Below are 72,089 nucleotides of genomic sequence, written 5' to 3'. Positions count from 1 at the left end.
TTTCTTCTTTAGGTTCAGTAATCACAGGGAACAACCTGTTTAAAACGTAGCCTTTAATCTAATTTAGATATAAAATAACAAAAACTCCCACAAAACATACATAGAAAAGAACAAAAAAAGGGATATATCCTTGATGACATGGAAGATGATACTTGCGATCGTCCAGAATAATACGGGTCAAAGATGGACGGTATGGACAGAGGTGGAATCTAGTCTGACCCTATTCCTGGCCCTGGGCTGGATAGCCCTGCCTACAAACGGAATAGCCGCCCTGATAAGAGCGATCCCGTATTCTGGAACCTCCTTGTAACACCTGAGTAGACCCTGTGATCCTGAGGGTTCCCTACTGTGGGGTCTGCTCTAGGTACACCAAAAAACAAAAAAACAAGTATAGATAACCAGTAAAGAGAGCAGCAAACCAGCCACATTCATAGATACTCAATGGTGTGGGTGGAAGGCCGCCGTCAATAAATATGTCATAAAGGATGCACAGGTAGCCCAAGATATGGCTATCTGTAACTGTGCATCATCCAATGGACGAAATCACTGTGCAGACCCCACACACCACAGTCGATGTGCGACGTCAAAGCCCAGTGAGTCGCCGTTCACATTTGTACATATCAGTGTATACTAAGGTATGTATACACGTACGGCACCAGAAGCACTACATATATCAGTATGCAATCAGGTGCCAGTGTCCCAACGCGTTTCACCCTGATTGATATTCGGGTTCCTCAGGGGACATATATCAAAGTAAAAAGCTGTTGTTTGGTATCAGAGAGAGGTAACCAAACCGGTGGTATGGTCCTCACTTATGATAGCACCTTTTGACCAGATCATTCACTGGTCGCCTTACGTTCAATCACCTCATAGCTTTACGTGATCAAGCACAAGGACCAAAAAACAAAACGGGCCATCTGTGACTGCATTTGGGCACGCAAGTAGTATCTTGTTACCTGTTGGCCATGACATCATATTTGGCATCACACATCTGTGACTGTTTATAGGTGTTTTGTCACTTTGACCAGTATTTCCGCGGTAATCACTTACGCCTGGATATCTATGTGGAAATATATCCACACTGGCGGACTTATTCCATATGCCCCCTGTTTTTTGGTCCTTGTGCTTGATCACGTAAAGCTATGAGGTGATTGAACGTAAGGCGACCAGTGAATGATCTGGTCAAAAGGTGCTATCATAAGTGAGGACCATACCACCGGTTTGGTTACCTCTCTCTGATACCAAACAACAGCTTTGTACTTTGATATATGTCCCCTGAGGAACCCGAATATCAATCAGGGTGAAACGCGTTGGGACACTGGCACCTGATTGCATACTGATATATGTAGTGCTTCTGGTGCCGTACGTGTATACATACCTTAGTATACACTGATATGTACAAATGTGAACGGCGACTCACTGGGCTTTGACGTCGCACATCGACTGTGGTGTGTGGGGTCTGCGCAGTGATTTCGTCCATTGGATGATGCACAGTTACAGATAGCCATATCTTGGGCTACCTGTGCATCCTTTATGACATATTTATTGACGGCGGCCTTCCACCCACACCATTGAGTATCTATGAATGTGGCTGGTTTGCTGCTCTCTTTACTGGTTATCTATACTTGTTTTTTTGGTTTTTTTTTGTGTACCTAGAGCAGACCCCACAGTAGGGAACCCTCAGGATCACAGGGTCTACTCAGGTGTTACAAGGAGGTTCCAGAATACGGGATCGCTCTTATCAGGGCGGCTATTCCGTTTGTAGGCAGGGCTATCCAGCCCAGGGCCAGGAATAGGGTCAGACTAGATTCCACCTCTGTCCATACCGTCCATCTTTGACCCGTATTATTCTGGATGATCGCAAGTATCATCTTCCATGTCATCAAGGATATATCCCTTTTTTTGTTCTTTTCTATGTATGTTTTGTGGGAGTTTTTGTTATTTTATATCTAAATTAGATTAAAGGCTACGTTTTAAACAGGTTGTTCCCTGTGATTACATATATTGGATTATACACCACCTGTGGTTATTATTCCCTCTGACGGGATATCGTCTTAGCTGTGACTAAATTCTTTAGGTTCAGGCCTACTGGAGGGTGAAGGAACTGCAGCTCTGTTATTGGTAGCTCGAGCCTGATCCTGTTGAGCAAATTTGTTATAGAAAGCCGGCATCTCTACATCTTCCCAAGCATCTCGTACATCATCAGGAGCTGTCTCTGTGGGAAGTCTGGATAAAGCATCAGCATTATCATTAGTACGTCCAGCACGATACTTTACAGAGAAATTATAGTTGGCAAGGCGAGAGGCCCATCTCTGCTCCAAGGCCCCCAATTTAGCTGTATTTAGATGCGCCAGAGGGTTATTGTCAGTGAATGCAATGAACGGGGTGGCGGCTAGATAATCCTTGAATTTTTCTGTCACCGCCCACACTAATGCCAGGAACTCTAGTTTGAAGGAACTATAATTCTGGTCATTTTTCTCAGCTCCTTTCAGGGAGCGGCTTGCATATGCTATCACTCTCTCTTTTCCCTCTTGGATCTGGGCTAACACAGCTCCCAGGCCTCGCTTGCTAGCATCAGTATAGAGATGGAAGGGCTTGCTATAATCTGGATAACCTAACACTGGAGGCTCGGTCAGTTTCTTTTTTAGCAATTGGAACGCGATCTCTCTTTTCTCATTCCACTCAATGGGCACAGGAGTTCTAGGACTCTTTTTGGGTTGCCCCCTCAAGAGTTCCTGGATAGGATCAGCTATTTGAGCAAAATGGGGGATAAAACGTCTATAGTAGCCGGCAAAACCAAGGAAACTCCTCACCTCTTTGACGGTAGTAGGAACCGGCCAATTACGGACAGCTGCTAATTTATCAGGGTCAGGTTGCACTCCCTCTCCGCTTACTACATGCCCCAGGTATCTTACTGCAGGCTTGAGCAGGTGACACTTGGATGGCTTTACCTTCAAGCCATATTTGATAAGGATTTCAAATACTTCTGCCAAATGTTTCAGATGGTCTTCATATGTTTTTGAATACACAATGACGTCATCTAGATACAGCAGCACTGTTTCGAAGTTTTTGTGACCCAAACACCGTTCCATTAGTCTCTGGAAAGTTCCTGGGGCATTACATAGCCCGAACGGCATACAATTGAATTCAAACAGGCCCATGGGAGTAGTGAAAGCAGTCTTTTCCCTATCCTCGGGGGCCATGGGTACTTGCCAGTAGCCGCTGGTCAAGTCCAATGTGGAGAAATAGGCAGAAGAGCCCAGAGCAGTTAGTGACTCCTCAATGCGGGGCAGTGGGTATGCATCTTTGTGGGTTATTTGATTAATTTTCCTATAATCCACACAGAAACGGATACTACCGTCCTTCTTCTTTACAAGAACCAGGGGTGCAGCCCACGGACTACGGCTGTCCCGGATCACATTAGAGTCTTTCATCTCTTGGATCATTTCCTTTACAGTCTGATATGAAGTAGGTGGTAAGGGTCTGTATCTCTCCTTGATAGGAGGATGAGAGCCAGTAGGTATGGTGTGTTGTATGGCACTAACCTCTCCATAGTCAGTAGCATGCTTACTGAAGGCCTGGTGGTGCTCCTTGACAAGCTGTAGAATCCCTTCTTGTTGATGTTGGGGGGTAGTCTCGTCCCCTACATGGAGCTCTTCCCACCAGGGCACTTGTGGCTGGGTCACCGGCGAACATCCGCTGACTGCAGCTGGCGGCTTTTCTGTCACTGGAAGACGAATGACGTCTTGGAAGGACACCTGGGACAGCTGGGCAACACTGCAATGCTTAGTAAGCGCAACAGGATGATTACTCAGGTTAATCAGACGGACAGGTACTTTACCTTGGGAGACGTTCACCAGGCACTTGGCAGCTCTCACATAAGGATAATCCTCCATCTGGATCGGTTCCACCAGGGCTGGATAATCTCGGCCTTGGACTCCCAGGACAGCACGACACCATAAAAGAGTTTGAGAATTAGGAGGCAAAGTCACAGGTTTATTATCACGGATCTTGGCAGTACAAATTTCTCCTTTCCCATTAGCAAACCTCTGCTGGGCACTTAACACAGTAATAGTCTTTTGAATCACCCTCCTGGATGCAGAGGAAGCAGTGGGCAAAGTCTGATGTAATACAGCAAGTATTTCTGAATAACAGTTTTTGAAGACATTGGTGCCTAGAATGACAGGATGTCCTCCTCTGTCACCGGCCTGCACTACGATCACTCCCTGTTGAGGCAGGGTTACTTCTCCCACCTGCAGGGTGGGTTCCCAGTATCCATGAACCTTTACTGGTTTGCCATTGCTGGCGATAATTTCCACCCAGGATTCAGGCGGTTGGGTCAACTGGTTGGTGTCCCAGAACTTTTCAAATGCAGGCAGCTGAATAGTAGTGACCTGAGACCCAGTATCTAATAGGGCTTCAAAGGGGATCCCGTTGATCTCTATATTGATTTTAGGATGGGATCCTACATACCGTGGCATCCAATTTGGATCCTCTGGACCTAGTGTTCTACCTCCCGAGGGGTGGTCCTCAGCCTCAGGGGTTGCCCGTTTAACTGCCAGCACATGGATTCTGTGTGTCCCAGCTTTTTGCAGTATGTACACACGGGCTTCTTGCGACCTCTATTACGCCTCCCAGGATCCCTGGGGTGAGTCTCTTGGTATGGAGGTGAGAACGGCCTAGGAGATGACAGGAACTCTTCTTCTGTCATTATGGGTTTTTCCCATTCCTCTATTTTTCTGCACACTTTCTCTAGACTTTTAGTGAGGTGATTTACTTGCTCTGTCAGCATGGCAATAGTATCAGTAGCTGACACTTGAACAGCTTGGCCGGCCTCAGCTCGGTTAGTGACAAGCGGTTTTGGCTTGCAGGCTGATGACTCAGATAGGGCGCTCAACTCAGGAGATACTGTGGACCCCAGAATTTTTATAGCCAGTTCTTTAAAGTCCAGAAAGGCACTGTTAGGGTGCTGGGCGGACAGCATCTTTAACTGGGTCCTAATTTGTTCACTAGACACCCCGTTGATAAATTGTTCCCTCAGGGTCTGGTCCCGGTTATCAGCCTCTTTGGGATCTATCTGGATTACAGCCCCTAAAGCCTCCTGAAGTGATAGGGCATAGTCACGGAGGGACTCACCGGGCTTCTGTCTCTTGCTAAAGAAGTGCATCTTTATCTCTGAGGCAGTCCTAGTTTCAAAAGTGGCTCTGAGGCGGGTGAAGATCTGTTCTAGAGTACTCCGCTCAGTAGCAGGCCATGATAACACTTCCCTGCGGGCAGCCCCCTCCAGTTGCGCTAGCATGATTTCCATTTGCTGGTCGGCATTTATAGGGTATAATCGGAATAGTGCCAGCAACTTTTCTTCAAAGTCCCGTAGGGTATGGGTCTCTCCCCTGTAGCGAGGGAACCATGGAGCCCCGAAATAATAAGGCATGGTAAAGGGCATCATGCTGGGGGCTGTCGGTTGATTAGGAGCCGCAAGCTCTCCTGGGGCCGGCTGCTCAGGCACTCCTGGCTCTGACATAGTAGTCTATTGAGAGGTGACCGCTGGCGACTAAAGGGCCGATACACTCCCCTTCCCTCCGGTTACAAGTGCTTACCGGTATCGCTGGTCTTGCGCAGGCCAAGTCTCGCGAGATTACGGACGTCCTGAGACCGCGGTGACGCAGGAGAAGCAGGGCCGCGGCGGTGCGATGATGAAGAGGGGCGGGACTCTCTGTGTCTTTGCAGGGATCCGCCCACGAAGGTCCTCAGCGGCGCGGGAAACTTTACTCCAGGCAGCCGGTGGCCATCTTTAGCAAAACGCTGTCCATTCACTGACAGCAAGCAGGATTGTAAAAAGTCCACAAAACCACACTCCAATGCGGCGATTTTCTTCCTCTGTGTAGCGCAACACTGCACATCGCTTTTTAGAGTTTTTTGGTACACTTTGGGTATGATTTTCAGTCCACAAAGTCCACTTGCAATAAACAGGCAATTTGTCACTTTGGTCACAGGGCAACTGTATAAGGCACAAAGTTCACGCTTCTTGCACTAGAAAGCGTGCGTATCCTGTTTGTGACGCCAAAAGAGAGGTGCAGTGTACTCAAGTTGGGTGTAGTAGGTGTTTCTGGGTGATGTAGTGCAATATACACTAACCTGGTACAGCTGACTCTCTGCAAGGGCAGGTATAGGTAGAAATAGTTCGTGACGCCAGTGCCAAGTAAACGGTGGCACGCCGTTTGCGGATGCAGGAATAAATTGAGGAAAGGTGGTCTTAAAACAGAACTCCAACTTTAGTAGTTTTGCAAGCAGAGACAATATAGGAAATGCAGTTCCTAAGCATACAGTCGATTTTGCAATTCGGTCGATGCAGGCAATTCAGTTATAGCAGGGTAATTACAGAGTGTTGAACACAGGACTTGCAGCACAGGAGCTTGCACTCTAATTCTGTCTGATCCTGGAATACAACAATTCTTCACCAAGGCCCATTAACCTAATTCTGGCTTTATATCCTTGGCTATGGCTTCTATAAGTACCCCCTCTGTCTTTCTGAGTACCTCTGGCTTTCCTGATCTTTGCCTCTGTCTCTCTCAGCTTCTGGACACTTCCTCAGGCTCTAGAAACTTCTGAGCTGTGGTCTAGACTGACCTTTGCTTCCCTGTCTGGCCTTATATAAACTAGGGCTCTCTAGCTCCCTCTAGCGACTAGAAGCTGGAATGACACCCCTGCAGGCCTGTACATGCAAGTTTCACAGCAACAGGGAAACACATAGCATTGCATTACATGACATTTTATAAAACTGACATATACCAACTTCTCCATAACTAAGGAGGGACGACAGCACACCAAGTGACACTTTGGTAGTGACGGGTATTAGAGTCCCCGTACACTACACATGTCCTTGACAGACACCTGACTGTGGGCAGATGAGCAGAAACTGCTCAAGGCGAGAGACAGAGTGACGGATGGTTGTGAGGGGGCAAGGAGGACAGCAGTGATTGACGTGGCTGAAGATGCTGGACCAGGAGGAGGATGGCGGCTTTGAGTTTGTGTGCTGCTTGTACTCATGTGTTGATCCCATAGGCGTTTGTGATGTGCGATCATGTGCCTTCGCAAAGCAGTTGTACATAGGTGGGTGTTGGACTTCCCACGACTCAGTTTCTTTTGGCACAGGTTGCAAATGGCATCGCTGTTGTCAGAGGCAGACACACAAAAAAAATGCCACACTGCTGAGCTCTGCAATGACACCATTCTGGTGGTGGCAACAGCATGCATTGATTGGCGTGCTGTCTGGCTGACCCCAGGTGCCGATGCATGCTGTCTGACTGTGCCACTAGCTCCTTGCGACAACCTCCCCCTGCTTCCAACTCGTCTCCTCCTCCTCTCTGTCTCCCCATCTGAACTTTCCCCCTGTTCTTCTTCTCTTCTAGCGGGCACCCACATGACATCCACGGACACATCGTCATCATCAACCGCTTCACTTGTATCTGACACCTCAGCAAAAGAAGCAGCAGCGGGTACAACATCATCATCATCACACCGTACGTCCATGTGTGTAATGCTGTCTGACTGAGACATATCCCTGTTATCTACATCCTCTGGCAATAATGGTTGCGCATCACTAATTTCTTCCAACTGATGTGTAAATAACTCCTCTGACAGATCAAGTGAAGCAGCTGTGGTGCTAGTGTTGGTGGTGGCGGCAGGCGGGCGAGTGGTAACTTGAGAGGTGCCCGAAGCTAAGCTGGAGGAGGATGGTGCGTCAAGGTTCCGACCGGAAGCTGTAGAAGATTGGGTGTCCTGTGTTAGCCAGTCAACTATGTCCTCAGAACTTTTCGAGTTCAGGGTACGTGGCCTCTGAACACTGGGCATTATTCTAGGGCCAAAGAGAATCACAGCACCACGACCAGACGGCCCCTGCGGGGTGGCCTGCCTCTGACTGTCATTTCTTTTTTAGATTAGTTAAGTTGTACTATGCGTGCAAGCCAGGGGCGGGCTGGGCCGTGGGGCAGGGAGGCAATTGCCCCCCAGGCCGCCCTAAATAAATGGCCGCTGGGCCGCCCGTCTTTAAAAAAATTATTATTTTTTTTTATTCTTCAGGGCCGCACCGTCGATCACCACAGGCGGCGCGGCCCTGGATGTAATTGTGGCCGTGCTGTGTGCTGTGGGGCAGGGGAGGGAAGGGCGTGTCCCTCCCCTGTTCTTCTGATAGGCCGCTGCACTAATGCCTGCAGCCTATCAGAAACCGGCTCAGGCAGCGCAATGACGTCATTATCATCGCGACGCCTGAGCCGGGCAGCACACAGCAGGGACACAGAACGGAAGAGGCTTGCATCGCTACTGATGGAGGTAAGTATTAGTGGTTTTTTTTTTTCTTCTTTGCGGGGGGGTTGCACTATGGGGGGGGGATCTGGCACTATGGGGGGGGATCTGGCACTATGGGGGGGGGGATCTGGCACTATGGGGGGAGCTGGCTCTATAGGGGGGATCTGGCACTATAGGGGGTTTGGCACTATTGGGGGGGATCTGGCACTATTGGGGGGGATCTGGCACTATGGGGGGCACTATAGGGGGAGCTGGCACTATAGGGAAAGCTGGCACTATGGGGGAGCTGGCACTATAGGGGGGAGCTGGCACTATAGGGGGGAGCTGGCACTATGGGAGGGGGGAGCTGGCACTATGGGGGGAACTGGCACTATGGGGGGGGACTGGCACTATGGGGGGGGAACTGGCACTATGGGGGAAGAACTGGCACTATGGGGGGGAGCTGGCACTATGGGGGGGGGGGGCTGGCACTATTGGAGGAGCTGGCACTATGAGGGTATCTAAGGGCTCTAAAGGGGCTTTTTTTTAATTATTGGCACATAATGGGGGGCACTATAGGGGAGAGCAGCACTATGGGGCATCTGGTGTTACTATAGGGGCATTATTTGGGGGCACTATGGGGAAGTGGGGGCTCTAAAGGGGCCTTTTGTATTGGAACATTATGGGGGGCACTATGGCATTTGGTAGCACTAAGGGGGCATTTTTTACTGGCACATTATGGGAGGCACTATAGGGGAGAGCGGCACTATGGGGCATTATTTGGGGGCACTGTGGGGGAGTGGAGCACTATTGGGGCATATGGTGGCTCTAAGAAGGGGCATTTTTTTACTGGCACATTGTGGGGGAGAGGAGCACTATAGGGGCATCTGCTTTTGGCACTAAGGGGCATTTTTTTACTGGCATATTATGGGGGACACTATGGGGAAGGGGGAGAGGAGCAGTATGAGGGCATTTACTGGGGCACTATATAGGGGTATTTTATACTGGCATACATTATGGGGACATTAGCTCAACTGCGGGCACTAAGCGGGGGTATTTCATGTACTGTCATATTATAGGGAAAATTAGTACTACTAGGGGGTATTATGGGGAGCTTTACTACTACTGGGGGGCTATGAGGAACATGATTACTAGGGCACTATAGGGGCATTATTACTACTAAGTGTGCTCTGGCAGAGAATTATTTCTATAGGTGGGATTTTGGGAAGGACTGTTACTTTGGGGGCACCCTGGCATAGTATCAGCTTAGCACAATTATTTTTGGGGGACATTATCTTTATATTATTATTTTTTAGAGCACTGTGTGCCAATAATTGTTAAGGGGGCACTATCTGTGTGGTAGTAGTATTTCCAGGGAGACTGTTTCTGCAGTATAGTATTGGGGTGGCAGGAAACTAATGTCTGTTTCTCAATCTCTGCAGAGACGGGAGATGGCAGAAAAATCATCATGGCGGTCTGGTCTGAATGGAGAAGATGAGGAAAGAGAACGTCTACATCGAAGGTGACATCACTGGATGTAAGAGGTATGTGGTGCTATGTAGGAGAGGAGATGCTCCGGCTCCTCCTCCCGCCATTTGCAGAAGGAGGATTCAGAGCTGGGTGAGGACGACGAAAGGGGGCAGCAGGCCACGGGTGGGTGGCAGATGGTGGGGGGGGGAACCACAAGCCTTGAGCAGGATCAGGGGAGGGAGGAGAGCGGAGGAGCTTCCTGGCTGTAGCTTGTTATATAAGCAGGCAGTGCAGCCAGGACAGACCCTCCTCTCTCCGTATGATGTGTAGACAGGCCTCAACTATAGAATGTCAGCTGTACAGTGTGTGTTGGGAGTGGCCTATTATATGTAGATGGGGCTTTTAATAATGGGCGGGGCTAAAAATGGGCCACTTGACTGGATTTACCCCCCAGGACTAAGGCTGCCAGCCCTCCCCACTGTGACACCAGATATGAGTTGCACTGGTGTGACACTGTGCCCTTGGCAGGCCCTGAAACGCACACTTGTGAAGGAAAATGACTGCTATTATTTCAGTCCAAGAAGTTTTTTAATTTTTTTATGTGCACCACTGTTACACCAGATATGAGTTGCACTGGTGTGACACTGTGCCCTGGCAGGCCCTGAAACGCACACGCGTGCTGGCAACTGACTGCTATTATATTACAGTCAAAAAAGTTTTTTTTTTTTTAAATGCAAGCTATTGTGACACCAGATATGAGTGGTGGCACTGGGCAAGTGGGCACAGTATACGCTGTGAGCCTGACACACATGCTGGCAGGCAGGCAACTGCAATTAGATTACACAGGAAAAAAAAAGCAGACTGATGTTCTAGCTGTAACGGTCGCGTACACACACACACACACACACACACACAGGGGGGAGGGAAGTGACCACTGCGCTCCACCCTTACCCCTGGCCCTGCCTACTTGCCTCGCGAGTCCTAATGACAGGGGACAACTGGACGGCAATCCCTAACTTGGAATAAGTGCAGGGATGACAGACAGACAAACAACAGGACGTGAACGGACCGAGTCAATACCAGGAAAGCTCCAAAGTACAAATGGAGCAAGCAGAGAATTGTCAGGAGAAGCCGGGGTCATAAATACCAGGAGAGACGTGAAGTACCAAAGGAGTCAGGAGGAGGCCGGGGTCAGAATACCAGGAGAGCAGCAAAGTACACAAGGAGCAGGCAGAGGATCGTCAGAAATTAAGCAGGAGGTAAGTACGCCAGGAAAGACCGAATCACAGGTGGAACCTAAATTAACAGGCAACCTGTGGCCAGCATGCTGCCTGTATTTATAGTGGGGAGTGAGGGTCATGTGACGTGGACAGCGTCACATGACCGACAGACCAACCTGTCGAGCACCGAGTGATCAGCTCGGCGCTCAAGGCAGACTAGGAGCCGGGAGCCACCCAGCTAGTAAAGCCGCCCTGGGAATGAGGTCAAACACAGATCCTCATTCCCAAAGCTAAGCAATAGAGATGGCCCGAACTATCCGACGGCGAACAGTTCCCGGCGAACATAGCTTGTTCGCGTTCGCCTCTGCCGGGCGAACACATGCGATGTTCGGTCCGCCCCCTATACATCATCATTGAGCAAACTTTGACCCTGTACCTCACAGTCAGCAGACACATTCCAGCCAATCAGCAGCATACCCTCCCTCCCAGACCCTCCCACCTCCTGCACAGCATCCATTTTAGATTCATTCTGAAGCTGCAGTCTTAGTGAGAGGAGGGAGACTGTAACTGCTGCTGATTTAATTGGGAAATCGATAGCTAGGCTAGTGAATTCAGTGTCCACTCCAGTCCTGAAAGACTCATCTGATCTCTGCTGTAAGGACAGCGTCCTGACAGCACCCCAAAAAGCCCTTTTTAGGGCTGCAACATTAGTCTGCTTTTTTTTTTTCCTTTATATACATATTGCAGTTGCCTGGCCTGCCTGTGTGTGAGGAGCTGCAGGCCCACAGACTGTAGTGTGCCCACTGCCAGTGCTCACCCCTGTCATTCCGTGTGGCACAGGACTTTGCTTAAAAAAAGGCACTTAATTTTTACACTTTAATCTAAGGTTAGTTGCCTGCCAGTGTGTGTCAGGCTGACTTCCACTGACTGTAGTGTGCCCACTGCCAGTGCCCACCACTCATACCGGCTGGCACAGGACTTTGCATAAAAAAGGCATTTAATTTTTACACTTTAGTGTAATTTCAGCTGCTTGCCTGCTGCTAGTGTGTGTCAGGCCGACTTCAACTGACTGTAGTGTGCCCACTGCCAGTGCCCACCCCTGTCATCCCGTGTGGCACAGGACTTTGCTTAAAAAAAAGGCACTTCATTTTTACACTTTAATCTAAGGTTAGTTGCCTGCCAGTGTGTGTCAGGCCGACTTCAACTGACTGTAGTGTGCCCACTGCCAGTGCCCACCCCTGTCATCCCGAGTGGCACAGGACTTTGCTTAAAAAATAGGCACTTAATTTTTACACTTTAATCTAAGGTTAGTTGCCTGCCAGTGTGTGTCAGGCTGACTTCCACTGACTGTAGTGTGCCCACTGCCAGTGCCCACCACTCATACCGGCTGGCACAGGACTTTGCTTAAAAAAGGCATTTAATTTTTACACTTTAATGTAATTTCAGCTGCTTGCCTGCTGCTAGTGTGTGTCAGGCCGACTTCAACTGACTGTAGTGTGCCCACTGCCAGTGCCCACCCCTGTCATACCGAGTGGCACAGGACTTTGCTTAAAAAATAGGCACTTAATTTTTACACTTTAATCTAAGGTTAGTTGCCTGCCAGTGTGTGTCAGGCTGACTTCCACTGACTGTAGTGTGCCCACTGCCAGTGCCCACCACTCATACCGGCTGGCACAGGACTTTGCTTAAAAAAGGCATTTAATTTTTACACTTTAATGTAATTTCAGCTGCTTGCCTGCTGCTAGTGTGTGTCAGGCCGACTTCAACTGACTGTAGTGTGCCCACTGCCAGTGCCCACCCCTGTCATACCGAGTGGCACAGGACTTTGCTTAAAAAATAGGCACTTAATTTTTACACTTTAATCTAAGGTTAGTTGCCTGCCAGTGTGTGTCAGGCTGACTTCCACTGACTGTAGTGTGCCCACTGCCAGTGCCCACCACTCATACCGGCTGGCACAGGACTTTGCATAAAAAAGGCATTTAATTTTTACACTTTAGTGTAATTTCAGCTGCTTGCCTGCTGCTAGTGTGTGTCAGGCCGACTTCAACTGACTGTAGTGTGCCCACTGCCAGTGCCCACCCCTGTCATACCGAGTGGCACAGGACTTTGCTTAAAAAATAGGCACTTAATTTTTACACTTTAATCTAAGGTTAGTTGCCTGCCAGTGTGTGTCAGGCTGACTTCCACTGACTGTAGTGTGCCCACTGCCAGTGCCCACCACTCATACCGGCTGGCACAGGACTTTGCTTAAAAAAGGCATTTAATTTTTACACTTTAATGTAATTTCAGCTGCTTGCCTGCTGCTAGTGTGTGTCAGGCCGACTTCAACTGACTGTAGTGTGCCCACTGCCAGTGCCCACCCCTGTCATACCGAGTGGCACAGGACTTTGCTTAAAAAATAGGCACTTAATTTTTACACTTTAATCTAAGGTTAGTTGCCTGCCAGTGTGTGTCAGGCTGACTTCCACTGACTGTAGTGTGCCCACTGCCAGTGCCCACCACTCATACCGGCTGGCACAGGACTTTGCATAAAAAAGGCATTTAATTTTTACACTTTAGTGTAATTTCAGCTGCTTGCCTGCTGCTAGTGTGTGTCAGGCCGACTTCAACTGACTGTAGTGTGCCCACTGCCAGTGCCCACCCCTGTCATACCGAGTGGCACAGGACTTTGCTTAAAAAATAGGCACTTAATTTTTACACTTTAATCTAAGGTTAGTTGCCTGCCAGTGTGTGTCAGGCTGACTTCCACTGACTGTAGTGTGCCCACTGCCAGTGCCCACCACTCATACCGGCTGGCACAGGACTTTGCTTAAAAAAGGCATTTAATTTTTACACTTTAATGTAATTTCAGCTGCTTGCCTGCTGCTAGTGTGTGTCAGGCCGACTTCAACTGACTGTAGTGTGCCCACTGCCAGTGCCCACCCCTGTCATACCGAGTGGCACAGGACTTTGCTTAAAAAATAGGCACTTAATTTTTACACTTTAATCTAAGGTTAGTTGCCTGCCAGTGTGTGTCAGGCTGACTTCCACTGACTGTAGTGTGCCCACTGCCAGTGCCCACCACTCATACCGGCTGGCACAGGACTTTGCATAAAAAAGGCATTTAATTTTTACACTTTAGTGTAATTTCAGCTGCTTGCCTGCTGCTAGTGTGTGTCAGGCCGACTTCAACTGACTGTAGTGTGCCCACTGCCAGTGCCAACCACTGATACCGGGTGGCACAGTAGCTTGCCGATAAATAAGGCATTTAATTTTTAGACAGTAGTCTAAATTCAGTTGCTTGCCTGCTGCCAGTGTGTGTCAGGCCCGCTTCCACTGACTGTAGTGTGCCCACTGCCAGTGCCAACCACTGATACCGGGTGGCACAGTAGCTTGCCGATAAATAAGGCATTTAATTTTTAGACAGTAGTCTAAATTCAGTTGCTTGCCTGCTGCCAGTGTGTGTCAGGCCCTCTTCCACTGACTGTAGTGTGCCCACTGCCAGTGCCAACCACTCATACCGGGTGGCACAGTAGCTTGCCGATAAATAAGGCATTTAATTTTTACACTTTAGTGTAATTTCAGTTGCTTGCCTGCTGCCAGTGTGTGTCAGGCCCGCTTCCACTGACTGTAGTGTGCCCACTGCCAGTGCCAACCACTGATACCGGGTGGCACAGTAGCTTGCCGATAAATAAGGCATTTAATTTTTAGACAGTAGTCTAAATTCAGTTGCTTGCCTGCTGCCAGTCAGTGTGTCAGGCCCTCTTCCACTGACTGTAGTGTGCCCACTGCCAGTGCCAACCACTCATACCGGGTGGCACAGTAGCTTGCCGATAAATAAGGCATTTAATTTTTACACTTTAGTGTAATTTCAGTTGCTTGCCTGCTGCCAGTGTGTGTCAGGCCCGCTTCTACTGACTGTAGTGTGCCCACTGCCAGTGCCAACCACTGATACCGGGTGGCACAGTAGCTTGCCGATAAATAAGGCATTTAATTTTTACACTTTAGTGTAATTTCAGTTGCTTGCCTGCTGCCAGTGTGTGTCAGGCCCGCTTCCACTGACTGTAGTGTGCCCACTGCCAGTGCCAACCACTGATACCGGGTGGCACAGTAGCTTGCCGATAAATAAGGCATTTAATTTTTAGACAGTAGTCTAAATTCAGTTGCTTGCCTGCTGCCAGTCAGTGTGTCAGGCCCTCTTCCACTGACTGTAGTGTGCCCACTGCCAGTGCCAACCACTCATACCGGGTGGCACAGTAGCTTGCCGATAAATAAGGCATTTAATTTTTACACTTTAGTGTAATTTCAGTTGCTTGCCTGCTGCCAGTGTGTGTCAGGCCCGCTTCTACTGACTGTAGTGTGCCCACTGCCAGTGCCAACCACTGATACCGGGTGGCACAGTAGCTTGCCGATAAATAAGGCATTTAATTTTTACACTTTAGTGTAATTTCAGTTGCTTGCCTGCTGCCAGTGTGTGTCAGGCCCGCTTCCACTGACTGTAGTGTGCCCACTGCCAGTGCCAACCACTGATACCGGGTGGCACAGTAGCTTGCCGATAAATAAGGCATTTAATTTTTAGACAGTAGTCTAAATTCAGTTGCTTGCCTGCTGCCAGTGTGTGTCAGGCCCTCTTCCACTGACTGTAGTGTGCCCACTGCCAGTGCCAACCATTCATACCGGGTGGCACAGTAGCTTGCCGATAAATAAGGCATTTAATTTTTACACTTTAGTGTAATTTCAGTTGCTTGCCTGCTGCCAGTGTGTGTCAGGCCCTCTTCCACTGACTGTAGTGTGCCCACTGCCAGTGCCAACCACTGATACCGGGTGGCACAGTAGCTTGCCGATAAATAAGGCATTTAATTTTTAGACAGTAGTCTAAATTCAGTTGCTTGCCTGCTGCCAGTGTGTGTCAGGCCCACTTCCACAGACTGTAGTGTGCCCACTGCCAGTGCCAACCACTCATACCGGGTGGCACAGTACCTAGCACGCGTAGTACCACTTATCTAAAAAAAAAATGACAGGCAGAGGCAGGCCACCCCGCAGGGGCCGTCGTGGTCGTGGTGCTGTGATTTCCACTGTCCCTGGAATAATGCCCAGTTTTCAGAGGCCACGTACCCTGAACCCGAAAAATTCAGAGGACGTAGTTGACTGGCTTAGACAGGACACCCAATCTTCAACAGCTTCCGCTAAGAACCTTGACGCACCATCCTCCTCCAACTCAGCTTCGGTCACCTGCTCTCAAGTTACCACGCACCCGCCCGTCGCCACTACCACCACAGCCACCACAGCCGCTTCACTTGATCCGTCAGAGGAGTTATTTACACATCAGTTGGATGCAATTAGTGATGCGCAACCATTATTGCCAGATGATGTAGATTACGGGGATATGTCTCAGTCAGGCAGGATTACACACATGGACGTACAGTGTGATGATGATGATGTTGTACCCGCTGCTGCTTCCTTTGCTGAGGTGTCAGATACAAGTGAAGCGGTTGATGATGACGATGTGTCCACGGATGCCACGTGGGTGCCTGCTCGAAGAGAAGAAGAGGGGGAAAGTTCTGAAGGGGAGACAGAGAGAATGAGGAGACGAGTTGGAAGCAGGGGGAGGTCGTCGCAAGGAGTTAGTGGCACAGTCAGACAGCATGTATCGGCACCTGGGGTCAGCCAGACAGCACGCCAGTCAACGCATGCTGTTGCCACCACTAGAATGCCGTCATTGCAAAGCTCAGCAGTGTGGCATTTTTTTTGTGTGTCTGCCTCTGATAAAAGCAATGCCATTTGCAACCTGTGCCAAAAGAAACTGAGTCGTGGGAAGTCCAACACCCACCTTGGTACAACTGCTTTGCGAAGGCACATGATCTCACATCACAAACGCCTATGGGATCAACACATGAGTACAAGCAGCACACAAACTCAAAGCCACCATGCTCCTCCTGGTCCTGCATCTTCAGCCACGTCAACCACTGCTGTCCTCCCTGCCCCCTCTCAACCACCCGCCACTCCATCTCTCACCTTCAGCAGTTCCTGCTCATCTGCCCACAGTCAGGTGTCTGTCAAGGACATGTTTGAGCATAAGAAGCCAATGTCACAAAGTCACCCCCTTGCCCGGCGACTGACAGCTGGCTTGACGGAACTCTTAGCCCGCCAGCTTTTACCATACCAGCTGGTAGAGTCTGAGGCCTTCAAAAAATTTGTCGCTATTGGGACACCACAGTGGAAGGTACCCGGACGAAATTTTTTTTCAAAAAAGGCAATCCCAAACCTCTACCATGTCATTGAAAAGGAAGTCATGGCATCTCTGGCATACAGTGTTGGGGCAAGGGTCCATCTGACCACTGATACCTGGTCTGCAAAGCACGGTCAGGGCAGGTATATCACGTATACTGCGCATTGGGTCAACCTGCTGACGGCTGATAAGCATGGAATGCGTGGCTCTGCAGCGGAGTTGGTGACACCACCACGACTTGCAGGCAGACCTACTGCCACCTCCTCTACTCCTACTCCATCCTCTTTAATTTCCTCCTCGGCTGAGTCCTCTTCTGCTGCGGCGTCTGGCTGCACATCAACTGATTCCCCCCAGCTCCCCAGGGGCTATTCCACATCCCGTATACGACAGTGTAACGCTATCTTGGGGTTGACTTGCCTGAAAGCAGAGAGCCACACAGGACCAGCACTCCTGTCCGCCCTGAACGCACAGGTGGATCAGTGGCTGACCCCGCACCAACTGGAGATCGGCAAAGTGGTGTGTGACAATGGAAGCAATCTGTTGGCGGCATTAAATTTGGGCAAGTTGTCACATGTGCCGTGCATGGCACATGTGTTGAATCTCATCGTACAACGTTTTGTGTCTAAGTACCCAGGCTTACAGGACGTCCTCAAGCAGGCCAGGAAGGTGTGTGGCCATTTCAGGCGTTCCTACACGGCCATGGCGCACTTTTCCGATATTCAGCGGCGAAACAACATGCCAGTGAGGCGCTTGATATGCGACAGCCCGACACGTTGGAATTCAACACTCCTAATGTTCGACCGCCTGCTCCAACAAGAAAAAGCCGTCAACGAGTATTTGTATGACCGGGGTGCTAGGACAGCCTCTGCGGAGCTGGGAATCTTTTTGCCACGTTACTGGACACTCATGCGCAATGCCTGTAGGCTTATGCGTCCTTTTGAGGAGGTGACAAACCTAGTCAGTCGCACCGAAGGCACCATCAGCGACCTCATCCCATTTGTTTTCTTCCTGGAGCGTGCCCTGCGAAGAGTTCTGGATCAGGCTGTAGATGAGCGTGAAGAGGAAGAGGAAGAGTTGTGGTCACCATCACCACCAGAAACAGCCTTGTCATCATCGCTTGCCGGACCTGCAGCAACGCTGGAAGAGGAGTATGAGGAAGAGGAGTCAGAGGAGGAATGTGGCGGCTTTGAGGAGGAGGAAGACCAACCACAGCAGGCACCCCAGGGTGCTCGTTGTTGTCACCTATCTGGGACCCATGGTGTTGTACGTGGCTGGGGGGAAGAACAGACCGTCAATGACATCAGTGAGGACGAGGAACGGGAAATGAGAAGCTCTGCATCCAACCTTGTTCAAATGGGGTCTTTCATGCTGTCATGTCTGTTGAGGGACCCACGTATAAAAAGGATAAAGGAGAACGATCTGTACTGGGTGACCACGCTACTAGACCCCCGGTATAAGCAGAAAGTGGCAGAAATGTTACCAAATTACCGAAAGTCGGAAAGGATGCAGCAGTTCAAAACCAAACTAAAAAATATGCTTTACACAGCTTATAAGGGAGATGTCACAGCACAACGGGAATCTAACAGGGGAAGAGGTGAGTGTAATCCTCCTCCTACCACGGCGGCAAGGACTGGACGATTTACAGATGTGTTGTTGATGGAGGACATGCGGAGCTTTTTCAGTCCTACTCATCGCCACAGCCCTTCGGGATCCAGCCTTAGAGAACGACTCGACCGACAGGTAGCAGACTACCTCGCCTTAACAGCAGATATCGACACTCTGAGGAGCAATGAACCCCTTCACTACTGGGTGTGCAGGCTTGACCTGTGGCCTGAGCTATCCCAGTTTGCGATAGAACTTCTGGCCTGCCCTGCTTCAAGTGTCCTGTCAGAAAGGAGCTTCAGTGCAGCAGGAGGCATTGTCACTGACAAGAGAAGTCGCCTCGGTCAAAAAAGTGTTGATTACCTCACCTTCATAAAGATGAATGAGGCATGGATCCCGAAGGGACTGACAGTGGGGGATACGTTTGACTAACAAAAGGCCTGATTACATGCCTTGGCCTCAAAATGGTCCCCACGCTGCTGTATTTAATGTCTGCATACCGGATGACTTTCGTGAATTCTCCACCACCAACTAGGGTTCAAGCCGTAATGTTTTAGTCACTTTTCTGCCTGGAAAACATAAATTTTTCCGGCCGCTGCTACAATAGCGTCTGCAACAGTGCCATTATTTTTCAGGCATGTGTACATGCCTAATTTTTCTGTCCTATGGTGCAGCACTGTGGCTGCAAAAACAAACCAAAAAAAAAAGGCACATACAAGTGTCAATTCCCCTTCGTGATCGTTACCTTGTTGTGGTGAAGGGGCTTGCGTATCACAATGAAGCAATCATCATCACCTCTATAAAAGTGTGTTGGCAATGTTGCCACACCCCAGATGATAAGGCCGTTGCTTCATTATGGTCAGACCAAAAGCGATCGGGTGGCCACGCTACTAGACCCCCGGTATAAGCAGAAAGTGGCAGAAATGTTACCAAATTACCAAAAGTCGGAAAGGATGCAGCAGTTCAAAACCAAACTAAAAAATATGCTTTACACAGCTTATAAGGGGGATGTCAATGGGGGATTCGACAATGGTTAATCAATTCGACCGGATAGGGTCCGTAACAGGGATTAAACTGATAGCAATAGTACTAGTTAAGACACCACTCATATAGGGTGTCACAGCACATTGCTCTGTGCACGCGCAGTGCCCCAATTTGGGAGTAAGAGGACCGACCAAGCTGCTTTTTCCATCTCCCGGTTCCTGAAATCAATTCAGTTTAGTGTATGAGAGTTTGGTCTGTCACTGTGAAGGCAGTCGAAGGTACCCGGCCTAAATTTTTTTTCATAAAAGGCAATTCCTGATATGGGACGTAACAGGGATTAAACTGATGAGAATAATACTACAGAAAATACCACTCATATCGGTGGAGGGAGCCAGCGTTTTTTTAACCATCTCCCCGTTCAAAAAATCTATTTAATAAATGGCCCCCAGATTGGGGATGTTAGAGGGATTAAACTGATGAGAATAGTACTACAGAAAATACCACTCATATCGGGTGTGACAGTAAATTGCACGGCGCAGATGCAGTCACCGTGGTTTAAAACAGAGTGGAGGGAGCCAGCGTTTTTTTAACCATCTCCCCGTTCGAAAAATCTATTCAATAAATGGCACCCAGATTGGGGACGTTAGAGGGATTAAACTGATGAGAATAGTACTACAGAAAATACCACTCATATCGGGTGTGACAGTAAATTGCACGGCGCAGACGCAGTCACCGTGGTTTAAAACAGAGTGGAGGGAGCCAGGTTTTTTTTAACCATCTCCCCGTTCGAAAAATCTATTCAATAAATGGCACCCAGATTGGGGACGTTAGAGGGATTAAACTGATGAGAATAGTACTACAGAAAATACCACTCATATCGGGTGTGACAGTAAATTGCACGGCGCAGACGCAGTCACCGTGGATTAAAACAGAGTGGAGGGAGCCAGCGTTTTTTTAACCATCTCCCCGTCCGAAAAATCTGTTTAATAAATGGCCCCCAGATTGGGGAGTCGGGGACGTTAGAGGGATTAAACTGATGAGAATAGTACTACAGAAAATACCACTCATATCGGGTGTGACAGTAAATTGCACGGCGCAGACGCAGTCACCGTGGATAAAAACAAAGGGGAGGGAGCCAGCGTTTTTTTAACCATCTCCCCGTTCGAAAAATCAATTCAATTGACCTTTCGGGGACCCTTGGTGTTGTACGTGGCTGGGTGGAGGAAGAAACCTTCAATGACATCACCGGGACGTGGCTAGCTTGGTATCCAACCTTGTGCAAATGGGGAGTTTGCGGTTGTGCAAATGAACTGTTTGCGGTGCATTAAAAGGGGAGTTTGGTCTGTCAATGTCTGTGATGCGGGCGTAACCCTTACACTACCTGATCGATACAACATCATACCTGATCGTATACACACACTGGATGTTTTAAAGCACGTTATTCCAAACAATTTAGGAATGTTAGTTGATTTATGCCCTTTATGGATTAAAACCCGACTCTGCGTCCACTACGTAATTTTCCATGGGAGTTTTGCCATAGATCCCCCTCCGGCATGCCACAGTCCAGGTGTTAGACCCCTTGAAACAACTTTCTCATCACTATTGTGGCCAGAAAGAGTCCCTGTGGGTTTTAAAATTCGCCTGTCTATTGAAGTCTATGGCGGTTCGCCCGGTTCGCCAGTTCGCGAACATTTGCGGAAGTTCGCGTTCGCTGTTCGCGAACTGAAAATTTTATGTTCGCGACATCACTACTAAGCAACAGTTCTGCGGGCAATGGGGGACCGAGTGCACCTTCGGAACCTCGTTACACTAGCCCTAAAAAGGGCTTTTTGGGGTGCTGTCCTTACAGCAGAGATCAGATGAGTCCTTCAGGACTGTAGTGGACACTGAATACACTAGCCTAGCTATCGATTTCCCTATTAAATCAGCAGCAGCTACACTGTCCCTCCTCTCACTAAGAATGCAGCTTCCGAATGAATCCTAAAATGGATGCTGTCCAGGAGGTGGGAGGGTCTGCTGCTGATTGGCTGGAATGTGTCTGCTGACTGTGAGGTAGAGGGTTAAAGTTCACACAATGATGACGAATAGGGGGCGGACCGAACATCGCATATGTTCGCCCGCCGCGGCGAATGCGAAAAAGCTATGTTTGCCGGGAACTATTCGCCGGCGAACTATTTGGGACATCTCTAGTCCACAGCTCCTGCGCGGTGTGGGTTTTTTCCCCCAAACAGATAAGTTTTAAAACTGCCTTCTGTCGTTTACCCCTTGCTGCGCTGAAGTTGGTGGTGAAGGTATTACGCTGACCAGGTGAGGAGCTGGTAGAGGATGAGGAAGCAGAGTAGGAGGAGGAAGCAACAGGAGGCAAACTAAAGCGCCCTGCAATCCTCGGTGGTGGAAGGACATGCGCCAAACTGCTATCCGCCTCAGGCCCAGCACCCACTGCATTTACCCAGTGTGCTGTTATGGAGATATAACAGCCCTGACCGTACTTACTGGTCCACGTATCCATAGTCAGGTGCACCTTGCCACAGATGGCGTTGCGCAGTTGCGCAGCGTCTCCACCAGACAGAATGACAGCATTTTGAAAGGCAAGTCATTTAGAAATGCTGGCATTCAGGGCTAGGGATCACGGGTGGGTAGGGGGGTACTTCCTCTTCCTCTCCAGCATTTGGGATATGGAGAGCTGAACGCTTCCGTGGGACATTGTGGAGATGCTTGGTGACCCAGGTGTTGGTGTTGCTGGCAGATCCTCTGTTTGTGGGGTGCCAGGTCGCACTGTCACTCCAGAGGTGGATGAAGATGCCGTGACTGCAGCAGAAGAGGAAGCATGAGGAGCCAGAGACCTTAATTGGTTTTTGATGTGTCTACTCCACTGAAGCTCGTGCTCAGGCTCTGATTGCACAGCGTGCAAACCACTCGTGTCTTGTCGTCAGCACATTGTCTGAAGAACTGCCATGCCAGGGAACTCTGTGAATCTGGCTTTGGTGTGCTCGGCCCCTTGCTGCGGTGGGCAGTAGGAGACGTATTGTCTAGAGGACGGCTGCTCCGCTTTTGCACCCTGCTCCCTCTTCTGCTGTGCTCGTGGCTCTGTGCGATAACCGCTTCTTCCTCCGAACTACATCGGTCACTCGCATGACCTTGATTCCATGTGGGGTCGAGGACCTCATCGTCCTCCACATCATCTTCCACCCAGTCTTCACCCCTGACTTCCTTGTCGGTCTGCACACTTTCGAAAGCCCCAGCAGTTGGCACCTGTGTTTCGTCATCATCCGAGACGTGCTGCGATGGTCCTCCCATGTACTCATCTTGAAAGATAAGTGGTTGGGCATCGGTGCACTCAATCTCTTCCACTTCTGGGGCAGGGCTAGGTGGATGGCCCTGGGAAACCCTGCTAACAGAGTCATCAAAAAGCAGAAGAGACTGCTGCATGACTTGGGGCTCAGACTGCTTGGCTGATTTGCAAGGGGGTGAGGTGAAAGACTGATGGACATCGGCTGCAGGTGCCAACTGTGGTCTTTCAGCAGGAGACTGGGTGAGAGACAATGTGAAGGAACTGGATCCACTGTCAGCAACCCAATCTACTATCGCCTGTACTTGTTCAGGCCTCACCATTCGTAGAGCAGCATTAGGCCTGACCAAATACCGCTGCAGGTTTTGTCGCCTACTCGCACCTGAGGAAGGGGTTTCACTTGTGCGTGTAGCTGGCACAGATCGACCACGTCCTCTCCCTGCAACAGGAGCTCCACCAGCAGCACCACGACCTGGGCCACGTCCCTTATTTGACGCTCTCCTCAAATTTTTGGAATTTAAATTGCCCTAAATGGGTGTTTAATTAATAGTAAAAAAGAACGACAGTATGTAAAGAGTGTATCTCACACGTCCTGAACCAGACTAGGCCTCAATTAAAGATTTCTTTGCACAAAAAGGCTGTATTTTAAATGGCTATATTTCAAATGCCTGATTCAAACCCCTGTATGTAGAGGGAGTATCTCAAAGGGCCTGAACCTCTGTAGGCCTGAAGTAAAAATATCTTTGCACAAAATGACTATTTCAAATGCCTGATTCAAACCCCTGTCTGTAGGGGGGTATCTCACACGGTCTGAACCTGTGTAGGCCTGAAGTAAATATATCTTTCCACAAAAAGAATGTATTTCAAATGACTGTATTTCAAATGCCTAATTCAAACCCCTGTATGTAGAGGTAGTATCTCAGAGGGCCTGAACCTCTGTAGGCCTGAAGTAAATATATCGTTGCACAAAATGGCAGTATTTAAAATGGCTGTATTTCAAATGCCTGATTCAAACCCCTGCATGTAGGGGGGTATCTCACACAGTCTGAACCAGTGTAGGACTGAAGTAAATATATATTTCCACAAAAAGGATGTTTATTAAATGACTGTATTTCAAATGCCTAATTCAAACCCCTGTATGTATAGTGGGGATCACAAACACCCTGAATCAGTGTAGGCCTGAAGTAAATATATCTTTGCACAAAAAGGTGGTATTTAAAATGGCTGTATTTCAAATGCCTAATTCAAACCCCTGTATGTATAGGGGGAATCTCACACGCCCTGAATCAGTGTAGGCCTGAAGTAAATATATCTTTGCACAAAATGCCTGTATTTCAAATGGCTGTATTTCAAATGCCTGATTCAAACCCCTGTATGTAGGGGGTATCTCACACGGTCTGAACCTGTGTAGGCCTGAAGTAAATATATCTTTGCACAAAAAGGATATATTTCAAATGACTGTATTTCAAATGGCTAATTCAAACCCCTGTACGTAGAGGTAGTATCTCAGAGGGCCTGAACCTCTGTAGGCCTGAAGTAAATATATCTTTGCACAAAATGGCAGTATTTAAAATGGCTGTATTTCAAATGGCTATTTCAAACCCCTGTAGGTAAAGGTAGTATCTCAGAGGGCCTGAACCTCTGTAGGCCTGAAGTAAATATATCTTTCCACAAAAAGGATGTATTTTAAATGACTGTATTTCAAATGCCTAATTCAAACCCCTGTATGTATAGTGGGGATCACAAACGCCCTGAATCAGTGTAGGCCTGAAGTAAATATATCTTTGCACAAAAAGGCGGTATTTAAAATGGCTGTATTTCAAATGCCTAATTCAGACCCCTGTATGTATAGGGGGAATTTCACACGCCCTGAATCAGTGTAGGCCTGAAGTAAATATATCTTTGCACAAAATGGCTGTATTTCAAATGGCTGTATTTCATATGCCTGATTTAAACCCCTGTATGTAGAGGGGGTATCTCACACGGTCTGAACCTGTGGAGGCCTGAAGTAAATATATCTTTGCACAAAAAGGATGTATTTCAAATGACTGTATTTCAAATGGCTAATTCAAACTCCTGTATGTAGAGGTAGTATCTCAGAGGGCCTGAACCTCTGTAGGTCTGAAGTAAATATATCTTTGCACAAAATGGCGGTAGTTAAAATGGCTGTATTTCAAATGCCTAATTCAAACCCCTGTATGTAGAGGTAGTATCTTTAGGGCCTGAACATCTGTAGGCCTGAAGTAAATATATCTTTACACAAAATGGCTGTATTTCAAATGGCTGTATTTCAAATGCCTGATTCAAACCCCTGTATGTAGGGGGGTATCTCACACGGTCTGAACCAGTGTAGGCCTGAAGTAAATATATCTTTCATCTATATCTTTCAAAATACTGTCAAGATGGTATAAAACCCCAGATTTTCTTTTACATAGAGCTCGCCTCTGTCACGGGGTTCCGAAGGTGCACTCGGTCCCCCATTGCCCGCAGAACTGTTGCTTAGCTTTTGGAATGAGGTTCTGTGTCTGACCTCATTCCCAGGGCTCCCTGCTCCTAGTCTGCCTTGAGTGCCGAGCTGATCACTCGGTGCTCGACTGGTTGGTCTGTCGGTCATGTGACGCTGGCCACGTCACATGACCCTCACTCCCCACTATAAATACAGGCAGCCTGCTGGCTACAGGTTGCCTGTTAATTTCTAGGTTCCTGGCTATTTGTTGGACTACTGAATATTTACCTGATCCTGTTCCCTGACGATCCTCTGCCTGCTCCTCCTGTACTGCGCATACATCCTGGTATTGTGACCTCGGCTCCCACCTGACTACTCTCTTAGGACTCCTCTTGTACTTCGCTACTCTCCTGGTATTTGACCCCGGCTTCTCCTGACCATTCTTTGCTTTATCCGTTGTACTGCGTAGCTCTCTTGGTTCTGACCCGGTCCGTTCATGTTCCGTATTTTGTCTTGTCTGTCTTCCCTGCACATATCCTAAGTTAGGGACTGCCGTCCAGTTGTTCCCTGTCATCAGGACTCGTGAGGCAAGTAGGCAGGGCCAGGGGTGAGGGTGGAGCGCAGTGGTCACTACCCTTCCCCTGCGTGTGTGTGGACGTGACCGTTACTGATTAACAGGCCCAATAACCACTGTATCATGAATCCTCTTACTACCCTGACTGACCATGTCTCTAACTTGACACAGAGGGTGCAGGAGCTAGGAGAGAAACTCCGTTCTTGTGAGTTAGGGCAAGGTTCTTCCACTCCTTTGTCCTCCAGTCCATATTTTGAACCCCAGATCAAGCTCCCAGAACCCTTTTCTGGAGACCGGAAGAGGTTTCTCTCCTTTAAGGAGAATTGCAAACTCTACTTCCGTTTGCGCCCCGTGTCCTCCGGTCCCAAGAGCCAACGCGTGGGGATTATCATTTCTCTACTACAGGGTGATCCCCAGGACTGGGCATTTTCGTTACCTCCTGGGGCCAGTTGTCTAACTTCTGTGGAGGTTTTTTTTCAGGCCCTGGGTACCCTCTATGACGAACCAGACAGGGCCCTGGTAGCCGAGACAGCTCTTAGGGCACTGGTTCAGGGCCATCTCCCTGCGGAGGAGTATTGCACCCAATTCAGACGGTAGTGTGTCCCCTCAGGATGGAATGAACCAGCCCTGAAGAGTCAGTTTAGGTCTGGTCTATCTGATAATTTAAAAGATCTATTGGTCAATTACCAAATTCCTGAGACCTTAGAGGAGATGATGACCCTAGTTGTCCGACTTGACAGACGAGTTAGAGAGAGACGACAAGAACGACAGTTCTGTTCTCAGATGGTGGTCCAGCCAGAGGCCTTTTCCAGGGACAACACTGAGGTCTCCACCGAGGAACCCATGCAGGTTGGCATGACCCGGGGTAATCTTCGTCGCAGACGCGGAGAGTGCTTCTACTGTGGAGATCCTGGCCATTGGATTAACAAATGTCCTAAGAGGGACCTCTCTGACAAGTCTTCTAAGGCAAGACAACCTAAAGACCAGGTACACCCTGATTTTTCTAAAGGTAAGCTTTTGGTACCCATAACAATTTCTCTGGGGGTTAATAAATGGCCGGGTAAGGCCTTTATTGACTCCGGTTCAGCGGCCAGATTTATTGACTTTGAGTTTGCTTGTAAATTGGGTATTCCAATGTCTGCTTTACCTACACCTATCCATGTCATGGCTATTGATGCTACTCCCCTGATTGGTGGTACGGTGAGGTCATGTACCTCTGAAATTTCTCTGTCCGTGGGTGTGTGCCACTCTGAGAGATGTTCTCTTCTAGTCCTGGAGAACCTACCGGTTGAGGTAGTACTAGGGTTGCCTTGGCTCCGTTTACATAACCCCACAATTGATTGGTCCAAAGGAGAGTTGGTGAAATGGGGACCTAAGTGTGACTCATGCTTGTCCGTGGTCCAGGCTGGGGTTTCAGTAAGGTCTAATACATTACCCTCTGTTATTAAAGAATATTCTGATGTGTTCTCGTCCCTTACTCCAGAGGTTCTACCCCCCCATAGACCTTATGATTGCGCCATAGAACTAATTGAGGGTGCCGAATTTCCTAAAGGTCGAATTTATAATCTTTCAGGGCCCGAACGCAAGGCTATGGAAGATTATATTAAGGAGAGCCTTGCTAAAGGGCATATTAGACCTTCAGTCTCTCCTATGGGAGCAGGGTTTTTCTTTGTTAAAAAGAAGGATGGTGGTCTTAGGCCTTGTATTGATTACCGGAGATTAAATAAAATCACTGTCCAAAATAGATACTCTCTCCCATTGATTCCGGATTTATTTAACCAGGTTTTGGGGGCAACCTGGTTTTCCAAGATTGACCTGAAAGGGGCATACAATCTAATCCGAATCAAGGAGGGAGACGAATGGAAGACAGCGTTCAATACTCCGATAGGACACTTTGAATATCAGGTGATGCCTTTTGGACTCAGCAATGCCCCAGCTGTGTTCCAAAACTTAATGAACGATATTCTTAGGGAGTTCTTAGGTAAATTTATTATTGTCTATCTTGACGACATTTTGATATTCTCTCCTGATTTCGAATCTCATGTGTCTCATGTCAAACAAGTATTAGAGGTGTTGAGGGAGAACCAGCTATCCGCTAAGCAAGAGAAATGTGTCTTTGGTGTACAGGAGATACTGTTTCTAGGGCATGTTTTGACTCCTTACGCCTTTAAGATGGATCCTGGTAAGGTTTTAGCAATTAAGGAATGGGTAAGGCCTTCATCCTTAAAGGCTTTACAACGGTTTTTGGGTTTCGCTAATTACTACCGTAAATTTATCATGAATTTTTCTGTAATTGCTAAGCCATTGACCGACCTTACTAAGAAAGGGGCGGATTTGGAGAATTGGTCTACCAAGGCCATTTCTTCATTTGAAACATTAAAAAAGGCATTTACTAGCGCTCCCATTCTGATCCAGCCTGATCAGGAGAGACCCTTTATTGTGGAGGTGGATGCGTCCGAGGACGGCGCAGGAGCAGTCCTTTCACAAGGTCCTGCTAGCCTCACTAACCTGAGACCGTGTGTCTTCTTCTCTAGGAAATTCTCTCCCACGGAGAGAAACTACGACATAGGGAATAGGGAGCTGTTGGCCATTAAATGGGCATTTGAGGAGTGGAGACATTTTTTGGAGGGGGCAAGGCATCGAGTAACTGTTGTCACTGACCATAAAAACCTAATGTTTCTCGAGTCCGCTAAGAGGTTGAATCCCCGACAAGCCCGATGGGCTCTGTTTTTTACCCGTTTTGATTTCTCCATTATGTTCAGGCCGGGAAGTAAAAATGTGAAGGCAGACGCATTATCTCGGAGCTTCCATGCTTTTCAACCCACTGAGACGCCGCCTGAATCCATCCTACCAGCAAACATCTTCTTAGCGGCTCTAACCCAGGATATCTCGGCTCGCATTAAGGCTGAACAACATCTGGCACCGGCATCCACCCCAACAGATAAGTTGTTTGTTCCCGTACAATTTCGTCTCCAGCTGTTGGGTGAGTGTCACGATTCTGCCTTTTGTGGACATCCGGGTATTGAGGGCACTAAGGATCTGGTTTCTAGATCTTATTGGTGGCCCACTCTGACCAGGGATGTCAAGTCCTACGTGTCAGCCTGTGAGGTTTGTGCCAGGTTTAAGACACCTACGACCCCTACCCATTCCCAGTAGACCCTGGTCCCATATCTCGATGGACTTTATAACTGACCTACCGCTGGCGTAGGTTAAGACTGTGGTTTGGGTAGTGGTCGATAGGTTTAGCAAGATGGTTCATTTCATTCCCCTGTCTAAACTTCCGAATGCTAAAACCCTGGCGTCTATTTTTGTGAGAGAGATTGTTCGTTTACATGGCATCCCGGAAAATATTGTTTCGGACAGGGGTGTGCAGTTTGTGTCCAAATTCTGGAGGGCCTTCTGTCAAAGATGTAAAATTTCGTTGTCTTTTTCTTCCGCCTACCATCCTGAGAGTAATGGGCAGACTGAACGTCTTAATCAGTCTGTGGAACAATTCCTGAGGTTGTATGTTGCTGATGACCAGCAATTATGGGTCAAATTCCTTCCGTTGGCTGAATTTGCTCTGAATAACCGTGTCAATTCTTCTGCTGGGGTCTCCCCTTTCTTTTGTAACCATGGTTTTCATCCCCGTTTTCATTCTGGGTCGTCCGTCTCCTCCTCTAACCCTGAAGCTGATAAACTCTCCTCCGAACTGTGCACAGTTGGGCCCGGGTTCAATCGAACCTAGAAAAGGCTCAAAGTTCTCAAAAACTCAAGGCCGATAGGAAACGTTCAAGGGGGGGGAACTTTCAGGTTGGGGATAAAGTATGGTTGTCCTCCAAGAATCTATCTCTCAAGGTAGCTTCTAGAAAATTTGCTCCTCGTTTTATTGGACCATATAAGATCACGGAGGGGATTAACCCGGTATCATTTAGGTTGGAGCTGCCCGAGTCATTCCACATTCATAATGTGTTCCATAAATCTCTACTTAAAAAATATTTTGACCCGGTATTACCATCGAAAGCCTCGCCTCCGCCGGTTCTTGTTAATGATGCTGTCGAGTATGTGGTGTCTAAAATAGTGGATGTCAGGAAGGTGCGTAATTCCTTGCAGTACCTGATTCACTGGAAGGGGTATGGACCTGAAGAGAGATCTTGGGTACCTACCAGGGAGGTTCATGCTCCTAGACTTGTTCGTAAATTTCATTTAGAACACCCTGAAAAGCCATCGCCTGAAGTCTTGGGTCCGGTGGCCCCTCGTAAAAGGGGGGGTACTGTCACAGGGTTCCGAAGGTGCACTCGGTCCCCCATCGCCCGCAGAACTGTTGCTTAGCTTTTGGAATGAGGTTCTGTGTCTGACCTCATTGCCAGGGCGGCTTTACTAGCTGGGTGGCTCCCTGCTCCTAGTCTGCCTTGAGCGCCGAGCTGATCACTCGGTGCTCGACTGGTTGGTCTGTCGGTCATGTGACGCTGGCCACGTCACATGACCCTCACTCCCCACTATAAATACAGGCAGCCTGCTGGCTACAGGTTGCCTGTTAATTTCTAGGTTCCTGGCTATTTGTTGGACTACTGAATATTTACCTGATCCTGTTCCCTGACGATCCTCTGCCTGCTCCTCCTGTACTGCGCATACATCCTGGTATTGTGACCTCGGCTCCCACCTGACTACTCTCTTAGGACTCCTCTTGTACGGTGATAATACCGTTGACCTACCCAAATACTTTGTTTAGTGCCCATATATAAGACAACCACACCCCAACAATATATGTCTTAACGAACAATAGGATACTCGATTATAACATCTGCTAGTTGACAACCAGTATAACTTTCCCTACAAATTACAAGGCTCGTATTCGGACCCATTCGACTGTTCTGTTATCTGTTAATCTTCTCTATTGTTTTTCAAGAGTACACCCGATATACAAGAACTGAATGTTTACAGACCTCCTTTCTTACAGTAACCTCTATGACTTGCTTCAACTAGAATCAAACCGCTTGTAAGTTTTGATATTTTCTTATGATAACATGTGAATCCTCTGAATTCCTTATTTGCCATATCTAGTTGAAACATAACTGCTCTCACTTAAATGGGGATTGTCCATTTGAGTATACTTAGGCAAACTGTGAACCTATTTTGCGACTACTTGATTGTACTTGTCTTTGTTACTATTATTCTCTTTATTGAAAACATCTTCTTAAATAAAGAATTTACAAAAAAAAAAGGATGTATTTCAAATGACTGTATTTTAAATGCCTAATTCAAACACCTGTATGTATAGTGGGGATCACAAACGCCCTGAATCAGTGTAGGCCTGAAGTAAATATATCTTTGCACAAAAAGGCGGTATTTAATTCAAACCCATGTATGTATAGGGGGGATCTCACACACCCTTAATCAGTGTAGGCCTTAAAGGGAACCTGTCATGGGGATATTTGATTATAATCTAACTAATTATATACAATCATTAACTACTAAAAAGTGCCTTAGATGTATTCACTTACTGGTGTGACAGATGGTTACCTCATAATATACACACAAAGATGCCGCATGCCGCATGCTAATCAGCTGATTGGAGTCCAGCGTGATGTCATTGAGTCCAGCGTATATTTAATTCAGAGCTATAGCCACTCCCCTGCCCACCTGCTGCTGATTCCTATGGAAACAAACTGTCATTCAGCAGCAGATGGGCGGGGAGAGTCAGGAGCTCGTGAATATTCATGACTCATCATTATCAGCTGGAGCTTTTCAATACAGGATGTTGGCAGATTGACTGGGTCAACTAAAGAAAGTGACCCAGCATTGTGCTAAGAGAATCAGTCACTTATTTATGTTGCCCTTAGTTAGGACACCATAAAACTGGTGACAGGTTCCCTTTAAGTAAATATATCTTTGCACAAAAAGGCTGTATTTTAAATGGCTGTATTTCAAATGCCTAATTCAAACCCCTGTATGTAGAGGTAGTATCTCACAAGGCCTGAACCTCTGTAGGCCTGAATTCAATATTGGTGCACCAAATGGCGGTATTTAAAATCTCAGAATGTAACCCAAATGTATTAAGGGTGTATCTCACAATGACATCTGCATCAAAGGCTGCCTACAAAATTTTTGGAGCCCAAACGACGGTTTATTTAACAACTGAATTTGACAGCAGTATATAAGCCTGTAATTTCACACGTGCTGATGCTGCAAGGCCTGAAAATTGTGTTTTTTGTCAAATAAGTGCGTTTTTCAAACCCCAGAAAATGATGGGTGTATATCTAGCTTAAATTGCACACTGATTAATACAGATGTTGTAGATTGCCCAAAAAGTCTTTTTTTGCTAACAGAATATGAATGCTGTATATATTTATCTTGAATTTGAATTTAACACTTGCAGATCTGGCAAATACTGTTTTTTGAAAAACGATAGTGCCCTGCATCCACACAACTATTTGTCTGTAGATTGCCGAGTTAGAATCTCTCCTATGCTCTCCCTGAAATCACAAGTCCAGCAGCATCCTCTCCCTACACTTGTAACAGCAGAGTGACGTGCAGCGCTACGTGACCCAAGCTTATTTAGAGCCTGGGTCACATGCTGCTCTGGCCAATCAAAGCCATGCCATTAGTAGGCATGGCTGTGATGGCCTCTTGGGGCAAGTAGCATGACGCTTGTTGATTGGCTGCTGTGCAGCCTTTCAAAAAGCGCCAAGAAAGCGCTGAATATCGAACCCGAAGTTTTACGAAAATGTTCGGGTCTGGGGTCCAAAAATCCTAAAGTTCTGTACGAACCCGAACTTTACAGTTCGGGTTCGCTCAACCCTACTTACTAGCCACTTGTTTCCCACTAAAATGGCTCATACACTCTTTCCCTCAGTTTTACTAATGGTTACTTTACATTTCTCGGATCCATATTTTACATAATCTAACCCACATAATGCTTGTGATGCATCATACACAAACGGCTTTCCATCACATTGAAAATTATTATCTTAAAATTTTACACATTCATTTAACATAGGTATGGAAAAAACCTTGGGTTCGGACATACGATAAGAAATTATTTCCGGAATTTGTATTTTCAGATGCAAATCATTTTGATATGTCCCTACGTTATGAATGTATTTCATCTGGAATATGTTTTTAATCATCTACAACCGGTATTAATAATAAAAAACAAATCTCCATTCTTTCGGGATCGATATATAATGGTAAGGCACTTCCCATCTAAAAGGATAAATTAACGTGGAATTCCTCCATGGCTTCTTCACTTAATTCATTCAAAATTTTCTTTATCACATCCCGCGAAACAAAATATAATGGCACACGACACTGAATTAAGTCACTTATCCTGCTTTGTACTTCATCCAAAAATTATAATGTGTGGAACATAATGGCATCTTTTATAAATAAAAGTTCATATTTAAATCGTTCATTATTCTGATGTAACTTGGTAGAATGTGAAATTATTAAGAATGAAGATTTGAGGTCACAATAATATTATTAACGACGTCCATTAATTTTTCCATGTTTGTCTTTTGAAACTCAATCTCCTGATAGAGGAGTTCAATATTTTCCTTAAAATTTCCGACTTGACGGAAACCAAATTAACTGCTGAAGTTGTAGTAGACACCACCATTCAAAAATTTTCTGTGACAGAATTTTATTTTACACCAACAAGAATCCCGGAGCATCTTGTAGCATAATTCCCGACGATGGTCCCGACTCGATGATAGGTTCCATTCGAAATTGGGCTCCAAGGATTAATACATCCACGCAATGGCTGTAGTCTTGGTAGTCATCATTACTTCAGGGAATCAACATCTCGGTTCTGCCCGTCCGGATGAAAGAAATTAAGAATATAAATACATAATCTTTAATAATTAACATTTATAGTTTTCCTAATTGGGTTCAGTATAGATGTTTCATACTTCTCAAAATCCAACCATCTGTAAGCTGAGAGAAATCATAGTGTCAATCATTTATCCTTAAAGGGACACTGACAGGCCCAATAAGCATAATTAGCTATATATATGCATGCACAGGTCTTCTAATGTGCATTAAAAACATATAAGTATAACCCCTGTCCACCTTATAAATACAGCAAACTCATGTTTTATAACCTGAAGTAATCGCTTTTCTTTCTGCCCAAGGGGCGGCGTTTCAGCTTCACTTCTGCCCAGCCAGCCGCCCTCCAACCGCCGTTTTGAAGCGCCGCCCAGCTCATCAATATTCACTTCGCTGGGCGGCTTCTGCTGTCCCCGACGCGCATGCCCAATAGAAAGCAATGGGTGCCGGGCGCATGCGCAGAAGCTGAAAGTGAGTCCGATGCCCATAGCCTTCTACATCCTAACATCCTTGTTAATTTTCTTTTTCAGCATCACCCTCTAATATTCTCAACTGTGATCTAGGAGGACACACTCGCAGTTGGTTGACATGAACCCATTTCTCTATGAGACCATCTTTGGTATTAATTTTCACCTTATACACTACGGGTGATATTTTATCGATAATGTTATAAGGACCTCTCCATGATGGGAGAAATTTTCTTTTAACCCGATCCCGGGCAACGTTAGAGATATACTCTATCACCTACCTCATATTCCTTTTTAGTAGTCTTTAAATCATAATACGTTTTGTTACTTACGGCAGCTTTCTCGAGATTCTTCTGCACGAAAGCAAACGCGTGTTGAAGATACTTACGAAGGACCTCCACATACTGATGTGTTGTGGCCGCATTGATCAGGTTATGATCTGATGTGCGATACAACAGATGTTGAGGAAGTATCATTCTTCTCCCCGTCATCAGCTCAAAAGGTGACATCTGGGTAGCCATGCTTGGAGTAGCTCTAATGGCCATGAGCACTTACGGTAACCTTATGTCCCAGTCTTTACCCAACTCCTTAAATATACTTCTTAAGGATGTTAACAATGGACTGGTTATAGCGCTCAACGGATCCACTAGATGCGGGACGATTCCACATCTTAGCCATCACCTCACTTACAAAGTGCGATCCACAGTCTGAGTCGATCCTTAGTGGTAACCCAAATCTGGAAAATACATAGTTAATCAACAAAGCGGCACATGTTTTGGCTGTGTTATTACGGGCCGGTAAACATTCTACCCATTTTGTAAATACGCTAGTGACAGTCAACATGTATTTTTTCCCTCGGGATGATCTGGTAACAGGACCAATAAAATAGATTTGGATGTCAGACCAGTGTAATGAAAAACCTTTCTTCTGGAGTGGAGCATGATGTTTAGGACCTTGAGGTTGAAATTGCGCACATACCAAACAACCTTGACAATAACTCTGGACATCCTTTAACATAGGAGGCCAGTAGGTATAATCACGTAGTGTCTCATATGTAATCTTTTCTCCACAATGACCAGCTGTAGGTGCATCATGGGCATGCTGTATCATTAAACCTCTAAACGTAGTAGGAACTACCCACTGCTGAATACCATTTTTAGAGGTTCTCATTAATAACCCATCCTGAATACTAAATTGGGATTTGGTATTCATAAGTAATCGGAGGTCTTCCTTTTGGGTATAATTATCCTCAGATATGGGATTATTATTAGGATTCTCAATATGTTTATAGAAGATTCCCAATATAGGATCTTCCTTCTGGCTTTTGATCAGATCCTCACTAGAAGATTCTTGGCTCCATTAAACTACACTATTTTCAGATTGGGCACTAGCCTGTTGTCTAGTGATAGCATCAATGGGAATCATCTCTAGTAAATTATCTATATCCACATGATCACCATTTATGGCTCCTTGTTTGGCCAATTTATCAGCTAGGTCATTAGCCTCTATCTTTATTTTGGGTTTTGAAATGACCTTTAGTCTTTTTCCAATAAATGGTTAGATCATTACATTGGACCAGCTCGTCTATGACACAAAACAACTTGGCGTGTTTCACCGGTTTGTTATTGGACTGTAACATGTGATTCCTCTTCCAGGTAAGCATATATTCTACAAAACTATTACATACATAATTTGAATAAATTAATCGCAACAAGAAAGAGTGCAAAAACACACCATCAATCAATATTAAAATGTAATGTTTATTAATATCAATATTAAAAAATGTAATTCACAATACATACTTGTGAACAAGCAGGGACAAAAACACAGTAGCACATCACCTTGCTACTAGCCTCTGGACTCTACCAATAAGCAACAATGAGAAATGACCTCTACGGATGTGGATCACATATCCCAAGAAAGGGTAACAACGGTCATATATATATAAAGTGCAAGTGCATAGGTACGTGTACCAGAAAGTGACCTGTGCATGACAGAAATAGCAAAATAACTAACAAGTTTACTTGCTGAATTGCATATATAGTATAAATGGTCACATACCAATGAAACAAGAGACAGAAACCAGGTGATGGCGCTCCTCGACACGCGTTTCACGTGTGATCGCTCCTCCTGAGGAATCGATCACACGCGAAACGCGCGTCGAGGAGCGCCATCACCTGGTTTCTGTCTCTTGTTTCATTGGTATGTGACCATTTATACTATATATGCAATTCAGCAAGTAAACTTGTTAGTTATTTTGCTATTTCTATTATGCACAGGTCACTTTCTGGTACACGTACCTATGCACTTGCACTTTATATATATATGACCGTTGTTACCCTTTCTTGGGATATGTGATCCACATCCGTAGAGGTCATTTCTCATTGTTGCTTATTGGTAGAATCCAGAGGCTAGTAGCAAGGTGATGTGCTACTGTGTTTTTGTCCCTGCTTGTTCACAAGTATGTATTGTGAATTACATTTTTTAATATTGATATTAATAAACATTACATTTTAATATTGATGGTGTATTTTTGCACTATTTCTTGTTGCGATTAATCTATATTTCGGGAGTGTACAGTTAAACCGAGACCGTTTGGTGATTTAATAATTTGAATCAGTAACTATGACTAATTCCTTTATATTGTGCTCTACAGCAATTTTAACAGTTTGGTAGACAGCCGCTAATTCGGCTACCTGGCTACTTTTAGCACCAATACTGTAACCTATTGAAATACTAGGGCACTCATCTATCCAAGTAATGCCAATTCCTGCCACTAGTTTTCTTTCGTCCCCTACAGTTGTGTAGTAAGCATAAACCCTGGGAAAGCTTCAGGTTGACCTATTTCATAGGCTTCCTCCAATCTGTCAGTGAGGTCATGATTTGACTTACCTGCTTTTTCAGCAAACTCATGATATTCCTGGGCTTCCTGCTCATTAATTGTATGATTAAAGGGAAGGGAGGATTATCCCTCTTAGTTCTTCCTAATTCATTCACCTGTACTGGGAAGAACATCTCATTATCCACCTTTTCCATTCCCACTAGGAATTATTCATGACCATTAAACCCAGTAGGGTCAGTAGTTTCTGGGTGTAGGTGGATTGTAAGAACATCCCCTTCCAAACAAACATCATCCACTTGTCCAGGAGACACACATATGGTGTTATCTTCCTGTTCACCTATAGTGGAATTTGGAGTGGTTTGCAGGAAAGAGACATCAGGGACTTGGCTATTTCGGAAATGTACCTCTATATAATCCGGCCTTTCCTCTATCACATGGCAGTTACGCCTATTGTGATAAGATTGTGATTGTTCATAATTTATGAGCATCCTCACTTGGGACCATATCACTTTGTTAACTAAATCAATAACTGGACTTAATCTTTTCAGGAAATCGATACCAATAATCAATCGATCTATGGGCATATCCACGATCAATGTGGGATGGCTAATTACTTTGTTTCCTACTGTAAAATCAAGCCAAGCTTTACCTATAACTTTGAGGGCATTGCCTGATAGACTTACCAGGTTAGCATTAAAACTTTTTAACTTATACCTCTCAGAAGATACATTCTGTAATTGTTGGAAGTACTTTAGACATAATAAAGTTGCTTGGCTACCTGTATATATCAAGGCTATTATAGGTGGGAAATTATCAACTAATTCCACTTTCATATAATATCTATTTTCTTTTTCCTGTATGGAACAAAGATATTTGAAATGATTATTGAAATTGTTTTGCTGCTTGGCATTTATACTTGTCCTCGACTCCTCCTCCTCCTTCCTTTTATTAGCAGGATCGTATGCCTTCATCTGCGCAGCTGAAGACTTTGTGGGCTGTAAGACAGGACAAACAGGTTTCCCCTCCCCCTTGCCATGTGGCTTTGTAAGGGTTAAATTCCTTTTATGGGGAAAGACAATTAGATTAGATTGCTCCCTTTTACATACATTTAAGTCATCAGCTTCTGCAACATTTGACATACTTACCTGCTTCTCCCCCTCTATATTTGGGGAGGACTCTCTACAGGAGGGGTTGCCCCTAAAAAAGGATTTTTAGGGTTAGCAGTGATGGTTTTAGACAATTCCTCGATCCGCTGCATCAACATACCAAACTGGTTTTGGATTTGATCCATCCGATCATATAGGTTACTTATCTTTCTCCCATAACCTTTGTGAGATAGATTTTAGAACAGATATGATTGTGACCTCCCAGAACCGTCTGACTCAGAACCACTTTGAACCCGTTCTGGCCTACGTTGATATCCCCTATAATAATTACTTTGCTATCTTTGAAAAGGAGGGAACCGTCTATTGCTAAACTCCTTCTGGTTGTTTGGGTTCTTTACAGCAACTTTTGGGCCCTTATTCCCATCTGGCCTAGGCTGAATTTTATTTGGCTGGGAAGGCCTAGGAGTTTTCAACACATCAACATAACTCTTTTTTGGGCTCTCAAATTTTCCCTGATCTCTTTTTAACTGAGTTTCTGCTATTTCCTCACTCGCTTTTTTAAATTTTCTATCAGGAAACTCATCGCAATTTTGTATTGCAGCATACAGAGTTGTACTCTCGGTGAGTAACCAATCCAGAGTCTTTCTGGGATGGTAGTCCCTGGCCAAAATAAATGTAATTTTATTGGGCAAAGCGTCATAGAATAACTGGATGAATTCACGACTTTCAAAATCGGAATCTTTTTTGGACAGACTATAAGCATTTTTAAAGGATTGACAAATATTCCCTGGGACTTTGATTAGGTCTACATTTCAGGGCAAATAAGGCCCTCCTTGCAGCAGTAGCTGACTTATAGGGACCAAATTCTGTTTTTATTTCTGCGACCACTTCTGACCAAGAATCCCTACCCATATCTCTAAGGGAATCAAAGAAATACCGGTGTTTTGGTTCGAATACCCAGGTAATAAATTCAAGTTTCTGTATGTCCTGTTCTAAATGTAAAGTTTTCATGGCCTCCTCATATGTTTCCAAATGACTTATTATGGAGGGTGATCCCATTTTAGCAAACTGACCCACAGTTTCCTTGAGAAACTTGATCACTTTAGTAGTGTCAATTATGGGTTGAGAAGCTCTCTGTACTAAACTTTTAGAGGACCTAGGAGGTGAGATCAATTTTAATTTAGGAAGAGAAAGTTCTCTCAGAGATATTAGCTCTTCTCCTTTAAATATTTTAAATATTTTAATGAATACTTCTGCTCAGTTTTTACAAAAGAAAAAGGAGAAGGACCTCCACTAGAAAGGATGACTAATAAATCGTTTGATGCATGTATCTTTACAGAGGAAGATGTTCTAAGTTTGCTGTCTAAGGTGAAGACAAATAAGTCACAGGGGCCTGATGAGATACACCCAAAATTATTAAAAGAGCTTAGTGGTGAGCTGGCAAAACCGCTAACAGATTTATTTAACCAATCATTAGTAACAGGAGTCGTCCCGGAAGATTGGAAATTGGCTAATGTCGTGCCCATTCACAAGAAAGGTAGTAGGGAGGAATCGAGCAACTATAGACCAGTGAGTCTGACATCAATAGTAGGCAAATTAATGGAAACCCTATTAAAGGATAGGATTGTGGAACATCTAAAATCCCATGGATTGCAAGATGAAAAACAACATGGGTTTACTTCAGGGAGATCATGTCAAACAAATCTTATAGATTTTTTTGACTGGGTGACTAAAATAATAGACGGTGGAGGTGCAGTAGACATCTCATATCTAGATTTTAGTAAGGCTTTTGACACTGTCCCACATAGAAGACTTATCAATAAACTGCAGTCATTGAGCATGGACTCCCAGATTGTTGAGTGGATTAGGCAGTGGCTGAGTGACAGACAACAGAGGGTGGTAGTCAATGGAGAACATTCAAAACAAGGTCATGTTACCAGTGGGGTTCCACAGGGATCTGTACTGGGACCAATTTTGTTTAATATCTTCATAAGTGATATTGCAAAAGGCCTCGATGGTAAGGTTTGTCTTTTTGCTGATGACACAAAGATAGGTAACAGGGTTGATGTTCCTGGAGGGAAACGCCAAATGGAAAAGGATTTAGGAAAACTAGAAGAATGGTCAGAACTCTGGCAACTGAAATTTAATGTGGATAAGTGCAAGATAATGCACCTGGGGCGTAAAAACCCAAGGGCAGAATATAGAATATTTGACACAGTTCTGACCTCAGTATCTGAGGAAAGGGATTTAGGAGTAATTATTTCAGAAGACTTAAAGGTGGGAAGACAATGTAATAGAGCAGCACGAAATGCCAGCAGAATGCTTGGATGTATAGGGAGAGGTATAAGCAGTAGAAAGAGTGAAGTGCTTATGCCGCTGTACAGAACACTGGTGAGACCTCACTTGGAGTATTGTGCGCAGTACTGGAGGCCATATCTCCAGAAGGATATAGATACTCTAGAGAGAGTTCAGAGAAGAGCTACTAAACTAGTACATGGATTGCAGGATAAAACTTACCAGGAAAGGTTAAAGGACCTTAATATGTATAGCTTGGAAGAAAGAAGAGACAGAGGGGATATGATAGAAACTTTTAAATACATAAAGGGAATCAACTCGGTAAAGGAGGAGAGCATATTTATAAGAAGAAAAACTACCACAAGAGGACACAGTTTTAAATTAGAGGGGCAAAGGTTTAAAAGTAATATAAGGAAGTATTACTTTACTGAGAGAGTAGTGGATGCATGGAATAGCCTTCCTGCAGAAGTGGTAGCTGCAAATACAGTGAAGGGGTTTAAGCATGCATGGGATAGGCATAAGGCTATCCTTCATATAAGATAGGGCCAGGGGCTATCCACAGTATTCAGATATATTGGGCAGACTAGATGGGCCAAATGGTTCTTATCTGCCGACACATTCTATGTCTATGTAAAGGGGTAGTCATATTTACTTTCTGAATCTGATTCCCCCTGGAATATTTTACCTTCACTCTGTTAGGATCCTTTGGCTGTCTGACGTGTAAAGGGGCAAGATCCCGGTACACTAACTCTGTTTGTAAATTTCTATTGTCCTGATACAACCTTTTACATTCCTCAAGTAGATCCGCCATAGACAATTGATATTTAGACAGTTCATTAGTAGCTTGACTTAATTTCTATTCAAGAGTTCTTATTACTTCTTGCTGTTGATAGTCTCTGTCACTATATTCTGATAATTTAGCAGACCATTCTGCTAATTCACCAGAAACCGTGGCCGCCTTAATTTCCATTTCAGATATGTCTTTTTGAAATTTATCAATTTCATATGCCTGTTCAGCATTTTTATATTTTGCTTTTTCCAATTGCTTTGCTAATTCACCAACTAAATATACAAATTCAGGCCATGATTGAAGGATTAATGAATCCTTATCTTTTTTATGTTTAGCTTGGGAAATGCGACAGAGATCATCAGCAAACCAGGATTTATCAGACCAGACATCATCTGCATATTCTACAGCTCTCCTTTCCAGTTCAACCATCCAATCCTTTAACTCTCTCTTAATATCCAATCTGTCATGCATATGACACATCACAATATGTTCAACTAATTCTTGAGTCTCTCTATGATGCATATCAGTCTTAACCACTGCAGCAGCCTGCATGCCTTGGCTAACCTCGCTATTGTTCTCAGACATACACTGCTCAAAAAAATAAAGGGAACACTTAAACAACACAATGTAACTCCAAGTCAATCACACTTCTGTGAAATCAAACTGTTCACTTAGGAAGCAACACTGAGTGGCAATCAATTTCACATGCTGTTGTGCAAATGGGATAGACAACAGGTGGAAATTATAGTCAATTAGCAAGACACCCCCAATAAAGGAGTGGTTCTGCAGGTGGTAACCACAGACCACTTCTCAGTTCCTATGCTTCCTGGCTGATGTTTTGGTCACTTTTGAATGCTGGCGGTGCTTTCACTCTAGTGGTAGCATGAGACGGAGTCTACAACCCACACAAGTGGCTCAGGTAGTGCAGCTTATCCAGGATGGCACATCAATGCGAGCTATGGCAAGAAGGTTTGCTGTGTCTGTCAGCGTAGTGTCCAGAGCATGGAGGCGCTACCAGGAGACAGGCCAGTACATCAGGAGACGTGGAGGAGGCCGTAGGAGGGCAACAACCCAGCAGCAGGACCGCTACCTCCTCCTTTGTGCAAGGAGGAACAGGAGGAGCACTGCCAGAGCCCTGCAAAATGACCTCCAGCAGGCCACAAATGTGCATGTGTCTGCTCAAACGGTCAGAAACAGATTCCATGAGGGTGATATGAGGGCCCGATGTCCACAGGTGGGGGTTGTGCTTACAGTCCAACACCGTGCAGGACGTTTGGCATTTGCCAAAGAACACCAAGATTGGCAAATTCGCCACTGGCGCCCTGTGCTCTTCACAGATGAAAGCAGGTTCACACTGAGCACATGTGACAGAGTCTGGAGACGCAGTGGAGAACGTTCTGCTGCCTGCAACATCCTCCAGCATGACTGGTTTGGCATTGGGTCAGTAATGGTGGCATTTCTTTGGAGGGCAGCACAGCCCTCCATGTGCTCGCCAGAGGTAGCCTGACTGCCATTAGGTACCGAGATGAGATCCTCAGACCCCTTGTGAGACCATATGCTGGTGCGGTTGGCCCTGGGTTCCTCCTAATGCAAGACAATTCTAGACCTCATGTGGCTGGAGTGTGTCAGCAGTTCCTGCAAGATGAAGGCATTGATGCTATGGACTGGCCCGCCAATTCCCCAGACCTGAATCCAAATGAGCACATCTGGGACATCATGTCTCGCTCTATCCACCAATGTCACATTGCACCACAGACTGTCCAGGAGTTGGCAGATGCTTTATTCCAGGTCTGGGAGGAGATCCCTCAGGAGACCGTCCGCCACCTCATCAGGAGCATGCACAGGCGTTGTAGGGAGGTCATACAGGCACGTGTAGGCCACACACACTACTGAGCCTCATTTTGACTTGTTTTAAGGACATTACATCAAAGTTGGATCAGCCTGTAGTGTGTTTTTCCACTTTAATTTTGAGTGTGACTCCAAATCCAGACCTCCATGGGTTAAAAAATTTGATTTCCATTTTTTTTTTTTGTGTGATTTTGTTGTCAGCACATTCAACTATGTAAAGAACAAAGTATTTCAGAAGAATATTTAATTAATTTAGATCTAGGATGTGTTATTTTTGTGTTCCCTTTTTTTTTTTGAGCAGTGTATTTCTACTTGTTGCACTACAAATACAACAATTCCCTGATCAAATATATATTTTGCACAACAAAATTTTGTTTATATTACAAGCAGATCTCGGTGGGACCTCCAGAATATGTTGGAATATCTATGCTGTCTCCAATTGACAGTCTATATTATTTATGTGAATAAATTAGAATCTGCAATGAAGGAGATTCTAATCTAGTATCATAAATACCAAGCTAAAACAAGCTTGTGATTTGCGTTGAATTGAAGCCAAAACCCAGTTAAAAACAAAACATATACTGTCAAGTCCATAAATATTGGGACATCGACACAATTCGAACATTTTTGTCTCCATACACCACCACAATGGATTTGAAATGAAACTGTGCTTTAAGTGCAGACCGTCAGCTTTAATTTGAGAGTATTTACATCCAAATCAGGTGAATGGTGTAGGAATTACAACAGTTTGCATATGTGCCTCCCATTTGTTAAGGGACCAAAAGTAATGGGACAATTATATTCTCTGCTATTCCATGGCCAGGTGTGTGTTATTCCCTTATTATCTGAATTACAATGAGCAGATAAAAGGTCCATAGTTCATTTCAAGTGTGCTATTTGCATTTGTAATCTGTTGCTGTCAACTCTCAAGATGAGATCCAAAGAGCTGTCACTATCAGTGAAGCAAGCCATCATTAGGCTGAAAAAACAAAACAAACCCATCAGAGAGATCGCAAAAACATTAGGCGTGGCCAAACAACAGTTTGGAACATTCTTAAAAAGAAGGAACGCATCAGTGAGCTCAGCAACACCAAAAGACCCAGAAGACCACATAAAACAACTGTGGTGGATGACCAAATAATTCTTTCCCTGGTGAAGAAAACACCCTTCACAACAGTTGGCCAGATCAAGAACACTCTCCAGGAGGTAGGTGTATGTGTGTCAAAGTCAACAATCAAGAGAAGACTTCACCAGAGTGAATACAGAGGGTTCACCAACACATGTAAACCATTGGTGAGCCTCAAAAACAGGAAAGCCAGATTAGAGTTTGCCAAACGACATCTAAAAAAGCCTTCACAGTTCTGGAACAGCATCCTATCGACAGATGAGACCAAGATCAACTTGTACCAGATTGATGGGAAGAGAAGAGTATGGAGAAGGAAAGGAACTGCTCATGATCCTAAGCATACTACCTCATCAGTGAAGCATAGTGGTGGTAGTGTCATGGCGTGGGCATGTATGGCTGCCAATGAAACTGCTTCTCTTGCATTTATTGATGATGTGACTGCTGACAAAAGCAGCAGGATGAATTCTGAAGTGTTTCGGGCAATATTATCTGCTCATATTCAGCCAAATGCTTCAGAACTCATTGGACGGCACTTCATAGTGCAGATGGACAATGAACCAAAGCATACTGCAAAAGCAACCAAAGAGTTTTTTAAGGGAAATAAGTGGAATGTTATGCAATGCCCAATCCCCTGTCCTGAATCCGATTGAGCATGCATTTCACTTGCTAAAGACAAAACTAAAGGGAAAATGCCCAAGAACAAGCAGGAACTAAAGACAGTTGCAGTAGAGGCCTGGCAGAGCATCACCAGGGATGAAACCCAGCGTCTGGTGATGTCTATGCGTTCCAGACTTTAGGCTGTAATTGACTGCAAAGGATTTGCAACCAAGTATTAAAAAGTGAAAGTTTGATTTACTATTGTTATTCTGTCCCATTACTTTTGGTCCCTTAAACAAGTGGGAGGCACATATGCAAACTGATCTAATTCCTACACCGTTCATCTGATTTGGATGTAAATACACTCAAATTAAAGCTGACAGTCTGCAGTTAAAGCAAATCTTGTTTGTTTCATTTCAAATCCATTGTGGTGGTGTATAGAGCCAAAAATGTTAGAATTGTGTCCCAATATTTATGGACCTGACTGTATATAATTTATTAATACAATTTTAGTGCAAAATAATATATAAATATAATGTAAAGTGGGTAACGATCAAATACTTATCAATTGAAAATCAATAACAATAGATTGATAATGATCAAAAATGTCATTATGAAAACTCAAGATAATTCCACCGAATATACTCTAATTACAGATATCTTAATAACCCAACTCCTTAACCGTACCTTTGATCTCTCCCAGCCAACAGATGGATTAGATATTCAGAAAATTTCCTTATACATATAGATATTTTCAACCATATATAACTAGAACGAAATCAGTTCTTTAGTAATTTTTTTTCCTTTATACTGAACAAAATTTAGATTTTGATACTGCAGTTACAAGATCCAACTAAATTCAGTACAAATCCTACCCACACAATATGGTTAATGCAATATGTATATGTAGAATATAAAGCCTCCGTATAAAAATGTAAACTATACCGGATGATCTGACTGGTAAGATCAACGTCACGGTTCAGGGATACAACCGGGATTTTCAAATAAATGGAGAGATGGATGGAATTGCTTGAATAGTAGGATAGCTGGTCAGATGGCTTCCCCAGGTATCAAAAAGTGGATCTCTGGTTTAAAAGATGGATTCCAAAGATGGATTCTTCTGTCCTCAAGATGACCATCCCAAGCTGATTCAAGAAGCTCCCGATCACCTCTCCTCTGTAGTCCCATACCATCTTTTATTTCATTTTGGAAAGGGATTGGTCAAGTTTTCTCATTAATTAGTGACATCATTTGATAACTAATAGTACCTCTCATAATGAATTTCACACTCTAAACCTTAATGTTAACCTAACACTAGGTGGCACTAGTACTCCATATAAAAATCAAGGCACTTCTCTCTCTCTTCTGTATATTCTCTAATCATTTAACCGAGATAAACTTTAACTAATGTTTTAGACAAAACCTTGAGGAGATCTGAAATAGACAATGACTTTTGTATTTAAGCAAACATCTAGTCTTTCTCTTAATCTTCTGACCAGACCTAATTAATTCAAGATTAGGGATGAGCGAACCCGAACTGTATAGTTCGGGTTCGTACCGAATTTTGGGGTGTCCGTGACACGGACCCGAACCCGAACATTTTCGTAAAAGTCCGGGTTCGGGTTCGGTGTTCGGCGCTTTTTGGCGCTTTTTGAAAGGCTGCAAAGCAGCCAATCAACAAGCGTCATACTACTTGCCCCAAGAGGCCATCACAGCCATGCCTACTATTGGCATGGCTGTGATTGGCCAGTGCAGCATGTGACCCAGCCTCTATATAAGCTTGGGTCACGTAGCAATGCACGTCACTCTGCTGATACAAGCTTAGGGAGAGGTTGCAGCTGCGACGTTAGGGGGAGATTAGGCAGATTAACTCCTCCAAAAGACTTCATTCAGTGATCGATCTACAGCTGTGGATCATTGAACTGCTTCTATTCAATTGCTCAGTGTTTTTAGGCTGCCCAGAGCGTTTTTCAGTCACTTTTTTCTGGGGTGATCGGCGGCCATTTTGTGGCTTGTGGTGCGCCAGCACAAGCTACCACCAAGTGCATTTAACCATCAATAGTGTGGTTATTTTTTGGCCATATACTACATCAGGTGCAGGCTGAGCCTGTGTCACCCAAGTGCATTTAACCATCAATAGTGTGGTTATTTTTTGGCCACATACTACATCAGGGGCAAGTTGAGCCTGTCACCCAGCGCCTAAAAAATAGGCCTGACATTTATATTCATCCAAATCTGTACTGTTTTAGCTGGTCCAGTTATTTTTAGTGACCGTCAAAGCACAGTTTTTGTTCTGGGTTGAAAAACAATTCCCAAATTTGCAATTCTCAAAATTAGTGGTTTCTGCTGTATAAGGCCTACTTTAAATCTATCCCTAAAAGGGTATTTTAGATTCAAGGTGCTGATAGGGTCATTCTGAAAAACTTAACACACAAGCTACAGTGCAGATACAAGTCTAATTATGTGATTAAACGTATACCTGTCACACAGCGCCTAAAAAATAGGCCTCACATTTATATTCAGCTAAATCTGTCATTACTGGTGTGCCTGTATAAGTGTAATACGGTAAATAAATAGATAGCCAGATAGTGTTAGGTGTCTGTAAAAAAAGGCCTGAATTTTAATTCAATACATTGGCCAGAAAAATATTTTTCTTATTGTGGTGAACGGTAACAATGAGGAAAACATCTAGTAAGGGACGCGGATGTGGACATGGTCGTGATGGTGTTAGTGGACCCTCTGGTGCTGGGAGAGGACGTGGCCGTTCTGCCACAGCCACACGTCCTAGTGTACCAACTACCTCAGGTCCCAGTAGCAGCCAGAATTAACAGCCATATTTGGTGGGGCCCAATGCTGTTCTAAGGATGGTAAGGCCTGAGCAGGTACAGGCATTAGTCAATTGGGTGGCCGACAGTGCATCCAGCACGTTCACATTATCTCCCACCCAGTCTTCCGCAGAAAGCGCACAAATGGCGCATGAAAACCAAGCCCATCAGTCTGTCACATCACCCCCATGCATATCAGGGAAACTGTCTGAGCCTCAAGTTATGCAGCAGTCTCTTATGCTGTTTGAAGACCCTGCTGCCAGGGTTTCCCAAGGGCATCCACCTAGCCCTTCCGCAGGGGTGGAAGAGATAGAATGCACTAACGCACAACCACTTATGTTTCCTGATGATGAGGACATGGGAATACCACCTCAGCACGTCTCTGATGATGACGAAACACAGGTGCCAACTGCTGCGTCTTTCTGCAGTGTGCAGACTGAACAGGAGGTCAGGGATCAAGACTGGGTGGAAGACGATGCAGGGGACGATGAGGTCCTAGACCCCACATGGAATGAAGGTCGTGCCACTGACTTTCACAGTTCAGAGGAAGAGGCAGTGGTGAGACCGAGCCAACAGCGTAGCAAAAGAGGGAGCAGTGGGCAAAATCAGAACACCCGCCGCCAAGACACTATGCCTGCTACTGACCGCCGCCATCTGGGACCGAGCACCCCAAAGGCAGCTTCAAGGAGTTCCCTGGCATGGCACTTCTTCAAACAATGTGCTGACGACAAGACCCTAGTGGTTTGCACGCTGTGCCATCAGAGCCTGAAGCGAGGCATTAACGTTCTGAACCTTAGCACAACCTGCATGACCAGGCACCTGCATGCAAAGCATGAACTGCAGTGGAGTAAACACCTTAAAAACAAGGAAGTCACTCAGGTTCACCCTGCTACCTCTTCTGCTGCTGCCGCCTCAGCCTCTTCTGCTGCTGCCGCCGCCGCCTCGGCCTCTTCCTCCGCCTCTGGAGGGACGTTGGCACCTGCCGCCCAGCAAACATGGGATGTACCACCAACACCACCACCTGCGTCACCAAGCATCTCAACCATGTCACACGGCAGCGTTCAGCTCTCCATCTCAAACATTTGAGAGAAAGCGTAAATTCCCACCTAGCCACCCTCGATCCCTGGCCCTGAATGCCAGCATTTCTAAACTACTGGCCTATGAAATGCTGTCATTTAGGCTGGTGGACACAGACAGCTTCAAACAGCTCATGTCGCTTGCTGTCCCACAGTATGTTGTTCCCAGCCGGCACTACTTCTCCAAGAGAGCCGTGCCTTCCCTGCACAACCAAGTATCCGATAAAATCAAGTGTGCACTGCGCAACGCCATCTGTGGCAAGGTCCACCTAACCACAGATACGTGGACCAGTAAGCACGGCCAGGGACGCTATATCTCCCTAACTGCACACTGGGTAAATGTAGTGGCGGCTGGGCCCCAGGCGGAGAGCTGTTTGGCGCACGTCCTTCCGCCGCCAAGGATCGCAGGGCAACATTCTTTGCCTCCTGTCTCCTCCTCCTCCTACTCAGCTTCCTCCTCCTCTTCTTCCACCTGCTCATCCAGTCAGCCACACACCTTCACCACCAACTTCAGCACAGCCTGGGGTAAACGTCAGCAGGCCATTCTGAAACTCATATGTTTGGGGGACAGGCCCCACACCGCACAGGAGTTGTGGCGGGGTATAGAACAACAGACCGACGAGTGGTTGCTGCCGGTGAGCCTCAAGCCTGGCCTGGTGGTGTGCGATAATGGGCAAAATCTCGTTGCAGCTCTGGGACTAGCCGGTTTGACGCACATCCCTTGCCTGGCGCATGTGCTGAATTTGGTGGTGCAGAAGTTCATTCACAACTACCCCGACATGTCAGAGCTGCTGCATAAAGTGTGGGACGTCTGTTCGCGCTTCCGGCGTTCACACCCTGCCGCTGCTCGCCTGTCTGCGCTACAGCGTAACTTCGGCCTTCCCGCTCACAGCCTTATATGCGACGTGCCCACCAGGTGGAACTCCACCTTGCACATGCTGGACAGACTGTGCGAGCAGCAGCAGGCCATAATGGAGTTTCAGCTGCAGCACGCACGGGTCAGTCGCACTGCGGATCAGCCCCACTTCACCACCAATGACTGGGCCTCCATGCGAGACCTGTGTGCCCTGTTGCGCTGTTTCGAGTACTCCACCAACATGGCCAGTGGCGATGACGCCGTTATCAGCGTTACAATACCACTTCTATGTCTCCTTGAGAAAACACTTAGGGCGATGATGGAAGAGGTGGTGGCCCAGGAGGAAGAGGAGGAAGAGGAGGAAGAGGGGTCATTTTTAGCACTTTCAGGCCAGTCTCTTCGAAGTGACTCAGAGGGAGGTTTTTTGCAACAGCAGAGGCCAGGTACAAATGTGGCCAGACAGGGCCCACTACTGGAGGACGAGGATGAGGTGTAGGTGGAGGAGGATGAGGATGAAGCAGGTTCACAGCGGGCTGGCACCCAACGCAGCTCGGGCCCATCACTGGTGCGTGGCTGGGGGGAAACACAGGACGATGACGATACGCCTCCCACAGAGGACAGCTTGTCCTTACCTCTGGGCAGCCTGGCACACATGAGTGACTACATGCTGCAGTGCCTGCGCAACGACAGCAGAGTTGACCACATTTTAACGTGTGCGGTCTACTGGGTTGCCACCCTGCTGGATCCCCGGTACAAAGACAATGTGCCCACCTTATTTCCTACACTAAAGCGTGATAGGAAGATGCGCGAGTACAAGCGCACGTTGGTAGACGCGCTACTGAGAGCATTCCCAAATGTCACAGGGGAACCAGTGGAAGCCCAAGGCGAAGGAAGAGGAGGAGCAAGAGGTCACCAACGCAGCTGTGTCACGGCCAGCTCCTCTGAGGGCAGGGTTAGCATGGCAGAGATGTGGAAAAGTTTTGTCACCACGCCACAGCTAACTGCCCCACCACCTGACACGGAACGTGTTAGCAGGAGGCAACATTTCAATAACATGGTGGAACAGTACCTGTGCACACCCCTCCACGTACTGACTGATGGTTCGGCCCCATTCAACTTCTGGGTCTCCAAATTGTCCATGTGGCCAGAGCTAGCCTTTTATGCCTTGGAGGTGCTGGCCTGCCCGGCGGCCAGCGTTTTGTCTGAACGTGTATTCAGCACGGCAGGGGGCGTCATTACAGACAAACGCAGCCGCCTGTCTACAGCCAATGTGGACAAGCTGACGTTCATAAAAATGAACCAGGCATGGATCCCACAGGACCTGTCCATCCCTTGTGCAGATTAGACATTAACTACCTCCCCTTAACAATATATTATTGTACTCCAGGGCACTTCCTCATTCAATCCTATTTTTATTTTCATTTTACCATTATATTGCGGGGCAACCCAAAGTTGAATGAACCTCTCCTCTGTCTGGGTGCCGGGGCCTAAATATGTGACAGTGGCCTGTTCCAGTGGTGGGTGACGTGAAGCCTGATTCTCTGCTATAACATGAAGACTGATTCTGTGCTGACATGAAGCCAGATTCTCTGTTACGGGACCTCTCTCCTCTGCCTGGGTGCCTGGGCCTAAATATGTGACAGTGGCCTGTTCCAGTGGTGGGTGACGTGAAGTCTGATTCTCTGCTATGACATGAAGACTGATTCTGTGCTGACATGAAGCCAGATTCTCTGTTACGGGACCTCTCTCCTCTGTCTGGGTGCCGGGGCCTAAATATGTGACAGTGGCCTGTTCCAGTGGTGGGTGACGTGAAGCCTGATTCTCTGCTATGACATGAAGACTGATTCTGTGCTGACATGAAGCCAGATTCTCTGTTACGGGACCTAAATATGTGACAGTGGCCTGTTCCAGTGGTGGGTGACGTGAAGCCTGATTCTCTGTTATGACATGAAGACTGATTCTGTGCTGACCTGAAGCCAGATTCTCTGTTACGGGACCTCTCTCCTCTGTCTGGGTGCCGGTGTAATGACCGACGACACGCACAGGGAGGAAAACAGGGAAAGCCCTGCCCAAGGGAGAGGGAAAGGTGGTGACCCCTAACTCACCTTGCGGCTGGCACCTGACTGCCCTGACGTCCCTAGACGGGTTCCTCACCCGTGCGGCGATCACGTGCCTAAACCCTGGCTTTCCCTAATATGAGCCCTGGATAGTGAACAGGCCGGTGGGATCGCTAGTCCACACCACTATCACTAAGAGGGAAACACCAGGGAGAGGACAGACAAAACATACAAACACATACACCCAGGTGGGCGACCACAATAAACCAAAAAGGTCCAACAGGGATCTGGTGGGTAGCGTACTGGACCAACTACCAGCGAACGCAGCAACACAGCTCCAGAAGGTCAGAATAGATGTCCAGGCAGGAAGCTCTATCTCTGGCAACCAGAGAAGTGTGAGAGAGAAATATAAGGAGGTCTGGGAGTGCTGGACAAGGAACAGCTGAGGAGAAGGAGCTACGGATCCCTGAGTGAGCCAAAAGGGTTTGCTAAGCAAACCCAGAAAGCTACCATAAGGAAAACAGCCCTATCTTAAATAGAGCGTGCAGCCAACCGCTGCGACTTCCTGACCCCGGGTATAACGGAGTCAGGCGTGGTCCTCGACACCCTCGTGACAGTACCCCCCTCTCTACGAGGGGCCTCCGGACACTCAGGACCAGGTCTCTCAGGATGAGAGGCATGAAAAACCCGAACTAACCTGTCGGCGTTTACCTCAGACGCAGGAACCCACATTCTTTCCTCGGGACCGTAACCTCTCCAATGCACCAGATATTGAAGAGAGCGGCGGACCCGACGAGAATTAACAATTTTGGATATCTGAAATTCTAGGTTACCATCCACGACAACAGGAGGGGGTGGCAGCGGTGATGGTTCTAGAGGTGGAACATATTTTTTGAGTAAAACATTATGAATTTTAAAAGTCTGAGGTAACTCCAGGCGAAAAGCCACGGGGTTGATGATGGCTACAATTTTGTAAGGGCCAATAAACCTAGGACCCAGTTTCCAAGAGGGAACCTTCAATTTAATATTCCTAGTAGACAACCACACATAGTCATTCACTCCTAGGTCCGGACCTGGCGACTGTCTCTTATCAGCCATGCATTTGTATTTACCTCCCATATTTTTCAAGTTACCTTGCACCTTCTGCCATACCGATGAAAGAGATGACGAAAACTGTTCCTCTTCGGGAACCCCAGAAGACCCCCCCCTCTTTGAAAGTACAGAATTGGGGATAAAAACCATATGCACCAAGAAATGGTGACTTGCCAGTGGATTCCTGACGACGATTATTTATGGCAAACTCAGCTAACGGTAAATATGATGACCACAACTCTTGGTTTTCAGACACAAAACATCTTAGATATGTCTCAAGGTTTTGGTTGGTACGCTCAGTCTGTCCATTCGACTGAGGATGGAAAGCAGAGGAAAAGGACAAGTGTACCCCCAAACGAGAACAAAAAGCTTTCCAAAATTTAGAAATAAACTGGGTACCCCGATCCGAAAGAACATCGGAGGGGACCCCGTGAAGCTTCACGATTTCACTGACGAATACCTGAGCAAGAGTCTTAGCATTAGGTAGTGCGGGTAACGCAATGAAGTGTACCATTTTGCTAAACCTGTCCACTACTACCAAAATAACTGTTTTACCCAAAGACAAAGGTAAGTCAGTGATAAAATCCATTGACAGATGTGTCCACGGTCTATTGGGAATGACGAGTGGTAATAGAGACCCTGCAGGACGTGTATGTGAAACTTTTGCGCGCGCACAGGTAGAACAAGAAGACACAAAATCCAATACATCCTGACGCAACCTTGGCCACCAAAAACGACGAGACAATAGTTCCAAGGTTGCTTTACTACCCGGGTGCCCAGCAAGTGCCGAATTATGATGTTCCTTTAATAATTCGAAACGTAAGTTCAACGGTACAAACAATTTCTCTGAGGGGCAAGAGACCGGGGCGTCCCCCTGGGCCTCTAACACCTTCCCCTCCAAAACAGAGTGTACCGCAGAAACAACCACTCCTCTTTGAAGAATGGGTACCGGATCACTCACATTACCCCCTCCAGGGAAACAACGAGATAGTGCATCAGCCTTGGTGTTCTTTGCCCCAGGACGATAGGTAATCACAAAGTTAAACCTGGTAAAAAATAGCGACCACCTAGCCTGTCTAGGGGTGAGACGCTTAGCTGATTCGAGGTACAGAAGATTTTTGTGGTCCGTAATCACAGTGACGGGGTGGACTGCCCCCTCTAAGAAATGACGCCACTCCTCAAACGCAAGTTTAATAGCTAATAGTTCCCTATTGCCAATATCGTAGTTCTTTTCTGCTGCAGATAGTTTTTTAGAAAAGAAAGCACAAGGACGCCATTTGCCAGGAGACGGACCCTGATACAGCACCGCCCCCACTCCCACCTCTGACGCATCGACTTCAACAATAAAAGGCTGAGAGACATCAGGTTGGACCAGTACAGGTGCTGAGGTAAACCTCTCTTTTAGAGAGGAAAAAGCAACTTTAGCGGCGTCAGACCATTTAGAAAAATCAGTCCCCTTCCTAGTCATGTCAGTAAGCGGTTTTACAATAAGTGAATAATTTTTAATGAATTTCCTATAGAAATTCACGAAGCCCAAGAACCGTTGTAGTGCTTTGAGGTTCTCAGGAAGATCCCAATCTAAAATTGCCTGGACCTTCCTAGGATCCATACGGAAACCTGACGCAGATAAAAAATAACCCAGGAATTGTATCTCCTGAACGGCGAAGACACATTTTTCAATTTTAGCATATAATTCATTCGTCCGTAGGACCTGCAGTACTTGTCTGACATGCACCTCATGTGTTTTCAGATCGGACGAATAAATTAAAATATCATCTAGGTATATTACCACAAACCTGCCGATTAGATGACTAAAAATGTCATTAACGAAATGTTGAAAGACGGCAGGAGCATTGGTCAGACCGAAAGGCATAACTAGATTTTCATAATGCCACTCAGGGGTGTTAAACGCTGTCTTCTACTCATCCCCCTCCTTAATACGAATCAGATTGTAGGCACCCCTAAGATCAAGTTTGGAGAACCACCTAGCACCCGCAATCTGATTAAACAGGTCAGGAATGAGAGGAAGAGGGTATGGGTCTCGGATGGTTATCTGATTTAATTCGCGAAAATCTAAGCAAGGACGCAGGCCCCCATCTTTCTTTTTAACGAAGAAAAACCCTGCAGCCACGGGTGAAGAAGAGGCTCTGATGTGTCCCTTAGCCAAGCTCTCGGAGATATAATCTTTCATGGCTTGTCTCTCTGGACCCGAAAGATTATATAACCTGGTCTTGGGTAATTTTGCGCCGGGAATAAGGTTAACCGGGCAATCATAAGGACGATGAGGTGGTAACTTCTGACAACCCTTTTCAGAAAAAACATCCTCAAAGTCCGAAATAAATGTAGGTAGGGTAGTTATGGAGGCGACTAAGCAATTGCTATTTAAGCAATTTTCTCTGCACTGCTCACTCCACTCCAATATCTCCCTGGCCTGCCAATCCACCACTGGATTGTGCGCTACCAACCAGGGAAGACCCAGCACTACCGGAGTGGGAAGCCCCTCCAGAACATAACCTGAAAGCATCTCGTTATGGTGGTCCCCTACCCGAAGGTGTAAATTATGAACAATGTGCGTGAGGTTTCTCTGAGACAGGGGAGCAGAATCAATAGCGAATATGGGAATGGGTCTCTGTAAAGTACAGAGAGACAAACCCAAAGTGCGGGCAAAATGGGCATCTATCAAATTTACCCCTGCTCCACTGTCTAGAAAGAAAGAAATAGTCTCCGTCTTATCACCAAAAATAATAACCGCTGGCAACACAAATTGCGATGTACGTATGGAGGAAACGTATACCCCCCGGCTGACATCCTCCACACAGCCTGGGGTTAGTAGTTTTTCCGACGGTCTTTTGTTTCTGAGGAAAGAAGGACAGACATTAATGAAATGACCCCTCTCCCCACAAAAAAAACAAACCCCACGCCTACGGCGAGCCTCAGGAGGACGGACCTGACGAGTAGTTCCTCCTAGCTGCATAGGCTCGTCTAAGTCCGTACAGACTAACTGCTGCTTGGGAGGGGTTACCAATTGCTCCGGTTTTTTCAACCTGACCCTAAGGTGTCTATCTATTCGGATAGAAAGGGACATAACCGCATCAAGGGAAAAGGGGGTCTCATATAATGCAAGCGCATCCTTAACCCTTTCGGATAACCCAGAGCAGAACTGACTCCTGAGAGCCGGGTCGTTCCATTGGGTATCCGTAGCCCACCTACGGAATTCAGAGCAATACTCCTCTACCGGCCGCTCTCCTTGTAAGAGTCTCCGTAATCTTGATTCAGCCAGGGCGACTCGGTCAGGGTCATCATATATGAGACCCAAGGCCCCAAAAAACTCATCCACTGACCGAAGAGCCTGGGAATCAGTAGGTAAAGAGAACGCCCAGGACTGCGGATCCCCCTGCAGCAGGGAAATAACAACCCCCACCCGCTGATCTTCATTACCAGAGGAGTAAGGGCGCAGTTTAAAATATAACTTACAGGCCTCACGGAATGTCAAAAACTTGTCCCTTCCCCCAGAAAATCTGTCAGGGAGAGGGACCTTGGGTTCCGCAACAACCTGGTTACCAGTAGCAACCGCTGGGCTTGCAGTCAGTTGTAATTGCTGCTGTTGCTGGAGGACCGACGCCTTTAATCCTACCACCTCCAAAGACAGGCCATGAAATTGTTTGGACAGAGCAGCAATTTGATCCATACTGGATTCTAAGTAGGTAAATTTTTTTTTTTTTTTTTTTTTTTTTACCTACACAAAATAAGGGCCAGAGATAATGTAATGACCGACGACACGCACAGGGAGGAAAACAGGGAAAGCCCTGCCCAAGGGAGAGGGAAAGGTGGTGACCCCTAACTCACCTTGCGGCTGGCACCTGACTGCCCTGACGTCCCTAGACGGGTTCCTCACCCGTGCGGCGATCACGTGCCTAAACCCTGGCTTTCCCTAATATGAGCCCTGGATAGTGAACAGGCCGGTGGGATCGCTAGTCCACACCACTATCACTAAGAGGGAAACACCAGGGAGAGGACAGACAAAACATACAAACACATACACCCAGGTGGGCGACCACAATAAACCAAAAAGGTCCAACAGGGATCTGGAGGGTAGCGTACTGGACCAACTACCAGCGAACGCAGCAACACAGCTCCAGAAGGTCAGAATAGATGTCCAGGCAGGAAGCTCTATCTCTGGCAACCAGAGAAGTGTGAGAGAGAAATATAAGGAGGTCTGGGAGTGCTGGACAAGGAAAAGCTGAGGAGAAGGAGCTACGGATCCCTGAGTGAGCCAAAAGGGTTTGCTAAGCAAACCCAGAAAGCTACCATAAGGAAAACAGCCCTATCTTAAATAGAGCGTGCAGCCAACCGCTGCGACTTCCTGACCCCGGGTATAACGGAGTCAGGCGTGGTCCTCGACACCCTCGTGACTGTCTGGGTGCCGGGGCCTAAATGTGTGACAGTGGCCTGTTCCAGTGGTGGGTGACGTGAAGCCTGATTCTCTGCTATGATATGAAGACTGATTCTGTGCTGACATGAAGCCAGATTCTCTGTTACGGGACCTCTCTCCTCTGTCTGGGTGCCGGGGCCTAAATATGTGACAGTGGCCTGTTCCAGTGGTGGGCGACGTGAAGCCTGATTCTCTGCTATGACATGAAGACTGATTCTGTGCTGACATGAAGCCAGATTCTCTGCTATGGCATGAAGAGACTGATTCTCTGCTGACGTGAAGCCAGATTCTCTGCTATGGGACCTCTGTCCAATTGATATTGGTTAATTTTTTTATTTTTTATTTTTAATTTTAATTCATTTCCCTATCCACATTTCTTTGCAGGGGATTTACCTACATGTTGCTGCCTTTTGCAGCCCTCTAGCTCTTTCCTGGGCTGTTTTACAGCCTTTTTAGTGCCGAAAAGTTCGGGTCCCCATTGACTTCAATGGGGTTCGGGTTCGGGACGAAGTTCGGGTCGGGTTCGGATCCCGAACATTTCCGGGAAGTTCGGACGAACTTCTCGAACCCGAACATCCAGGTGTTCGCTCAACTCTATTCAAGATACACATTACCATACTCAGGTCATTGTTCTGGGGAAGACTCAGTATTTGCTTTTTAACACCTGGGTCTACATCTCTCCATTTGAGAAATCCTTAAGGAAAGAGATTATTAACTTGTGCTAGTTTCAGTCATGTATTTTGGAATTACATAGGAATAACTACTTTAATTCTAACCTTAAAATTGAATATATCTATAAGGACCACACTCATATATATAAAGCACACATATTTAAATTTAAATCAATTATAGAAAATCAGAATTCACTAATATGGGTTAATCACCAATAACATTAATCTCTTTCTATTCCCTGCATATAATTTGACTCAACAGATTTATAGGTATCTTATCTGCGTCAATATCTTTATTGAATCTGTCTAAGCCTCTTCCTACCCCTCCTAAGTTTTATAAACAAAAGTCTTTACATAAATCTAATCTTTAGTTAGTGATTCTAAGTCCAAAAGGTTTGAACTTAGAGTACCCTCTTGAAAAATATCAATTCAGACCCACATGGCTTCTCTTTTTAAAGTTCCTATTCAGATACCTATGTAGGCCTTATTTGATGGACTCTTATTAACATCAAAAGTTCTGACAACTGGGGTATTTTGGATTTGAAAACGTTAGACAGGAGAGGCCCTGCTGCCGCTTTGTTGACTCTAGATAACTTCTGCCTGATCGCACGTCCCCGTGACGTCCACGATCCATTTGGATATCTTCTCTATCAACTTTCAATGTTCTTTTCTGAGCCTACAATGTTGATCACGGTTATTAGCGATTTAGGGTTCCACGCCGGAGCAGGAGTGTGAGAAAAGGATACCACATCTAAGGGAGGTCAATGGCTGCAATGTGATCGAGCTGAAATGTGGGACAAGTTATTAAAGCAGAAGGATCGAATGAAAAGGGCCAATTAAAGACTAATTTAACAAATTTAATTCCCTGTCACCTATGCAGAGCAGGGGTTTTTCATCGCCAGAAATGGGTTAATGTCACCCACCAATGGAACAGATGATTTTTTAAAATTTCGGTCCCTGTCACCTATGCAGAGCAGGGGTTTATTCACGGCAAAAATGGTAAAATGTCACCCAAGAATGTAACAGAAAAATTAGTGAAATTTATTAACCTGTCTACTAGGTATAGCAGTGGTATATCACAGCCAAAAATCGGTGAATTTCACCCGAAAATGTAACAGACAAATTAGTGAAATGTTTTTACCTATCTACTAGGTATAGCAGTGGTATATCACACCCAAAAATTGGTGAATTACACCCGAATATGTAGCAGACAAATTAGAGAAATGTTACCTGTCTACTAGGTAGAGCAGGGGTACATTACACCCAAAATTGGTGAATTTCACCTGAATATGTAACAGACAAATTAATGAATTTTTTTTTACCTGTGTAATAGGTAAAGCAGTGGTATATCACACCCAAAAATTGGTGAATTTCACCTGAAAATGTAACAGAAAAATTAGTAAAATGATATAAAATAAAATACGTACAAATAAAAAAAATAAACTTGATTTATGGGGTGGAGGTCCATATGGAGTAGGAGTTTGAGGAGGCGGTGGACGTAGCGTTGTAGGTGGAAGCGGCGGTGGAGGAGGACGAGGTAGTCAACAATGGTTTTTGGTTTTAATTATTATTATTATTTTTTATTAGGGTACACTCCAAAAGAGTGTGAAATATCCAAAATACAACAATGAACAATTGCGCTATAGCATAACAATGGCTGGTTAAGGCCTTTATACATGTCTATTCTGCACAAGGTACGGACAAGTCCTGTGGAATCCATGCCTGGTTCATTTTAATGAACTTGAGCATGTCCACATTGGCTGTGGACAGGCGGCTGCAATTGTCTGTGATAACGCCCCCTGCCGTGCTAAACACACATTCAGACAATACACTGGCTGCAGGGTAGGCCAGCACCTCCAAGGTGTAAAGGGCAAGCTCAGGCTATGTGCCCAATTTGGAGACCCAGAAGTTGAAGGGGGCAGACCCATTCATCAGTACGTGTAGGCGTATGCACACATACTGCTCCACCATGTTGCCGAAATGCTGCCTCCTGCTAAGACATTCCATATCAGCTGGTGATGCTGGTTGTTGTGGCATGCTGACAAAGCTTTTTGACATTTCGGCCATGCTAACCCTGCCTTCTGAGGTGCTGGTGGTTCCCCAGCTGCATTGGCGACCTCTTCCTCCTCCTCTGCCTTCGCCTTGTGCTTCCACTGTGCCCCGCTGTCAGGTGGGAATGCCACCAGCAGCACGTCTACCAGCGTGCGCTTGTACTCGCGCATCTTATGATCATGCTCTAGTGAGGGAATTAAGGACGGTACGTTGTCCTTGTAATGGGGATCCAGCAGCGTGGCCACCCAAGTAATCAGCACAAGTTAGAATGTGGGCAACACGGCGGCCATTGCAGAGACATTGCAGCATGTAATCGCTCATGTGTGCCAGGCTGCCCAAAGGCAACGAAAATCTGTCCTCTGTATCCCCACAGCCACGCACCAGTGATGCCCATGAGCTGGTTTGGGTGCCACCCTGCTGTGAACATGATTTCTCCTCCTCCTCCATCTCCTCCTCCTCATCCTCCACCTCGTCATCCTCCAGAACTGTGCCCTGGCTAGACAATTGTGTACCTGGCGTTTGTGGGTGCAGGAACTCACCCTTGGTGCCACTTGTGAATGACTGGCCAGAAAACCCTATGAAATTATCGCCAGCAGCGTTTTTTCAAGGAGGCATAGAAGTGGGATAGTAACGCTGAGAACGGCGTTATCGGCACTGGCCATGTTGGTGGAGTACTCGAAACAGCGCAACAAGGAACACAGGTCTTGCATGGAGGCCCAGTCATTGGTGGTGAAGTGGTGCTGTTCCGCAGAGCGACTCACCCGTGCGTGCTGCAGCTGAAACTCCACTGTCGCCTGCTGCTGCTCACACAGTCTGACGAGCATGTGCAAGGTGGAGTTCCACCTTGTGGGCACGTCGCATATGAGGCGGTGAGCAGAAAGGCCCGAAGTTACGCTGCAGCGCGGACAGGCGTGCAGCAGCAGGGTGAGAACGCCGAAAGCACGCACAAATGGCCCGCACTTTATGCAGCAGCTCTGACATATCGGGGTAATTTTTAAGGAACCTCTGCACCACCAAATTCAGCACACGCGCCAGGCAAGGGATGTGCATCAGACCGGCTAGTCCCAGAGCAGCTACAAGATTTCGCCCATTATTGCACACCACCAGGCCGGGCTTGAGGCTCACTGGCAGCAACCACTCATCGGTCTGTTGTTCAAGGCCCGTCCACAGCTCCTGTGCGGTGTGGGGTTTTCCCCCCAAACAGATCAGTTTTAAAACTGCCTTCTGAGACCAGAGACCTTTCTTTGTTTTTGAGGTGTCTACTCCACTGCAGCTCATGCTATGCACTTAGATGCCTGGTCATGCAGGTTGTGCTCAGGTTGAGAACGTTTATGCCTCGCTTCCGGCTCTGATTTCACATCGTGCAAACCACTCGTGTCTTGTCATCAGCACATTGTCTGAAGAACTGCCACGCCAGGGAACTCCTTGGAGCTGGCTTCGGTGTGCTCGGTCGCTTGCTGCAGTGGGCAGTAGCAGGCATACTCTCTAGGGGATGGCCGCTCCGCTTTGCACCCTGCTCCCTCTTCTGCTGTGCTGGTGGCTTTGTGCAACCACAGCCTCTTCCTCCGAACTACACAGGTCACTCGCATGACCTTGATTCCATGTGGGGTCGAGGACCTCATTGTCCTCCACATCATCTTCCACCCAGTCTTCACCCCTGCCCTCCTTGTCGGTCTGCACACTTTCGAAAGCCACAGCAGATGGCACCTGTGTTTCGTCATCATCCGAGACGTGCTGCGGTTGTCCTCCCATGTGCTCATCTTGAAAGATAAGTGGTTGGGCATCGGTGCACTCAATCTCTTCCACTTCTGGGGCAGGGCTAGGTGGATGGCCCTGGGAAACCCTGCTAGCAAAGTCATCAAAAAGCAGAAGAGACTGCTGCATGACTTGGGGCTCAGACTGCTTGGCTGATTTGCAAGGGGGTGAGGTGAAAGACTGATGGACATCAGCTGCAGGTGCCAACTCTGATCTTTCAGCCAGAGACTGGGTGGGAGACAATGTAAAGGAACTGGAGGCACTGTCAGCAACCCAATCTACTATCGCCTGTACTTGTTCTGGCTTCACCATTCGTAGAGCCGCATTAGGCCCTACCAAATACTGCTGAAGGTTCTGTTGCCTACTCGCACCTGAGGAAGGTGTTTCACTTGTGTGTGTAGCTGGCACAGATCGACCACGTCCTCTCCCTGCAACAGGAGCTCCACCAGCAGCACCACGACCGGGGCCACGTCCCTTATTTGACGCTCTCCTCATATTTCTCAAATTTAGGATCTTGCCCAAAATGGGTGTTTTTTTAATAGCAGAATAGAACAGTATCTAAAGGGTGTATGTCACAATGACAGATACAGCAAAGGCCGCAAAATTAAGATTTTTGCCCTAAATAGGTGTTTTTTTTAATAGCAGAATAGAACAACAGTATCTAAAGGATGTATCTCACAATTGCAGATGCAGTCAAGGCTGCAAATTAAGTATTTTGCCAAAAATGGGTGTTTTTTTTAAAATAACAGAATAGCACAGCAGTATCCAAAGCATGTATCTCACACTGACAGATGCAGACAAGGCTGCAAATTAAGTATTTTGCCCAAAAAGGGTGTTGTTTTTTTTTTATAACAGAATATGACAGCAGTATATAACGCTTGAATTTCCCACGTACAGATGCAGCAAGATCTGTAAAATTTAGTATTTGCCCAAAAAGGGTGTTTTTTAAAGCCCAGAAATGTATAGCTGTATTTCTAGCTTAAATTGCACATTGACTAATGCGGCAGAGGCCCAAGATGGAGGGTATTGCAAAAAATACGTGTTTTTTAAAACCCAGAAAATTATTGAAGTATTTCAAGCTTGTTTTAACAATCACAGATGCAGCAAAGGCTGCAATATTAAGTACTTTGCCCAAAAAGGGTGTCTTTTAATAACAGAATATGACAGCAGTATTATAGAACGCTTGAATTTTACACTGACAGATGCAGACAAGACCGCAAATTAAATATTTTGCCCAAAATGGGTGTTTTTTTAATAACAGAATAGCACAGCAGTATCTAAAGCGCGTATCTCACACTGACAGATGCTGCAAAGGCACCAGGTGTTGGATATTGCCAAAAATTCGTGTTTTTTTAAACCCAGATTATTATTGCAGTATTTCAAGCTTGGATTTGAATGTCACAAAAGCACATATGCTGTGCTGGTGCACTGAACTTGCATAAAATGGCCGCGGCCACCCACCTAACTAACAGACGGATAAGTGTTATTTTTCTGTGTCACTGGGCCCAGGGCAGGGTAAAAAGATTGTGCACTGCACCCACAAAACTAAATCTAGGTAGATTGCAGAGTTAAGCACTTCTGATTAAATATTCTTTCCTATTCTCTCCCTCACAGCAGCAGCATCCTCTCCCTACACTAGTAACAGCAGAGTGACGTGCAGCGCTACGTGACTCCAACTTATATAGAGGCTGGGTCACATGGTGCACTGGCCAATCACAGCCATGCCATTAGGCATGGCTGTGATGGCTTCTAAGGGCACAGAGTTAAACGCTTGTTGACTGGCTGCTCTGTAGCCTTTCAAAAAGCGCCATAAAATAGCCGAACACCGAACCCTAACCCTAACTTTTACTGAAATGTTCGGGTTTCGGTTCAGGGGTCCAAAAATCCTAAAGTTCGGTACGAACCTGAACTTTACAGTTTGGGTTCGCTCAACCCTAATTATAATCCCTCAATTTCTAAATGACCTTCCTTACATGTAAGACATGGGATGAGCGATTAAGGGAAAACACCAAGTTATCGTCTAGTTATACCACAAAAAATTGCCCTAAGAATCCATGAAAGATGTCGTTGACCAAGTTCTGGAATATTGCTGAGGTATTACACAGCCCAAAGGGCATCACTAGCTATTCAAAGTGCCCTCCGGGGTCACTTTCCATTCACCCAATTCCTGATTCTAATCAAATTCTAGGCTCGCCTCAGGTCAATTTTGGAGAACCACTGAGCCCTGAAAATTTGATAAAATAAATCAAGAATCAGAGGAAGGGGGTACTGGTTCTGAACAGTAATTTTATTAAGCTCCCGGTAATCAATACAGGGGCACAATTCACTATCTTTTTTCCCCACAAAAAAGAAGCCGTCCCCTATGGGAGAAACTAATGGCTGGATTTGCCCCTTCTGTAGACTATCATGAATATAGTCCTTCATAGCCATTCTTTCAGGGCCGGAGAGGTTCAATATCCGCCCCTTGGGAAGCTTGGCCCAAGGACAAGCTCAACGGCACAATCATATTCCCTATGAGGAGACAACACTTCAGAAGCCTCCTTGGAAAATGCATCCTGGAAGTCCCTTATGAATAGTGTTGATTGCGAATATTCTAATCGTGAATTTGTATCGCAAATATTGGCACTTCAAGAATTTGAGAATATCTAGAATATAGTGCTATATCTTCGTAATCATGAATATTCTAGATTTTTTTCATCGGTACCCATGATCCCTCACTGCTTCTTGCTTGTGGGCCAATGAGAAGGCTTCAATATCTTTGACTTTAGGAATAGCGTTGATCGCAAACTTTCGTATCACAAATTTGGGAATTGCCGATTTTCGCAATCAAGAAAATAATGACTGGAGATCACGAATTCTTGAATTCGCAAATATATCAACACACAGTAAGAGATATAATAAAAGGTACACGTTCAACTAGAAAATCGATTCTCAGCCTGAAGGAACGTTACGAACAAAAATAATAAATAATTTATTAGGACTAAATCATTGGGTATAGATAAAATCAGGCATACAGGAAATCAGCAGTGCGGAGAGGGATCAGGTAATATTTCATCCAGCACTCTGACAGCCTGACTAGGTGACCTGTGTATATATGACGAACATCCAGTGTTGGAGCACACTGATTGATGTCAAGCCTATGTTCACAGGATATAGTATACGCAGCACTCAACACAGGGGCTGGCACTATTGATCCAGTCCACTGATGTTCACAGTTGCTAGTGTGTGTATAGCAATGTAGTGGATTGTCAACACAGTAAGAGCAGCACAGTGGGTCCTGGTGCACCCTAACACTGCTTCCCTAGTGGATGAGTGATGCGTCTGCTTGAGTGCGCTCACACATCGGCAGTAATGTGATCAAGGTATCGCTATTGGTTCCTGCCCTGTTTAGTGAGCTCTACGCGTTTCAACATGACAGGTCAGTTTTATGTCTCATCAGGAGCGAGCTGACTATTATTTCAGTGTCAATTCAAGTAAGGCACCGCACTGTAGCGTGCGTCTATCGGCGCTGTGATGGCCGTATGCAGCCAGCCACACGCCGGGTATAAAGTAATCTAAAACCCGCCCCCAGGAGGGTGGGTGCCGGCTCAGATATCCAATCAGGGACAGAGGCGCATCCACTGACACGCTCCCTGACGATACCGTCGCACACTCCAGCGTCATACCCTCGCAAGGAGGAGCATAGCTCTGCTCAGTTGTAAGGGGGAATATTCGTATGCGGTCATTAAATAATCGGGTGACAGCGCTTAAAAAAGCCAGTCAGGGTATATCAAAGAGGCCCATCAGAGAAGGTACCATCAATAAATACTTGGGTAAACCAAACAGACAGCACATTGATTGAATTAAATAACTTAAATAAGGTCACCGCTTCGCAATGTATGCGGTATAGTGGCTTACATGGGATAAACGCCTGGTGTGAATAAAGCCCAGAATCACGCTGCTGAAAAGATGGACTACATATATTAGTCCATAGATGCCTTAAATGAAGCAGGCAAACGAAAGCGCCTCGTTAAGTCCCTTTGGGTGAACAGTATCTAGTTTAATGATTCATTCTGTCTCTTTGCGGAGCAATGACACATCAATGTCCCCTCCGCGGATGGATGTCGCAATATGCTCAATCCCCTGGACCCTCAGCACATCTGGGTTACCCCCATGAAGATCACACACATGACGTGCGACAGATGTATCGCGTTCCTAATATCCAGTAAGTGTTCTCCAATACGTCTCCGTAACTCCCGCCTGGTCTTGCCCACATACTGTACACCACACTCACAAGTGATAAGGTACACCACTCCCACTGATGTACAGTACAGACCAAAAGTTTGGACACACCTTCTCATTCAAAGAGTTTTCTTTATTTTCATGACTATGAAGACATCAAAACTATTTATTGACACATGTGGAATTATATTCATAACAAACAAGTGTGAAACAACTGAAAATATGTCATATTCTAGGTTCTTCAAAGTAGCCACCTTTTGCTTTGATTACTGCTTTGCACACTCTTGATGAGCTTCAAGAGGTAGTCCCCTGAAATGGTTTTCACTTCACAGGTGTGCCCTGTCAGGTTTAATAAGTGGGATTTCTTGCCTTATAAATGGGGTTGGGACCATCAGTTGCGTTGAGGAGAAGTCAGGTGGATACACAGCTGATAGTCCTATTGAATAGACTGTTAGAATTTGTATTATGGCAAGAAAAAAGCAGCTAAGTAAAGAAAAACGAGTGGCCATCATTACTTTAAGGAATCAAGGTCAGTCAGTCAGCCGAAAAATTGGGAAAACTTTGAAAGTAAGGGCTATTTGACCATGAAGGAGAGTGATGGGGTGCTGCGCCAGATGACCTGGCCTCCACAGTCACCGGACCTGAACCCAATCGAGATGGTTTGGGGTGAGCTGGACCGCAGAGTGAAGGCAAAAGGGCCAACAAGTGCGAAGCATCTCTGGGAACTCCTTCAAGACTGTTGGAAGACCATTTCAGGGGACTACCTCTTGAAGCTCATCAAGAGAATGCCAAGAGTGTGCAAAGCAGTAATCAAAGCAAAAGGTAGCTACTTTTATATTCCCCCTTACAACTGAGCAGAGCTATGCTCCTCCTTGCGAGGGTATGACGCTGGAGTGTGCGACGGTATCGTCAGGGAGCGTGTCAGTGAATGCGCCTCTGTACCTGATTGGATATCTGAGCCGGCACCCACCCTCCTGGGGGCGGGACTTAGATTACTTATACCCGGCGTGTGGCTGGCCGCATACAGCCATCACAGCGCCGATAGATGCACGCTACAGTGCGGTGCCTTACTTGAATTGACACTGAAATAATAGTCAGCTCGCTCCTGATGAGACATGAAACTGACCTGTCATGTTGAAACGCGTAGAGCGAATTGCGATGTCACTTGTGCTCACTAAACAGGGCAGAAACCAATTGCGATACCTTGATCACATTACTGCCGATGTGTGAGCGCACTCAAGCAGACGCATCACTCATCCACTAGGGAAGCAGTGTTAGGGTGCACCAGGACCCACTGTGCTGCTCCTACTGTGCTGACGATCCACTACATTGCTATACACACACTAGTAACTGTGAACATCAGTGGACTGGATCAATAGTTCCAGCCCCTGTGTTGAGTGCTGCGTATACTATATCCTGTGAACATAGGCTTGACATCAATCAGTGTGCTCCAACACTGGATGTTCGTCATATATACACAGGTCACCTAGTCAGGCTGTCAGAGTGCTGGATGGAATATTACCTGATCCCTCTATGCACTGCTGATTTCCTGTATGCCTGATTTTATCTATACCCAATGATTTAGTCCTAATAAATTATTTATTATTTTTGTTCGTAACGTTCCTTCAGGCTGAGAATCGATTCGCAAATATATGATGAATATTCGTCCAAATATTCGCAAAATATTGCGAATTTCGAATATTTCCCGTGCCGCTCATCACTGCTGATGAACGCAGAGATACTACCTTCTTCCAGATCCGTATTGGAGAGTTGGACAAACAGTGATCAGAGCACTGAGGACCCCACTGAGTTAATTCCCCAGCACTCCAATTGAAGTCCGGACAATGTTTTGTCAACCAAGGTAAAACCTAAAATTACATCAGCAGATAGATTATCCATAAAGTATAGGGAACATTTTTCTAAATGAATAGATCCAACCAATATAACCAAATCAGTAGTTTGGAACTCAATAAACCCCCTGGCTAATGGAGTGGTATCCACCTCAGACACTGGAATCGGTTCAGGATCAGGAACTTTAGAGACCACTAGACCGAAAGCAGAAACAAAATTAGAATTTACAACCTTTGCAGCGGCCCCTGAATCGACAAAAGACAGACCAGAGACAGACCTTCCCTGTGAAGATAAATTGACAGGCAAGAGAACACTATAATATCTTTCGGGAAGTACCTGTGTGTCTGAGTGATCTCCCCGATCGTCACTCGGACGCTGAAGTTTTCCACCTTTGGTCTCAGAACAGGAGCGCAGTTGGTGGGCAGAGCTGCCGCAGTAGAAGCACAACCCATTCTTCCGCCGTTGTTTCTTCTGCTGCTGATAGGACATGGCCCCGACTTGCATAGGCTCATCGGACTCCTCAGGGACCTTAGATACAGAGGGTTTAGGATCAGAAAAGAGAGAAGAGGGACAAACATAGACATATCTCACTCGTTTATGTTCCCTAAGACATCTGTCAAGTCTAATAGCTAAAGACATTGCCTCGTCAAGGGAACCTGGGGTAGGATGACTAACCAAAAAGGTATTTTAGCGTGTCCGAGAGACCCAGCCTAAATTGTGACCTAAGAGCGGTGTCAGGCTCCTCCACCTGTCGTTTGCACTGAAACAGAAGACAGAAGCTGGCTTTCAGCATAAGCTGCCCTATCTGGTTCATCATATAGGAGACCTAATGTGGAGAAAAAGAGAGCAACAGAAAACAGCTCAGGGGAGGTGGGCGACAGGGAAAATGCCCACTCCTGAGGGACTCCCTGAAGTAGAGACATAATGATGCCCACCATCTTGGCTTCTGTCCCATACGAGTGCACACAGAGAAAGGTCGTGCAGGAAAAGGTCAAATCCGGGAGGTCAATATAGTACCAAATCACAGAGCAGATCCAATAGCAGCAATCCAAATGCAAAATAGCAACTGGAGCACACAGGAATGATCAGTTGAACAATCAGCCCACTGCTAGTCTCCTCCAGCACATGTCCACTGTGTGGATAATGAGCATTGCATCTAGTTGCTGTCGCATCACCAGGGAGAGTGGCATAGCAGCATGTTTCTCCTGGCGCAGTTGCACCAAAGCTGGAGATCTTACTGCTGGAGCCCAGACAGGCAAGTTTGTGACACCAGTGTTGTGAAAATGCATTTTGATGGTTTGTGCAGACACTGATTGCCACCCTTATTCTGGTGTGTGAAGACTAGTTTCACTGTAAGTACAAAATGGATCAATATGCTCCATTTTTCTAACCAGGTGATGTGTCTGTGCAGAGGTTTGCTTCTGTGCACCTCTTGCTGCCATTCCAGTTCTCCTAACCACCGGGATATGGAACATTGGACAATGCTAACATCTTGGCCTAGGTGTATAACGATCTGCTGGAGTGATAAACTACGGACTCACAGTTCAATGATATGCGAAAGGCTGCAATAACAGGCACATAAAGGAACAGGAGGCATCACACAATCATCAAATACAACTTGATCCAATATTTTTGGCTTCACTTGGCTAGAACACTTTGCTTTCAAACTGGCTTTTATGCTCCACCCATGTGCCACAGATTTGAAGTGTTTGAAAATTCGATCATTTGAAGATCTTAGAAATACCTGCTATATTCCCAATTTATGATTTCTATGTTGAAAAGCATAACATTACAAGTGATAGTTACTAGAATTCTGGAGAAGGGTTGTTGATCCAGGGATTCCTATTGCAAGATTGGAGTTTGGAAAGACTTTTGCTCCCTGTAATAAAGGGGAAATAATTTTTTACCTCACAGGATTTTTTGCCTTCCTCTGGATGAAGTTTGCAGAGTCACAGGCTGAAATAGATGGATCTATGTCTTTTGCACCCTTACAAACTGTTATTATTTTACTGTGTTAGGTGACATGAAAGTTTTAATTTTAAGAGCATATACATGCTGTTTTTTTTATTTATGCTGCAAAGCATGGTCAGTCTATCTTTTCTTTCCTTATCGTCCTTCAGGCAGCACACACAAAGGGTTAATGTCTTGCTCCTCACGTCTAGGACATACGATAAATCATTAGTAAATCAGACTAATTAACCCCCCTATAAAGGAGTGCACACCCACTAAGTAGATGTGTTTTTTTTCTTATGTATAGGACAATGAAGCTCACACATACCGAGGCTCCTGCTGCTGTGAAGGCCAGTATGGTTGCTAAGTCTGATATTATATAGCTGGAAGTGGTTTCCAGAGTATCATGTATCATATGAGGTGCTGGAAGTGTGTCCAGAGTTAGATGCATGTTATAGAGATGGAGGTGTGTTCCAGAATTAACTGCATGACATGACTGAACTGGAAGTGGTTTCCAAAGTTCTGGTTCCCCATTGGGTGTTCCATGGGATGATTGCACTGAGATTTATCCTGGTGTGTACTGGGTAAGTTTCTCATATGCAGCGGGTGTTCCTGCAAACTATCAATGTATGTTTCAGGGTGTGTCCCTGTGAGAAGTGCTGGTTCGGCTGTTACAAGCACTGTTATTACCTACAGGCTTGAAGCAGTGTCTCCATCTCAGGAGCCATTTTGGAGTAGAAGTATACAGGTGCAACTGAGCTAAACTTGATGGGTAACGTTAAGTATAAAAAGGCACAGGAGGTTAACTAACTCTTTCAAGGTATTTTAATAGTTTGTTACAAATGGCATGAGATAACTCTGTCCCTTGTGTTATCAGTCGTTTTTAGCACAGCTACATCTGTGGCTCTGCACATGGGTGAGCTCTTACTGCAGAAGCGGAATCACAGCAGCTTTAAAGGGGTTATCCCATCTTTGACAATGGGGGCATATTGCTAGGATATGCCGCCCATTGTCCGATAGGTGCAGGTCCCACCTCTGGGACCCGCACCTACAAGGAGAACAGAGCCGGGGAAAGTTGTGGCTGGAGGACCCCGGATTTCCCGGGGTCTGTCCACCACCAAGTGCAGCTCCCCACCTCTCCCATTCCCTGTCAGGGAACTTCTAGTCAGAAAGATTGTTTCCCTGCTGAGACATAGTAATTCCTTTTCTATGGTGTAGTACAAAGCGTCTTTGGCTTCAGTTTCCTAGTGACATAGGAATTGCTCCCCCATAAGTCTTGCTTAGTCAACTAAGATTGGAGGTTTATTCACAGAACCATATCAGATTTTGCGGGCCACAAGTTGCGGATCCATAGGACACGAATGCCGCAGTGTGCATCCTGCATCTGCAGTTCAGAACATCCTGCCCTAGGATGGTAATGCCCATTCTTGTCCACAATATAGACAAGGGTGGGACATTTTCTCTCTCTTTTCGGGGCCACGGAATGGATGTGCGAATGCGGACAGCACACTGTGCTGTCCATGTCTCTCAGTCCCATTGTAATAATGGGTCCGCATGAGATCTGCAAATTGTGGGATGTGTCGGAAAGAAAAAATACTTTTGTGTGAAAGTGCCTCTGAGTTAATGTGATCCCCATAAACCAGGGGTGCACAACGTTTCCTGGTTGGGGGCCACATTGCCAGACTGAACCAATGACGAGGGCCGAAATTTAAATTTAAAGGTGTATTAACAACTGAAATTTTGTACTTATGGCATATTGAACACACATTATATGCCATTAATGTGTAGCTACACTTCCAGGACTCTCATCTAATGGGATAAATACATGAAAATTACATGTAAGCAGCCACAAGACATAGGCATACATGTCTGTTACCAGATGGTTGGGGGCCGCACATAATGGTATCAAGGGCCGCATGTGGCCCCCGGGCCGCAGGTTGTGCACCCCTGCCATAAACAATCTGTGCAGAGGGACATTATGTTAGAATTAATTTGGTGAGGAACAAAATGGCTCTATTTAGAATCAATCATTGTTACGGAGGGGTCTCTTTTCCACAAGATACTCTAGGTTTTGTCATTTTCATTCCATAGATTGCTTAAGAGGGGCTCAGATTTAGAACTTACTCTTCTCTGTGTTCAGGCTCTCCAAGCACTGGAAAGTAGAAATTTGGAACAGGGAAACATAATTTTACTCCCACCTGAAGCCTGGTGTCCTAAAATTGATAATACCTTTTCTCAAATTATGCAAAGATTACGTCAGACACCTGTATAGAATCTTGTACCGAGGTTACTCCCTCA

This window comes from Bufo bufo, chromosome 8 (genome assembly GCF_905171765.1).
Source record: "Bufo bufo chromosome 8, aBufBuf1.1, whole genome shotgun sequence".
In the NCBI taxonomy this organism is placed as follows: domain Eukaryota; kingdom Metazoa; phylum Chordata; class Amphibia; order Anura; family Bufonidae; genus Bufo; species Bufo bufo.
This window is presented reverse-complemented; position numbering follows the sequence as displayed.